This window comes from Orbicella franksi, chromosome 1 (genome assembly GCF_964199315.1).
Source record: "Orbicella franksi chromosome 1, jaOrbFran1.1, whole genome shotgun sequence".
NCBI lineage: Eukaryota > Metazoa > Cnidaria > Anthozoa > Scleractinia > Merulinidae > Orbicella > Orbicella franksi.
In genome coordinates, this window is record NC_138145.1 from 28,520,877 (window position 1) to 28,592,965 (window position 72,089).

The 72,089-nt window shown below is 37.8% G+C and overlaps 1 protein-coding gene, 2 long non-coding RNA genes and 2 pseudogenes across 8 annotated transcripts in view; 2 read left to right on the forward strand and 3 right to left on the reverse strand.

Moving 5' to 3' along the window:
• Window positions 1–1,914: 1,914 nt before the first annotated feature.
• On the reverse strand, window positions 1,915–18,039 carry LOC145501608 (uncharacterized). Of its 2 annotated transcripts, none has more exons than XR_014051252.1 (4): window positions 16,437–18,039; window positions 14,904–15,016; window positions 12,295–12,442; window positions 1,915–4,214 (listed from the first exon to the last, which is right to left on the reverse strand). It is a non-coding gene; the product is annotated as an uncharacterized LOC145501608 (long non-coding RNA). The 2 variants fall into 2 exon arrangements; XR_014051251.1 differs by having other exon boundaries at window positions 1,915–4,217.
• Window positions 18,040–20,315: 2,276 nt separating this feature from the next.
• Window positions 20,316–27,058, forward strand: LOC145501129 (uncharacterized). Of its 3 annotated transcripts, none has more exons than XR_014051184.1 (2): window positions 20,316–22,333; window positions 24,829–27,058. It is a non-coding gene; the product is annotated as an uncharacterized LOC145501129 (long non-coding RNA). The 3 variants fall into 3 exon arrangements; XR_014051183.1 differs by having other exon boundaries at window positions 20,316–21,985; window positions 22,252–27,058; XR_014051182.1 differs by having other exon boundaries at window positions 20,318–21,985; window positions 24,829–27,056.
• Window positions 27,059–29,376: 2,318 nt separating this feature from the next.
• Window positions 29,377–30,683, reverse strand: LOC145491513 (melanocyte-stimulating hormone receptor-like; annotated as a pseudogene).
• A 7,264-nt stretch (window positions 30,684–37,947) lies between these two features.
• LOC145501493 (uncharacterized) lies at window positions 37,948–47,164 on the reverse strand. Of its 2 annotated transcripts, none has more exons than XM_081480961.1 (7): window positions 46,631–47,164; window positions 42,814–43,167; window positions 40,807–40,971; window positions 40,082–40,154; window positions 39,766–39,899; window positions 39,153–39,299; window positions 37,948–38,077 (listed from the first exon to the last, which is right to left on the reverse strand). In XM_081480961.1, the coding sequence occupies exons 3-7, from the start codon at window positions 40,957–40,959 to the stop codon at window positions 37,961–37,963; spliced, it is 624 nt and encodes a 207-aa protein (XP_081337087.1). In that variant the 5' UTR covers window positions 40,960–40,971; window positions 42,814–43,167; window positions 46,631–47,164; the 3' UTR covers window positions 37,948–37,960. The 2 variants fall into 2 exon arrangements, with proteins under 2 accessions (XP_081337087.1, XP_081337090.1); XM_081480964.1 differs by lacking the exon at window positions 46,631–47,164 and adding an exon at window positions 43,929–44,037.
• A 956-nt stretch (window positions 47,165–48,120) lies between these two features.
• The window catches only part of LOC145491620 (poly [ADP-ribose] polymerase tankyrase-like), a 28,659-nt pseudogene continuing 4,690 nt past the window's right edge, over window positions 48,121–72,089 (forward strand). Inside the window, exons 1-33 of the transcript XR_014049872.1 lie at window positions 48,121–48,860; window positions 49,102–49,315; window positions 49,645–49,872; window positions 50,508–50,552; window positions 50,953–51,105; window positions 51,816–51,983; window positions 52,435–52,584; window positions 52,816–52,920; window positions 53,362–53,394; window positions 53,545–53,610; window positions 54,341–54,587; window positions 55,136–55,171; window positions 56,257–56,435; window positions 58,758–58,840; window positions 59,551–59,666; window positions 59,994–60,231; window positions 60,760–60,937; window positions 61,423–61,499; window positions 61,953–62,045; window positions 62,741–62,900; window positions 63,239–63,394; window positions 64,061–64,178; window positions 64,661–64,760; window positions 65,259–65,442; window positions 66,221–66,403; window positions 66,735–66,905; window positions 67,656–67,852; window positions 68,418–68,523; window positions 69,235–69,404; window positions 69,601–69,757; window positions 70,427–70,554; window positions 71,290–71,350; window positions 71,992–72,089. The exon at window positions 71,992–72,089 is cut by the window's right edge and continues 80 nt beyond it. The product of XR_014049872.1 is annotated as a poly [ADP-ribose] polymerase tankyrase-like (transcript). The remainder of the gene's footprint in view (window positions 48,861–49,101; window positions 49,316–49,644; window positions 49,873–50,507; window positions 50,553–50,952; window positions 51,106–51,815; window positions 51,984–52,434; window positions 52,585–52,815; window positions 52,921–53,361; window positions 53,395–53,544; window positions 53,611–54,340; window positions 54,588–55,135; window positions 55,172–56,256; window positions 56,436–58,757; window positions 58,841–59,550; window positions 59,667–59,993; window positions 60,232–60,759; window positions 60,938–61,422; window positions 61,500–61,952; window positions 62,046–62,740; window positions 62,901–63,238; window positions 63,395–64,060; window positions 64,179–64,660; window positions 64,761–65,258; window positions 65,443–66,220; window positions 66,404–66,734; window positions 66,906–67,655; window positions 67,853–68,417; window positions 68,524–69,234; window positions 69,405–69,600; window positions 69,758–70,426; window positions 70,555–71,289; window positions 71,351–71,991) is intronic.

Below are 72,089 nucleotides of genomic sequence, written 5' to 3' on the forward strand. Positions count from 1 at the left end.
GGTTTTGGAAATCAAAATGAACAATTAACCCAAGTTAAGTGAAAAAAAAAAATTAATTAATTAACTAACAACTCCAAGATTAAGTAAGTTAAAGAAGACAAGATAAACAATACGATTACAGGATATATATCAAACTATTGATATGTTTGGTTAAAAAAAAAGTTTACGAGATTAGTTGAACGTTTTGGAAGTAAAAATGAACAGTCGGCCTAAGTTTTGAACTCTGGTTACGGAAAACCTACATATATGTTGAGTTTCTAAGATTAAAATTTCCCAAAACGAAGCCTCCTTCAAAGGCGTTATTTGTATCATCACGCAACACCCCGGGAAGAAGTGTTGCGTGACAACTAAAGTAACTCAGCGGAGAAGCCTGCTTTTGAATTATTTTAGGTTAATTAATTTCTGTAGTTAATCAGAAAAAAGCCAAAGTTGCTATTCCAAATAATTGTAATTTATATTTTAAGCTGTTCATGCTCTTAATTTTTCTTTGAACTGTGTTAACAAATTCTCCTCTAAAGATTATTGTGACTAATTTATTTTTATTCGATACCTAATTTGTTTTTATTTGTAGAATTTAAACGAAAGGAAAATTATTATTTTTAATTAAGAAAAGCCCTAAAAAAGAATCAGCTCTTTCGGAAGAATCCCAGATGACTTTCGCTCAATCTGGTGTCGCTTGTGAAATTCCAGTCAAGCCAGATCAGAGACATTCATTGTTCTAAGCTCACTCCAACATCCTGGAAATGTACTACCCATGACCTGCACATAAGCACTACTGTTTTACGTCCTCAACAATAGAAAATTTCCAGACACAATGATTGAAAACAAACATCTTTGAAGCCAATTGGAATAAAGGTGTGGTATTCTGACGTAGTCAAGTAAAGCCGAAAAGACATGAAAAGCAAACTCTCACCTTCCCTCATGATGCCTTCTCTACTTGAGAGCAAACGGCCACATCACAAAGTGTCCAAGTGCCTCCATCAAAAATGAGCGGATCAGATAAACTCACCAGGATTTGCCAGTTAGAATATTGCAGAGGAACGTCAGAAACACCGCCCTCAGGGTAAGAGCTTCTACAACCCTGCAGGGACATCGATTGGCTAGATTTAAATCTGACCATTTGTGTTGTGTGCGGGCGTATGGGCCATCTCAGTTCCTGCAAAAAACCTTAAAATACTAAGTTCAGTGGAAAATATCAAATCCACCAAGAGAAAAATCTAACAAGCTCATTAGCACAGTAAAAATCCTATTCACTTAAGTTAAAAAATTATACTCCGACTAGTTCTGCAATTGAATTGATACTTAAGCAGTAATAATACTTAGACATACTCAATCTCTCGTGAAACCTTTTTTGGAGAAAAATAAGATTAAAAAGCCCCATTCCCTAAGTGGTTTTGAGCTGCTGAAATTTACTGCGTTTAAAACGAAAATAACCATAAGGGTTAATTTTCGTCTTAAGATACATGTACTATGATGCCAATATCATAGCTGGCAAGGAACACCCACTAGATCTGAAGGGTCTGTTCCACACCCCTGTTCTTCTGTCTACCCCACGTTTGGCCTATCTTTAACGCGTTAGTGTCAATGCTAATGTGAAGACCTTACTAGACCACAAATTGTAGTGTTTTCTTAGCTTAGTTAATTAGAAATTGTTCGCTTCTGTGCTAATGAGCTTGCTGTAGCACCTTTAAACAAAGGAGGCAATGAAATTATTATTTGTTTTTGAAAAACTAAGCTCAGAATTTGTCGTTTAAACCTGGTCGAGTAAAACGTGATTTTGCAAGACAGTGAATAAATTGAGTAAAATTGCATGGTCTCCTACCGATTGGTATTGCATTTAATCATTTCCTCATCAGACAAATGAATTAATTTGAATAAATCATTTTAGAAAAACGTAAGTCAGAATTTGTCGTTTAAAACTGATCATGTAATAATTTTGTATGACAATAAATACATGTAAGTTATATAAATTTGTGAAATCCTACAGATCGGTGGTGCATTGATTTCGTAATTTCTTAATCCAACGATTGAATGTACTTTAAATACATTATTTTGCAAAAACGTAGCTCAGAATTTGTTTTCTGGAACTGATTGAGTACGAACATAGTTAGTGGAGTCCCCTCCACTAACTATGGTAAGAAATAACAATTTTGTACAACACTAAATAAATTGAATAAATTTGTGAAAAGTTGCAGATCGGTATTGCATTCAGTTTTAGTTATTTCTTGATCAGCCAATTGAATTTACTTGAATTACCACAAAAGGGTAGTTTTAGGATGCTTCCTTTGTTCAAAGGTGATAATAAAAGCAATACTATAGTTTCAAGCATCATCATGCTATTGATCTAAACAAGAAAAAAACAACACGATAAAAAAATGAAAATGTTGCCCACCCGAAGAAAATAATGGTGATCAGTGAGAACTAAATTGGCCGATGATTTGCATTGAAACTACAAAATAAAACAAGTAATATATTTTCTTGAATGCAAGTTTCCTATTGAGCAGCTACTTTCCCAAAACAAGTTAAATTGATCACAATAATTTTTTTCTTACAGAAAAAACAGGACAAATTCTAGTCAAGAAAAGCAATTAGCTTGGCATTCTGGCAGTGGTATTTTAAGTGTAACGTACATGACTGTATATATATATTTTTTCAAAATCAGACATTAAAATGAAGAGAACAGTGCAATCTACCCTCTCCCCCTAAAAGGTTTATGTCAATGTTGACAAAAGATATAATTGTTTTTCAAGTCCAAACTCAATTTAAGATTTCCGAGGCAAACCAATGGAAGTGAACAATGAAAAAAATACAGATTTCACCATAAAGCTGCTCAATAGGAATCTTGTGAGGAGAAGGAACGAGGTTTTCATGAGCAAATGAGTGGCTTCCGCAAAATCAAATTCACTGTAATGATTATATCCTGCTTCTGACTGCCTTAGTGGTACACCAAAATGCCTGTACTTATGCCAAAAAAGTATAACGTCAATTTCTTTTAGAAACTGAAATTTTTTAACTAAAGGTAATTTTGAACAAAATGTCGGTTCATTTTTGTTTTGTCTGTATGCATGAAAACAAAATATAACCTATCAAACGTAATATTTTTAATTCACGAGAAACAGATTTTCCGGTAGTTAATTAATTTGTAATTGGCAAAGTTTCCCTACTCTAGTATAATGAAAGAGACAATATAATTTGGTTTCAAAATGTATAATTCATGGAAAATGTGACAATAAAGTCTTAGAATACCCATAGACAGAATTTGCAATCAAACCACTTATTTGCAAATGAATCACACCCACACAACACATTGATCAGTTCAATACTCTGTTTATATAGATACTAGTTACATGTGCATCAAAGTGCTATGGGAATTCATGTCTGTTAAAGGTCTTCAAATAGCAACTACATAAATTTAAAGGTCGGTAATTGCTATTTTAATTAGCTGCATATCCTGGGCTTTTTACTTATTAATTGAGTAACTGAGTGATTGTTTGATTGATTGATTGATCGATTGATTGATCGATTGATTGATTGATTGATTGATTGACTGATTGATCATTTGATTGATCGTTTGCCTGATTGATTGATTGATTGATTGATTGAGTGATTGCTTGATTGATTGATTGATTGATTGATTGATTGATTGATTGGACTTGAAAAGTTCCCTTTACCTATGATTGAAAATGAGACCTTTGAAAAAGACAGAAAGTGAATAAAGCTTGTTCCCAATTTACTCATTGACTAGAATAATGGCTTTAAAGGAGACTTCAAAACGAAGTGTGCACATGTAACTAGGAAATAAGCAGAGAGCAACAAATTGGTATTCCATTGCAAAAAAAATGTTTACCTCGGGTAATCAAAGAATTTTTCACCTCAATCGACTCACAGCAATGTGTTGCCAATTTTGTTAAAGTGAGGAGTGAGGGAAACCCGAGTACCCGGAGAAAAACCCTCTGGACAACGTGCATTGTGCCATCTCTGCTACTGATAATATCTCATATACCTTAATATAATTATGTATAATTCAACTTATGCAAGTTCTTGGTCATCCAAGGCTTGCTTTCGTCCACTGTCCTTGATTCCCAGCTGCCAGTCGTCATTCCTCAGTCCTCTCCTTGCTCGTAATGATCCTCACTGTCCTGAGTCCTGGGTCCTCTGTCCTGGGTCCACAGTCCTTCATCCTGTGCTCTACATCTATGTCTCAAGCAACTTGCCTGCTAATCCAATATGTAACTAGTAAGTATTTTGTACATGACTTTTGCTAAACTTGCATAAAAACAAAGTGCAAATATTTTCTCTTAAAATTTTGCTTTAGAATTTCACAGCCACCTAAAGGATCACCCAGACATTTCTACCCCAAGGAAAAATAATTCCTTCAGCAATCAATCAATGTTTTTGCAGCAGAATTTTAGCCTTGAGACTGCAACAATGATGTTCCTTGATGAGATAAATGATTCTGAACCAGACATTAACTCTGAAGCCAGATGTAACAAATTCTGAATCATTCCAAGAAATAATATTGACCCAGGAATAAATAAGTGTGAAATGAGAAACTTAAAATGCTCTGAACTGGGGGAGGGAGGGGGGGGGGCATATCAATGAAATTAAGACTCCACTCTGCTCATTAGTCTCCTTATTATGGTAATATAAAAATAGATAGTTTGCATATACATTGCTTGCCAAAAATTTCTGAAGACTTTAATTTCAGACGAAAAAGTGCCCAAAATTAAAACCGTCCAAAATAAGCATCCAAAATATTGACGGTACAGTATAAAGTTCATATTTTCTTCTTAGATCTTGGACAAAACCATCACAAGCATGATGAAGCTAGAACTTGAATTAGGATTTGCTTGTTCTTTTTATTAATGGAAAGGAAAATTTCCATGTGCATCTAGAGTGTGAACATAATCCTTCATTTAGTTCATTCTGCCTTAATAATATTGGTTCATTTCTCATTTTGGTGTGGATGTTCATGACACCATCTTGCAGGCATACTGATCCTTAAAGATAAAGACAAGTTTTAGCTCACTAGTTAATCAACCACAATTATTGCAAATAAATTATGACGCTCCAATTATGTCTCAAGTTTTCATCATCGTCATTAACTATTAACTCTCACCGGGGGAGAGATTCTCAGGTTTCATAATAGCCACACACTAGAAGAGAAAAGAGACAAGGGGTGAAACTTCGTGGAGTGTTTGACTACAGTTGAGGTGACCAGCCTGTGTGGGTCCTCGCATGGATATGTGCAAGTAAACACGAGACCATGGACAGCGGCCCGGCTTTGACTGCAATTTCTGCACCAAGTTTCTCAAATTCTTCAGCAACAGAACCAGGCAATTTCAATGTTGTTTGCTGGTGAGCTGACTTATAATTTTTATTCTTCTATTTCATTTTTTGGTCAGTAGATTTCCAGTTAAAAAAAAATTTTGCACACAACATAAACATATTTTAGCCAAGAAAACTCTATGTTTTCACGCCTTCTGGTCACAGTTATCAAAAAGTAAATCAGTGAACCAAATAGTGAATACTTTTCCATTTAGCCGTTGGAACTTGGTTTCTTTGAAGAATTATACCTAGTTCGAGATTTCTCTCGTGCAAAGACCAGGTAGTCTGCATGGTGTGTTCTGTTTCATATTTTCTGATGAACACAGCAGTCAAAGGTAAACAAAAGAGTCTGTCAAGAGAAGAACAGGATCGCTTTGACGAAGTACATGCTCAAAAATTTAAAAGCACTTCTGGTCAAGTCAAGTGTAGTCACAGATCGAACGAAAAGCTGCATCTAAAAACAACTTCAAAACGAACTGAAAAAAAGGTGCCCAAACAAACAAATCCAACTTCACCTGAATATTGACTGTTTAATCAGTCGAGATGTGAAATTCTAACCGATTTTGTTCCGCAACAAGAGAATTAGGCACCAAAATAATAACTGGTCTCATTTTAGTATTATCCCTTGTCTCTTTTCTCCTTTCTCTCCCCCAATGAGAGTTAATAGTTAATGAAGATAATGAAAACTCCAAACATAATTGGAGCATCACATTTACAAAGTGGCAGACAAGATGATATTTGAAATGTAAACCACCTCGCTTCTGTTCATATCCCTTCTAAATGGCTCAAAAAGACACAGGAACAGGGGGGAGGGGTATTCCCAGAAAAGTTGGGTGGGGTGTGTGGCCCATTTCCCAAAACCCTTACCCTGTTTATGACCAAAATCTACAATCTTTGCTACCCTAATTATGACCTGGCCAAAAATCCGATACCCTGTTTATGACCATTGCTGCTGGCACAGTTGCCCTAAACATACATGACTTGTAAGTTATGAAGGGCTTTTGCTGACGGTCTTATTGACAATGATGAAAAAGTAGCTCTTTCTAAGAAACATACCCAATTCAAGTCTAGAGTGCTAAAACCATACCCTATTTAAGACCAAAATGGCCAAAATTGATACCCTATATTTATGACCAAAACAGCTGGAAAACGCTACCCTTTGGGGCTGCACATACCTATATAGCCCATATAAGGGAGTACCCCCTTCCCCCTCCAGGACAGGAATACACAGGTAAATGACAGTAGATTTATTTTAAATGATTATGTTATTGCTGATACAGTGTTCGGGTCTCCTGTGGTAGACTGTGGAAACTGTGGATGAGTGTATGACAGCTTGTGTTATTTTGTGTGTGCTCTTCGTGTTTTGAGAAGAAAGTTTAGGAAAGAATCACACCTTCTCTGTTTATCCCAGATACAAAGATGTCAATCGTCTTCAGAACGGGTTGGTCTACGAATCACATGTATATTGATTGAAAGCCTGCCAAATGAGCAAATTTCACACTCATTTCCAATAATTAATTTTGTGATCAGGATTGTTTTTAACATACAATACAGTATAACTTGCAAGCACAGTACATGTAACTACAACATAGACACTCCAAAAGCATTTACTCAGGCTTGGTACCGCAATATCAAATCATACCTTACAGGTAAGCTTATTGAACACAATAAAAACAAATATAAGAATCAGCCAAGGACATCTTAACACAAGAGTTACAGACTGTATGCTTAGATATTTGCTATTCAAGCACAGACGTCCCAAACTCACGATTCGAGGAATCAATCAAATATTAATGATTTATGTATGCGTATCGAGTGAGATGTGACTGCCTTAAGTGCGCGGTGTTGTGTCACACACTGGGCCGTTGAGAATTTGAGCACACTACAAGGCAGTGTATGGAAGTTAAAGTAACGAAGTATAAAATCGCGCAATGAAATAAAATGTTACTTTTTTTGAATAAAATTAAGAAAATGTACTCACCTTTCCTGGTTTCTGTTGTCCATTTGGCCTATTTCGTCGTTTTTAAGGGGTTTTCAGGTGTTTGTTGTAGCTTTCCCCCACAATTTTATCCTTCATTATTTTAAATTCCATACAATGCCTTGTAGAGCGCTCAAATTCTCAACGGCCCAATGTCTAACACAACACCGTGCACTTAAGGCAGTCACGTCTCACTCGATACGCGTACATAAATCACTAATATTTGATCAATTCCTCGAATCGTGAGTTTGGGACGTCTGTGATTCAAGTTGCTTTGTTGAATTTCCTCTTAATCCAATTGCATGTTGTTTGCCTCATCTTTGAAGATGTATTTGCGATGATTCTTGATTTTTTTCAACATTTGAGGTGTTTGTCTCAGCATGTTTGAACTTGTACTTGGCTCATTTGTTATCTCGTGAGAACCACTGATTCTGCTTGTGTCGATGCATTGCTGCAGGGAATTACTTACAAACATGTACAAAAGTAGTTGAGAGACTCCTTGAAAAAAACCTGTTTCGTTAAACACGTGAGTTTTTCAATCTGCAATTTTCACATTTCGACCCCCTCTCCCCTTTTCAATGTTGTAACGACGTGACAGTGTCCAAGGAGCATATTTCAACATTGAAAAGGGGGAGAGGGGGGTTTGGCTATTGACGAAAAAGATGTTTTTTTTTTCAATTACGGAAGGACACCGATAGAATGCATTTGTTTTGCTCAAATGTGTCAACACTTTTGTCCAGGATTGTCTGAAATTGCCTTTCAGCAAAAATAAATAGAAATTGTACATGTACCATAATTGTATGTGTCGAAAATACTGAAATATCATAAACATTGCAATAGAAACTGGCTAGTTGTAGTTTAGGTCAGGATTTGGAGGCTTAAGAGCAGTGCAGAATAGTTTTTTGCAGGCTCGTTTCCAGTCTATATGCCTTCAGAGCGGCCGCTCTTGTGCTCTACAATATTTAGTGGTCTCGCTAAGCACAAATACAGTCCACACATGTTAGAAAACAACAAATCGTGTTTGTAAGATAATACAGAAAGTGCAGACCCAAAGGGTGCATTCCTTTGGGGTGTTCTGGATTAGGATCAGTGATCCAAGATCACTCGGATCATGGTGCATCAAAGGAACCGACGAATCCACTCTGGCCATGGATTCATCGCTTCCTTTGATAAACTATGATCCAAGTGATTGTTATGTAAAATCACACTGCAAAATCACTTGGTTGTGGAATGTCATTCTCTTGATTGGTTGGTAATTCTTCTTTTTTAGGTGCTCTCTTTCTCTCCTGCATTCCTTTGTGTTAGACTAGAGTAAGAAACTAGTGAGACAATCTCAGATAGTGCAGAATGCAATTGATAGCTCTTGCACTGTAGTCCCATCAGTACTCACTCCAGCTCAGTTCACTTCCGGTTTGTACATGTATCTACCTTGGTAGTCAGTTAGGGCTTTTCCCCTTAGCAGTGTGTATGTTTCAAGGTTGTATTTTCATTCAAGGTCCAAAAACTTTGTACAAATTACTGTCTGTCACGGCAGGTTTTAAATTTTACTCTGGTGTTTTATGATGATTTTCCTTCATTTTAAATTCAATATGTTGAACAGACGTGACAATTTAACTCTTCGTGCCAACTTTGTAACTCGATACTTTTGTTTTCCTTGCAAAGGTATGTAACATGAAACCCTTGTTTTCTCCAAAATACACATAAATGAAAGAAAGTTAAATTTCCGACGAAGAAATGGAAGAGAAACAATTTTGAATTTTCTGGAAACGCAAATGTTCTTAATACCAATGAACAAGAACTAATTTAATTATCAGATAGTTGTGGAATACTTTTTCTTTTTCTGTTGCCACCTTTGTTGTTAACAATAAACAATTCAAAATTAATACACAACAACATTGACAGATACAACTGAGAAACATTTCAACAAGAAGTATTGAAGGTAAACAGTGCTACTTGGCTGACATTATCCTGTGTCGGTGAATGAGTCTCCTCAAAGACTGATTAAATTAATTTGTACTTTCATTAAGTGCCACTGAGTCTGCAATAATAATTATTTGAACACTTTCCTAGTTTCTTTTGTCACAAATTTACAATTTGCAGAATATTAAAGCCACTAAATTGGGAACTTTTTGGTCTCTCTTACAGATGCAATTATGGCAAGAAATAAACTAGCCACTAAGGAGAAGCTTTACATTTTCCTTCCTTATTTACACCCTGACAAACATACTATTGCAGTTTGAAGACAGCAGATGATATTTTTTGAACCGACCTGTGGGTAATTCTAAAAGATACATTTCATTTTTACCCTAAAAAGGGACAAGTGGCCCTACCTTACATATAAAAATAGGTCCGCAATGCGAACTTGTGTGGGATTTCAGTCAAATAAGAGTTGATGCACTATGGATGAATCAGAGGAATTGTAGCTTTACAGTGAATATTTATACATTTTGTCGTTTTGTAGTGATGCTCGTCAAGTAAAGATATTGTAGAGTCCTGGTTATAAGATCCCAAGCTGCAGACGAAAAAACGGTTACATGAGAAATATGTTTGGACTTTAGTTTCCAGGAAATTCGCTCCCTTAGGGTTCGGTTACACGGAACTCTTTACCATGGTAAATGACCCTTTTACCACGGGAAACTGCATTTAGTGAGTATGACCAATATATCCGGAGGTAAATTTCCCGTGGTTAATACCTGTGGATACATCAAAAAGATCACATGCAGTGCCCTTGACATTCGATGTAGCAAGTTGCATCAAGGTGTTTTGATGTCCAAGGTATTGCAAGCAAATCACGTTTCTCCGTTTGTCATTAATATGTCACCGAAAAGGAAAAATGGTTTTCCTCCGTGTGCCATTTTTGTTACCTTGGCAAAATCCCATGTAACCATTGTTTCACAACATATACTAAAATCCAGCAAAAAACAAACAAACAAACAAACAAAAACAAAAGTCAGCAGATATATATATAGCCCCAAGTCATTAGGGAGAGAGGGGGGTCATTGAAAGAGTCATTAAAGTAAACACATTTTGCAGGTAAGGCTTCTTTTTCGCAGCAGGGGTGAAAACAAATGACATCATCGAAAAGCAATGCACATGAGAAGGTTTAGTTTTTGATTGTGATTCTGGACCATGCAATCAACAATAACATGGCCTGTTTTGTCGGGATGCCAGATGACATGCTACATAACTGGTTGCAGGGAGTTTGTTTACAATAAATCAGCTCCAATCCACGAACACAACTTTTGAATCGCGTTGGCTTGGGGATGTTTACTGTGGGAACAGCCTTATTTCATGGGCTACATTTGTCCTGGGATGTGTTGATTAGTTCCAGTGGAGACAAATAGTTCAGTTAGTCTCAGCTCTTACACAGACGCTCCCCTGCCCCCACCTTAATGCACATGGAACAGCATCAGAAATGTTGTCTACTTTTATTCATCAGCGGAAATATTAGAATCGGTCGCTGGTTGCAGGGAGTTTGTTTACAATAAATCAGCTCCGATTGCAAATGTCAGCTAATATTCGTGCTTCTAGCTGAGAAAACTGTACATAAATTATACTTTTACAAATTAGCTTTTGTGCTAACATGACTAGAAAATGTTTAGCATGAAGTTTGAAGGCAAATGCAAATATTTAGTCCTTTTAAACTTGTGAGTCTAAGGAAACTGCACCGTCACGCAACGTATCAAGAAATCATGGTCTATCAGTTGAGAGGACCTCAACTTGCTAACCATAAATGCACAGGAAAACACTGGGCTTTGTCATTATGTTATATCTGTCCGTAAAACTTCAGTTGTTGATATAAAAAATGCTGACTTCAGCAATAGACGGGAGTTGAAAGTAATGAAAACAATCAAGCGTAAATTTTCTTCCGACAGTTGCAGACTATGCAGCGTGACATGCACAATGTTTACTAGAGCATATGACTAGAATTTCATTTCAACAGAAATTGTCGGGATTTTCATCTGATCGAAGGAATTTCAATGTGACATAATTTAAATATGTAATTACAGAAAGTTCTGTCCGAGAACTGGAACTTCGTATGATTGTTGTATGACTGACTGATTGTTCCTTATTCATCCAAGAATTTTGCGCATACAGAGAAAGCAAATGTTTACCCACCTTATAATAAATGGCACGTCAACAATAAATACGGCAGCGAGTGTCTGAAAAACACAACGACCTAAGGCCTAACACTCCCTCCAAGTCTCAAAAACAAGTCAAAATTTGCCAAAAACCAACACCCCCTAAGAGTAATCACACTAATGGCTGCCGCACAAAAACACTCAACCTTTTGCCAGAGGAACCCAGTCTACACACCAAGTAGAAACCATGTGACAAATGCTTTGCTCTCATGGACAAATAAATAAATAAATAAATATCGCTGGCGTTGACAAAGTGTCGGAAATCCCACACAAAAAACCATGTGGAAACATATTAGTGTATAACACTAAGGATGCTAGAACCCATGCCTCTTACATGTTGGGTTCTACCATAAGGAAACCCACTCAACATTTGTGTGTGATTCTGTATGAAACGTATCCTCCACCTAATATATAAGACCCGAACGCTACCTAGTCTGCATAATTATGCATTTAGAGCAAATTGGGTTTGTTATAAAGAGAATACTGTAGTACCACAAGGAGAGCAAGGGGTTACTTGGAACAAATATATAGCCTTGCAATGTTCACACTTAACTGACATAGTTGGAACATGTTTTACGTAGGGTACACATGTACCTTTCCCATGCCACACCCACCACTTCCTTACCTGTAGACTAATTAATTAATGGAGATTAATTAATTAAACAAACATTAAAGTTTACACCTTAGTGCCTTATTTCCTAATTAGTGGAAGGCAGCCCCCAAAACCATCCAAATAGTGTACTCTGCACTAAAAACTAAGGGAGGCTACTTAGATTCTATGACTAGCCAACTTCAGATGAGCTTATGACAGATCCAAGAATGATCTTACTGCCAAAACACACTTACCATGACTTTTAACTCTCCTGTATCTCATCCACACTCCATCTTGACTGGCCTCAAGTTCGAGCCTCATTTAGACACATCCTCCATTAATTTTGGGTGAATTACTCACTCAGTTTACATTTTGGTCTTGACTCTCAATCATGATCAGGACCTTTAAGATGCAAACCAGAGAGCATTAATTTTTATCTCATGAGATATGACATTAACTTACTTTCTAAAATTATAATATTGTAAGTTACAGCAGTTACCAACTGAGGTTACTTGTACCACTATATGGTAGAAGATCTGGTAAGCAACCCCCAAACTCAGCCCTTTGCCCCACCCCCTTCCAACTTGCCACCACAGTATTGGGATCCTCTTTATTTTGAGCTGTTCTGGTCAGCAGTTCTTGGATGTTAACGTAGGTGCAGTACGCCCCATCGTCGTACATTACACATGTATGTAAAGCTGTAGCATGTTCAACCATGGCGTAGTTGAGTGATTTTTTGAGTGATGAACTCCTTGCTATTTTGTGGAGCCATGGTGGCCTCATGATTAGTGTACCCGTCCCCAGATTGAGCGGTCTGGGTTTGAGCCCTCGTCAGGGACACTGTGTTGTGTTCTTGGGCAAAACACTTAACTCTCACAGTGCCTCTCTCCACCCAGGAGTATAAATGGGTACCAGCGAATCGTTGGGGAAACCTGACAAATTGCGGGGCAGTGACCCACGATGGCCTGGCATCCCGTCCAGGGGGAGTAGAAATACGCCTGTGATCAGAAAAGATTTTGTAATTGGCCCGGACTATTTTCCCATCCAACACAAGTTGGTGCTCAAAATCACCACCAGCTGGCACACCTTTTTCCAGACAACCTCAGGGCAACCAAGTTTGAGATGCATATATTTTTGGAGGGCAAACTGGTGGTTGCCCCGTCTTGCAAGAGAACTGTAGAAATTCAAGATATCCTAAACTGGATAGAAGCCTTTACTATCTATTGCATTATTTTGTGCACTCCTCAGCTGACCAGGTGGACAAGGATGCTACTGCCACAGGCCTGAAAGACTGGTCAATAATGACTCCTGACCTTTACAACTTCCACACCCTGGTTTGGATGCCTGCCATGTCAAATAATTCCCAAACCAAGGCCCTTTCTTTGCTGTCGGGTTTGGACCACAATCCCCACTCATCTCAGTTTTGCCCACTCATGAAATGAGGGGACAGCTGTAGATATCAATGGTTCTTTGGCTGAGATTCCCCAGCTATGAGCCCCTTAGGCTCCAGGCTGCCTTTCTGTCAGCTCAGAGGTCCCTGCAGCCTGGCATGGAGGTTCACAACTGAGTTGTGAGCTTGATGCAGCTGGTAAATGTAGTTAAATGCAATTTAACTAAATTAACAACAAAGAGAAGCTGGCATTCATCAGGCAGTCAGTTGTTCTTGGATATCGGTGCAAGCGCAGTGTACCCCATCATAGTACACATTGTAGCAAGTTCAACCATGGAGTATATTTAGTTGAGCGGTTTGTCGTTGGAGCTCCTACTGTAGTTATTTTGCCTCGTCTTTTTCTGCCCCTCCCCCCAAACCCCATTTCCATTGTTATTTCAGTATGACAGGTGCCTGGATGAGCACATGTGGGACCCATGGCTGGTTTGTGGGGATTACTAGCCATGGGGGTGTTTTGCTGTCTAGGGGTAGGCTAATCAAAGTGGAGGTCCCCAGACATCCTGGGTGCCCATCTTCCATACAGTTTGATACACTTATTAAAATACATTTATAAGTAACAACCTTCAACATTATTTGAACCAGTTTGTTACAGTAAAATTTTACATTTTATATTTTTATCACTGATGTATCATTGACTCTGGGGAGTGAAAATTAACAATTGGTAATAGTTTTTTAAACGTTTTGATAATCTTTCAGTAAAATTTTTAAAACAAAAATCAAAATAATAATACTAAGCCTTGCACACTCCCTTTGTAATTAGATACTATTAAATGCAATGGTATTGTTTCAATATGCAGCCAAATTTAACACCTAATGAATTTGCTGAAAGCAGCATTGGTCATTTTGGGTTTCTAGGCCATTCCTTTTTTATGATTACCTGAAACTGGAGCAAAAAAATTTCAAGTAGATAGTAGACAACTTGGTAGATGTGTACATTACTGACCATCATTCAGTGGAACCCCACCTTATGGTGACACTACTATATGGCCACCTCATTGTTATGGCTTCTTTATTCTGGCCTAAACAAAAAGCTCAGTCAGTCATTTTTTTTTTTTTTTTACCTAAAGAACCCCTTTAATACAGGCTTGCAACCTATTAATACAGCCAGATTTTTGTGTCGCATTGGTGACCAGATTAATGCGGTTCCACTGTATAACCGAAGTGACTGCTAATCATAAACATTTGGTTGTCATAATAAGAAAGGCACTTCTAAGATATATATGTTGTGGTTCAATATTACCCCTAGTACCTGGATTTGGTATTTTCTTTTGTTTCATGTACGTTACTGACAACACATTATCACACACCAGGACAAAGGAAAATACATACCAAATTGAACCATGCATGAAATTGAACCACAACATATAAACATCATGTGATCTAACATGAATTATAATTATAATTATCACTCACCATGAATGAAAGAGTCAGAGTACATCGCTTGTTATACTTGCTGTCAATATAAGTTATTCTTGCATGAATTTAGTGCTACATTTTCAGACAAGTTGTCATTGTCATTATTCAACCTGGATGGATGATGAGAAGGTAAACAAATGTTAAACTGGTGAATAGAGAGAGCACTGTAAAATGTAATCTCTGTGTTGTTATATGTTAACTAAATTGTAGCAAAGACACCCTAATAATCAAAGTCAGTAAACTTCAGCATACATCACGACCTAATAATACATGCTTGTGGTGTGAGTAAAGTTATTACTTCACTTCAATCACCAGACAAAATTATTTGGTACAAAGATGCTATTTACAAGGCTAAAAAGTTACACGTAAGCTAGGAAAAATCAAAAATCAAACCTAAAATTTTGGACTAATTAAGTCATCTTTGGGGCAAAAGACCCCTGCACTCGGAGAAACATTGGTTCATACAAAGTATTCCCCGACCAAAAGAATGGGATGCAGGGGCGTAGCCAGGATTTTTCAAAGGGGGGTCACACTGTGTCAAAGTAAGCTTCACACCAGATTGTCATGGCATTTTTGCTACCTATTGTAGGATGTTTGCTTTAAGTGTATATGACATGAAAAATCATCTTAATCTGCTTATTTGAAACGCCTTTCAAAATACAGAAAAATGGCGTCTTTCTTTTTGAAATATCTATTTTCGTTTTAGAGATATTGACGTTTTTCTATTACGCAAATTAGAGCAGTAATGACATCATAATTATTGTTTGCAACTAAAAATTGGTAAAATACTAAATAAACTTGTAATATCTCTTGAAATATTGAAGCAGTGTTCTTGAAACTTGGCACCACAAATGTGCATGATGAAAGAAACAAGCTGACTCCTGGCTAGGTAATCATACAGTTTTGAGTTTAATTTGGAATTAATTTGCACAATTGAGTTTTTCAAAAAGCTGAAATTGCACGAGCCACTTCAGCAAGTGCAATTCAGCTTTTTGCAAAACTCACTTTCATCATTATTTCACTTGATATCATTGGCTTAGAAAATTTCTTTCAGCCAGTCATAATCCAGAATTATGATGTGTAATTTGCACTGGTGTTACACTTAAACTGCACTGCTCTCAGCCAATCAGAATCGAGTAATTTTTCATGTATCTTATTGAAGCTGAAATTTCGCGCTAAAATGAAGGAGTAATTTGCCACCCATGATCAGGATATTATGCAAATTACACTCACTCCCATTCGGGCATCTTCTAGTACCTATAGCATTGCCTAAAAGGATGAAGGGGTTCGAATTTACTTTTGTGCAATAAAAACTCAAACAAACATTAAGCCTACTCTCCGATATTCCTGTTCAAAGCAACAGATCGAGCGCGTGCCAAATGTTAGAAATTTAAATTTCCCGCGGGCATGAAGAAAAAAGCACTTAAAGTATTTTATTCAGCCAAGTTAACTGCTTACTTGGGCAATAGCAAGCGAGAAAAGACCCGGAGAAAAACTATCTTAAACACTACCTCTTATGTCTTAGTTTACCTTGGGTAGGATTCTTGTATTAGCGAGGAATGCCAGGCTGTTGTGTCGGCTGTTGTCGGAACGTGAGCGTTATTGGTCAACGTGGTTTCTGTTTTAGTGTTTTGCAGCCGCTGCAGCCATTTTCCTTGGGACCAAATCCAGCCAGACGAAGTAAAATACCTTTCAAAACTCAACTGATATCACAAAAGGCCTCTTCGCCACAGCTTTAGCTTCAAAATATGTTTGTATTAACAAAACCTAATCATCCACCGCCATGTTGGATTCTCTTTCGTTCCCAGTTTCTTTGGGTCAAAACGAACGCGTCACGGACAAAAATCGCGCGCGGGAACTTTCGCGGAATCACGTTCATATGGGAGGGTCTCAATGGGGGGTTGACGGTTAAGTTCGAAATGACGTTTATAACACGAAATTAAAGCGTAAATTTGGCTTTAATTTTTCATAAAAGAATACAATTTTGCCCATAATAATACTGCTACCTATATTAATCGGTTTTACCCGATACTAGAAGTAAAGGACTTGCACAATGTATTTTTGAGATGTAATCAATTATAAACAGCATAACTTGACCCCATTTAAGTCAATCGATTAGTTCTCAATTAAGGATACCTGAGGCATTTGACGGCTAATATTGACTTGCTCATTTGACGGTTGACGGTAAAGATATTGCGTTTTTGACATCATAACTCGAGGATCTCGAGGATGCATAGCTGAAAACATAACATTGTCGCGAAACTCAAACGAAGCGAATTTTACTATATTCTCGCCATGAGAGTGCATCTTTCGATTATTATGCACCCTTACATACATGGGTCTATATAGAGGATATTGCACGGCGAGAATAGACGCGAATTTTATTTTCAATTGGTAAAAACAACATTTTATGAACGAGCGCAGCAAGTGATGTTTTAAGGTGGCTCCGTAGAGTATTTACGAACACCCTTCCTATAGAGCGCGAGATGGAAAAGGAAACTAAGTTAATTTCTCTTAAAGTTTTCCCTGTAGAGATTTACCAGTATGGGTACTGTTAAAATAAAGCTTATTTTTTGGATGTCAATTTTTGGATTAAGGCCGTTACCATGGTAACATCTCACCCAACGACAGGCAGATATATTCCTCATTTTGGCCTAAACTTTTAAATATTTATACTTTCCTTCAGTGAAATTTTTTCATCCTTTGCCACATCATGGAAATTATATTGCCTGACATTTTGAATTGGTAAAAATTCAAGGCTGTTCACACGGTTTTTCCAATATTCTGTCTACAATCTCCTGTCTACATTCAAAATCTAGTAACGTACTACCAACCTTCCAGAATCCTCCGATCATCACACTTATTACTTCTTAACCCCACGAATTTTCACCTGAAGACGTATGGTTCTCAAGCTTTTGCTGTTTCCGCTCCTGAACTCTGGAACAGTCTACCTGTTTCTATCCGTTCATGTGACAATCTAAGTTCTTTTAAACCTAAACTCAAAACTCATCTTTTTAAGAAAACTTATTATTCTTAGCGATTTTTATTTTTTATTACTTTCTTAAATGCACATTTTTAATTATTAAGATTAGTACAGCTCATTTTGGCGAATTGTACAGCGCCTAGAGCAGGCATGGATAGGCGCTATATAAATATTTATTTATTTAATTTGTCATTCTTCTAAATATATTAGATTAGCTCTGACAGAGTTCAACAAAAATCGTATTTTATAGGAACTGTATGTGGTTACAACTGAGCCAAGTTTTAAAAAAATCACCGAAGGAAACGCGAGAAAATTCACTGTCAGCTTTGCTTTTTGTCCTCGTGTACGTTGACGTCATAAAAATCGAAAAACACTTACTTTTTCCTTTGAGCGCGCTCAGATTACTTGAGCTTTCGTCCTATACGCGCGTGCAATCGTAAAACTATAGGGAGCCACCTTAAACACTAGAAAATAAAATTCATATCTTCAAGCCACTGAGTAATTTTACCTGTCACGTCATATGATTTATCGATTTTGCCATCCGTTACTTGCCAGTATTGCAACACTGCAGAATGTGAGTGTTCCGTGGGTATTCTTAAGACTTGCATAACCAACTGGTTAAGTCATGTATATGAGACATTGACCAAGCGTGTGGTTAAGATGGCAGGATATTGTCCAAGAGCTTTTCTTTCAGCTTGGCTGCACAGGTAGCCAATCACAACGCAGGATTTTGTTCACTTGATCCTTTCGCGGAGCTCGTCAAAATGAGAGATTTAAAAGCCACTCTCAAGTCCCTAGCCTTCCATTCATGCAAATCAAGACTTCAAATATAGAATGGAGCTAAACTACTCCGTCGTAACATCGCAAAATGTTTTATTCCCGCTACTTGGGCAATATGAACTTTGCCGTGTTTGAACCCATGTCAAACAAGAGAGACGGCATTTCATCACCTTTCCAAGCACCGAGAAGAGGGCTGAACTTACGACGCGCAGCGGAGTATCTTTGACAACTTCCAGCTGCCGGTTTGGAGATTTATTAAATAAAACACTTCCTTAACTGTTTAGCTAAACCAAGGAGAAAACGGAGAAATAAAATAGTGAAAACGTACGTTAAGTGAAGTCATATGAGACCTTATGTAACACACTCACGAAGGAGGTACATGTGTAGTCACAGCCACTGCTCTGATTTCCCTTAAATAAACTTGATTAATTAATACTGAGTTTGAGAATTTCTCTTTTCTTCCCGGCTAGATGCTCTTCAAATTGAAATATAAGCAACAAGGTCACCCAACACATTACCTAATGGTACATCTGTTAGTCTGACTTGTAAGGCAGGGCAGAAATATGACATGGCGGCGAAATCTCCGAAATGAAGACCGAAAAGAATTGAGCGGTTTAATCCACAAGGTAATCGAGTGAATGAATGTCGTGCTACATCGCAAGCAGCTTAGTTATGAACTGCACGTTGTTGGTCGGTGTACTGACGAAAGACAAAGTTGGGAACTAGACATGCAGGACAAGAAATTCAGTCCGACGATCATTGCTAGACGAGAACGATTCAGGTTGATTTCCAAGGTAACTTAGTAAAAACCAACATGCTGTTATCCTTAAACGAGCTAGTAAGATTAAGATGAACAGTAGTTGTACAGTGTTGTAACCAACGACTATAATCTATAGTGCATGACGTTTATTTCTCTGCCCGGTGCTTTATGTAACGTAAATAAAGTGTAGAAGCATTAACATTCTCAACGGACAAGAGAAGATGAAAAGTAAGAGATTTAATCTCCCATCACTGGAAAAGTTGAAAATTTACATGGACATGTCAATTTTAATTTACAGCATGTAAATATTGATTTACATTCTTTGTAAATTACAATTTACATGTTAGGGTTTTGTAAAATAAATTTACAGGAAATTTACAGCTTTTAGTAAAGCATGTAAATGTTTTGTAAATAGTGATTTACATTGTCTTTGTCGACAATGATCATTTGAAGAACATGTAAAAACCTGTAAAATATTTTACGCACTTTTACAGTATCTGCCTTTGTAAAAAACATGTAAATTGCTTTGCTAAACCATGTAAGAAACATGTAAATAATTCAAGCGAATGCTGTAAAAAGTCTGGAAATGTTATGTTTGTAACCCTGTAAAAACCATGTAAATGAAAAAAGGGGGCCTGTAAGAAAGATGTAAAAACCATGTAAATGAAAAAAGGGGGCCTGTAAGAAACATGTAAAAACCATGTAAATGAAAAAAGGGGGCCTGTAAGAAACATGTAAAAACCATGTCAATGAAAAAAGGGGGCCTGTAAGAAACATGTAAAAACCATGTCAATGAAAAAAGGGGGCCTGTAAGAAACATGTAAAAACCATGTCAATGAAAAAAGGGGGCCTGTAAGAAACATGTAAAAACCATGTCAATGAAAAAAGGGGGCCTGTAAGAAACATTTAAAAACCATGTCAATGAAAAAAGGGGGCCTGTAAGAAACATGTAAAAACCATGTCAATGAAAAAAGGGGGCCTGTAAGAAACATGTAAAAACAATGTAAATGAAAGAAAGGGAGCCTGTAAGAAACATGTAAAAACCATGTAAATGGAAAACCTAGAAGTTGCACGGGTGCAGTGGGGGACTGTAAATAGCCTGTTAAAAACATGTAAATTAAAAAGGGGGACCTTGCAAAGGCTGTGAAAACAATTTAAATGAGCTAATGGGGGCTTTTCGAAAAACTGTTAAAACCACGTTAATGTAAAATGGAGACTCTTAGAAAAAAAAGATCTAAATTTAAGAGAAGGTCTGCCTAAACCCTGCGAAAACCATGTAACGGAAAAGTGGGCTTATTTAATATAACTCTGGTGTAATGGTTCAACCAACGGAGACTGTTGAAATGATGTAAATTCCAAGTTACCGACAGGTTCGCTATCCTCTTGTAAACGGTTGGTTGGATTTTGCAAAGAAATAAATGAAAAGTTACCCCGGCCAGGTTAAACTTGGGGGACGGGGGCGGGGGGCGGGGGGGGGGAGAGGAAGGGTTGTCTCGGGTAACCGAGAACATATAAATGGGACCTTTTAAAGGCGCGTAAAGTTAAAACGTAACACCGCCCTAAAGCTCCGTAAACCTACCGTGAAGCCTCCGTTAAGGTGCCTTTTACGTTGAAGCATTTGAACTTCTCTAAAATCCAAGCGTGTGCTATAGTGTGCTTTAAATTGAAGTTGGGTTAGAGGGTATGCACCAAACTAAATCGCTGCATTGATCGACACCGCACGAAGCTGTCTTCTTGTGAACTTTCCGCGCATCCACAACGACAAAATAAAACTAGAATTGTTACTGCACATGCAGGCGTCCCAAGCTTACGCCTCTAGAAAAGGGAAAAATTAATTCTCGGACACGTACGTATTTATTCATGAAGGACCATGAAAGCGTCACGTGTTGTGTGAGTTCAAGACGGAAAGAGCCCCGGTGACCGAGTTTGAACTGACGCGAGTTAGGTTAGGCAGGGAACCATAAGGGACACGGCCGGCCCAACCACCGTTTTCTCTCGAATGCTTTGAAACGCTGTTTTAGGTTATCTGGTGTACTTTCAAAGCTCTGTAGGTTAATTTTAGGTAGCGCAAAAAATATATATATCTGTTCGGTTATTCTAGAGGAGCTTGTGTATCTCGTACTTATTAGGGCTTTTTTGTCCATTTCCCGAAAACGTTAGGACTTATCGCCTTTCCGAAAATGATAGCTGACTTTTTTTCGGTACCCAAGATGACATTTTGTTTTTTTGTTTTGCTTTGGTTTTTTTTTTGTGATTTCTACCGTTCTGTGCTTTCATTGCCGTCACTGATATCCCAGTCCCTTTATAAGAGCGTACCAGCCTTGTGAGTGCCCGATCTCCAACAAACAGGAATCAGCGGTCTTCATGTTAGGTACCAGGTCCTCTCGGTTCTCCCGCCATGTTCGGCAGTTCGTTGGAACTTGCATCGAACTCGAGCTCTGTTTCAGCGGGCCAAAATCCACTCTACCTTCGCTTCGTCATCGTGCACGGTTTCAAGGCAAAGTTTTCCGTTACCCAGAAGCTGAAGATAGCGATTACAGGCAACAACAACAACAGGTAAGCAAGTTTTGCATAAATTGAACGAGTAGAGTAAAGTAACGTCAAGATACGTATACATTTCGTTTTGTCTTTGGTTGTGAATGTGTCATTATCAAGGAGAAGTTACATTGCTTGTGGAATCGACTTTGTTGATGTTTACCTGCTGTGCATAAAGAGCTTTATTATCTGTTCTTATCTGTTCTCGATAACCGAGTAAGAGCATGCGACATTTGTTATTGGCTTATATGCACCTTATGATTCCTTCTGATGCATTCTCTTGTAAGGTTATGTTGCCCTCTGATGTGAATGCTAGTAAGCTAAAATGTAATGTGCCATCTTCAGCAGAGAAATTTCTCTTATGCTAGTGTAAGTATTCTGAAGTTACTCAAGTGTCTACAGTTGTACCTACATGCAAGTTACAATATGCTACACAACTGTACATGGACATTGCACCCACTGGTGCTGATAGTAAGTTAAATGTGGTGAAATTTTCTTTCACAAAAAAAACACTACGATACTTTATAAAGAGGTATACATGTACCTCAAACTGTCATGAAAACTACACAGGACTTGAAAAAAAAAGGAAGAGTAACTTGCTCAGGCAGGAAAATCTACTTGTCTTGGACGACATAGTATAGTCAATCGATTATCTCATAACAATCAATAGGAATTAGTCAATGATATCAGAAATCAATAAAAGGATTCGTCATGAGTAATCGATTGTGATCAAATTTTCAATAAGCATTATCAATTTTGCTGATACTAGCTTATCTTTTAAGCAACATTTAATAAGAAAGAAATGACCAAAAGATATAAAGTGAAATATGAAATCATGAATACAATTGCATAAAAACATAACATTGTATCTTGTAAACAGAATATTTTGCTGGCATACATGTATCGGGGACTATGTTTTAGGGGTCTTTGGTAGTGCCTTTGAAATCTACATAAAAAAGTTACAATCAAACATTGTGTTGAGGGACACAATTTTTCTACAGTTTATGTGAACTAACAAAGAGAGGCCAACTTTCAAGTGATTCTCTAATGACTGATAAATTTGGTAAAATCAAATTGATAACTTGAAACTTCTCTAGCATGTGAGTATGAATTTCTTTCAGTTGATTGATAGCACTGATAACACTTACATTAATTTCAATTTATTGATTTATATCAATTTATGGATCAATTTCAATCGATTGCCTTACCCTGGGATGACCAGACAGCATTTTAGAGACCTGTTACAGCTGTACATTTTACTTGTATGAAATTGGGCTCTTACCAAATACATGCAGGTTTCATGTGTCATGCATCTGTTCATTCATCTGTAGCAGGGCAGGAAAAAAAATTGTAAGTCACTTGCCCAGTGGGCCAGTTAATTTCAGTTTTCGCTTGCCCCCATTTAAATATTAGTTGCCAGTGTGGTGGCCAGTAAGGAAATCAGAGGACAAATGCGAATGAAGTACGCTCGGATTCCTAACTAATTCTTGCTTTCAACCTAATAATTAACTAATCTTTAGGTCTTAAGTTTTGAAATGGAATGACTGGAAATTATCATTTATCAAGCTGGCATTTTTAGTCAGACTCACAAGACTACTGAGGTTACATTGTAATTTCACTTGCCCACTGGGCCACTGAACTTCTATTTTCACTTGCCCAAGAGCAAAATTTACTTGGCTGAGTAAATCAGATCTGGTTTTTTCCTGCCCTGAGTAGATCACAGATAACACCAAAATGTGGTAAAAACAAAAAATATTCACATAAGCCATTACCAGAGTGTGTCAGAATCTGTGAATTTTTCAGGCGTGTGTCACTGATGTTCTTACCACATTTTGATGTCTTCTGCGATCTATTACTGAACAGATGCACGACAACGTAGAATCTATCTGCTTCGTAATACATAACAAAGAAACAAAAACAAACATTTATGACATCAGCTGTACCTTTGTCCACCAATAGAGCATAAGTACATGTAAGAAACAATCAAATTGTGCCTGCAAATAACTTGACTTATTATTTAAACATTGTTTGATAGGAGTTTGATTTATTGTGCATGAATATTACAATGTAGAAGATAGTGAACATTGAATATTTACTGCCACACATTTTGAGTTTAGTTCTTCTTCATCCTCTGACATTCAGTGCCTTCCAATCAGAGATGCAAAGTTTTTGTCACACAGTAGCTACAGATGTAGATTAAGATCTGTTTGATTGATGAATATTCAGGGCTCAAAATAATGGCCGGTCAACGGGCAATGTCTGGCCAGAATGGTCACTTGACTGGCCAAAAACTTCACTCGCCAGTCATGTTGACCAGTCATGTCATGTTGAGACGGTCACGTTGTTCATTCTTGAATAAACAATCAAATCCCCAACTGTAAATCTGAGAGTTTTTAATCTCTTTTTTATTATGACCTCTAATGAAAACATACACCAATGCATACATGTATCTGTTCGAACGGCTAAAGACCATTCGCTTGCTGTTTATCATGCGTTCAAGATCGATAGGAATGCCATTCGAGTGATTGGGGTTAATATTAAGCCAATTTTTAAACGGTCTAGCAGTGACTGGAACAAATAAACTATATTTGTGGGTTTAATTTGGCTCACATTACATGTACTTGATTTTTGCATAAATATCCTGACCGGTCAGAAACGAGACGTGACTGAGCTAAAATTATTTTGGCCAGTCAACATGACCGGCTACAGTCTGATTTCAAAGGTCACAGTATAAATTGGAATGACAAGAAACAAAATAATAACTCCAATGTAAAATTCAGTGATTGATATCATACACAGAATTTGCTGATTCATACTCAGACATAACTTATCTTATTTAACGAAATGTTTTATGTTACTTGTAGGATGAAGTAAAATTGAGAGTGGTCAATACATGCATACTCCTTGGCATTGATGCTTGATCAGGAAAAAATCAGCCACTGAGAAGTCTACAGTACTTATGACTCTATAAGGGGTCCAAGGCTCATTTCTTGAAGGCCCTGGAAACTTTTCGGGCCCACAAAGCCATCTTTAATTGAGCTGTGTCTAAAAACTAAGAGCTGTATATGCCTGAAACTTCTTGTGTGAAGGAAACCTCTGTTCATATTGAGAATAAGCAATTAAAACAGCTCTGTAAGCATAAGATTTCAGATTTTGGTATGGCTTTCTGGGTGCGAAAACCTTTTGGGACCTTCGAGAAATGGGTCCCTGGTGCATTACAGTCTAACATGGTGACCTTCAACACTTTGATATACTCTGGCAGCTTTCTGGCATAAATTCAACCACTTTAAACATTATTTTTTAATGCTTTGAAGTATCACTTACACTGTACCTGTGTTAGTGAATTAGCATCAAATTGAAATATCTTAGATTACTAGGTTGATACTTATTGTTCAATACAACAGCTATAAGATTTCATCATAAAAAGAAAAGGCTATGTTTACATACATGTAGTACCATGATGTGTTATGGGAACTATGGTACTAGATAGGCCTTTCAATTTCAACAGGCCCCTATGAATTTTTTTTTTACAGTACAGTTTTTTATCACAAAAAGAAAAAGTAAAATTTTGAATATTGTTTACAGTGAATGTTTTGTCAGGGGTCCAAAATGTTTGTACTGTTTGGATTCCGTACAGTTTTGGAAAAAGAAGGAAACTGTGACTTTGAAAACATAGCCTAAAAGGTGTCAGAAGCCTTGTTTTATGTTATGCAATGTAGTATTCCTTTGCCATGAATGTTTTTATGATGAATTTAAAATGTCAATCTCTATCTTGTGGTAAATGTTTTTTCTCCCTATTTTCTGTTATTTCAAACAGAAGAACAATTCACTCTATGAAAAAAGTTGATCAATACTTCACACTTACATTGCAGTAATTTTCATAATAAGGTAAAGGTAAAGTCTGCATACGAGCCACGTGGCCCAACAGGCTGGAGCTTATCCCGCTTTCTGTAGCAGGAAGCGACTAGGACTATTTCTACTCCCCCTGGATGAGATGCCAGTCCATTGCAGGGTTACCCAACCATTAAATTCGCTGCTACCCACTTATACACCTGGGTGGAGAGACACTGAGAGTAAAGTGTGTTGCCCAACAACACAACAGAATGTACCCGCCTAGAGCTTGAACCCGGATCGCTCGATCAGGAGTTGAGCGCACTACATGTAACTACGAGGCCATCGTGCCTCCCCCATTTTTCATTGTTAAGGCTAATTTAATCCTACATTAATTACTTAGTAAGAAAAAACAGTTTATTCATTCATTTTATGACAAAGGTATTATTACGTTACATTTGACTTTGTGGATTTAGTATATATTTAAGAGAGGTATCCATTCGCAAACAATTTTAATTTAGTAATACACCTAAATTGCAAAATTTTTACTAGTTGTAGCTGACAACAGTATAGTTCTTAATCATTTTATTATTTATGAATTAAATAGAGTTGAATATGACATGGTTTCCCACAATCTTGAAAAGGTCTTGAATTTTAGTAGTCTTCTTGAAAAGTGCTTGAATTCTGTTAAAGGAGCTCAGTCATGGTATTTTAAAATATTTTGGCCATGCACAAAATTACATTTAAGTCTCTTGTTATGAATAGATAGAAAAGAAAACATGTTTTATTTGTTGCAATGTATACACTGTAAACCTTATTCATGGCATATAAAAACTATTTGAATTTTACTGAGTTTTCTCTGATTGCAATAAATTTCTGATTCTGTATAAATTTGCATATTTTCTACTATTATAATTAAGGTCAACAGATTTGATTACAATAAAACAGTACATTCCATGCATTTTTCCTCAAGTGATTATTTACACATCATTTATTGCACAGGGTTTCTGCCTCCCTTTTTCGATTTTCATGTTATTTACAGGCTCCCTTTTTCCATTTCCAGGTTATTTCCAGGCTCCCTTTTTCAATTTACAGGTTATTTGCAGGCTCCCTTTTTCAATTTACAGGTTATTTACAGGCTCCCCTTTTCAGTTTACATGTTATTTACAGGTTCCCTTTTTCGATTTCCATGTTATTTACAGGCTCCCTTTTTCCATTTACATGCTATTTACAGGCTCCCTTTTTCGATTTCCATGTTATTTACAGGCTCCCTTTTACCATTTACATGTTATTTACAGGCTCTCTTTTTCGATTTCCATGTTATTTACAGGCTCCCTTTTACCATTTACATGTTATTTACAGGCTCCCTTTTTCCATTTACATGTTATTTACAGGCTCCCTTTTTCCATTTACATGTTATTTACAGGCTCCCTTCTTCGATTTACATGTTATTTACAGGCTGCCTTTTTCGATTTACATGTTATTTACAGGCTCCCTTTTTTGATTTACATGTTATTTACAGGCTCCCTTTTTCGATTTACATGTTCTTTATGGGCTCCTTTTTTGATTTCCATGTTATTTACAGACTGCCTTTTTTGATTTACACGTTATTTACAGGCTCCCTTTTTCGATTTACATGTTATTTACAGGCTCCCTTCTTCGATTTACATGTTATTTACAGGCTCCTGTTTTCATTTTCCATGTTGTTTACAGCCTCCCCTTTTTTATTTACATGTTATTTACAGTATTATGGCACCCTCCCTGCATTAAATTTACATGTTATTTACGGGTTTCCAGGTTGAATCACAAGAAATTTACAGGCTATTTACAGTATTTGCACGAACAGTTTACATGTTATTTACATGATCTTAGCCCTTTGCTTTGAAACATTTACAGTGTTTTCTTCATCATTTACATGTTTCACTTAAAATATTTACATGTTATTTACATGAAACCTCCAAAACATGTAAAAGGGGAAAAATCATGTAAATTATTCTTTACAGTCTTTTTTTGATTATTTACATGTTAATTACATGTTATTTACATACTCTGTAAATTTTCAACTTTTCCAGTGCATATAAACCTTATTCACAAGGCGATCCTTCTCAATTTATTTTTAGATAACTGCCAGAAATGTCCTGAATGTCCTGAAATAACACTGATGTGTAGGGTAACAAATCCGGCATCCTTGTATTTGTCACGTCTTTTATTATCAAGGACAACTTTTTGACACTCTCTCATCAGCGGGTGCGTGTTGACTTGCAAATAGATGAACCGCGGTTCTATCTTCCATTCAGCCATTCAAATAACTGTTGTTTTTTTAAGAACTGGTTCATGCTTAGTGTGCGTATATCGAGTTACGGATACACGCGGGAAGTTTGGAGAGCGCGAAAGAAGCGTAAGAGTTGCTCGAGGCGACAGCCGAGAGCAACTCTAGCTTCTTGAGTGCTCTTCAAACTTTCCAAGTGCATCCATAACTCGATATACGCACAGCTACAAGCATGAACCAATTCTTTCATAACATGGCGACAGCAACTTGGGTGCTAAGTCATGTTTTATTTTTGACTGACTACAAACTTCTCACAATGTACGGTGAAGAAAAACAAAGGCCATTAGGATCCTAACACGCCACAATCAGTTGAGCAGCGGTTGAACGAAAACGCTTAACCTTGTTTCTCGTAAAATTGTCACTGATAAAAACTTGGCTTCCTCGAATTAATTACAATGAAAATGTAAGCAGACAAAGTCAAAAATACTCGATGAAAATGTAGACAAACTTCACTTTGCCGAAACTTAAACAAAAGGAACTTGCACTAAACTCGACGGAACTTTTGCAGCTAAATTGAAACTGCACATGTCATCTTATAAACGTACGGCCGTGCGTACAAAGAGATTTTGCTCATGATGGCTCAATGGGAATTAGATAGGACTAGTGCGCGCGCTATGTTTTAAACTACTGATGCATCAAGTCAAAATGTTGTGTCAAAATGTCGGCTGCGCCTCGTGGGTCCAGGACAAATTTTGACCACTGTGATGACGCGTATCGTTGTCGATAACACTACAGACCACGCTAAACCACATTTCGATTTGATTTTTACCACAACATCAACGTCAAAGAAAATGTTTTTTTTAGAGCGCGAGCTGAAAACGGCATTACGTGACACATTGACGCGTACCGCGTTGTCTGGACTCTTATCGACAACGGCAAATTAGCCGATCAGATTGCGAGATTAGTAACAATTGTGGTAAAAAGAGATTTCGTTCATGATGGCTCAATAGGAATTAGATAGGACAAGCGCGCGCGCTATGTTATAATTATCTATGATAGATATATAGACTCATGTCTGGAAGCTGGATGCTGGATCTTCTCTTCCCAGTTTCTCGGAGTTGATTGACGAATTAAGGTAGTTTTAATAAGAAATGAGAAAAACAAGTCCCAATACAACGGTTTTAAATTTAAGTAAAAATCCACTTCCGAGTGGTCCAAAGAAATTACAAGAAAAAAAAAAAAAAAAAGAAAAGAAAAAAAGGAACAATGAAAAAAGTTGTTTTCTTCTTAATGACAGTGATTAAAAAATAGATTACGTTATCATCTTTTTGTCTATAAAATAACAGGAAAGAATATATATGTGGCTAGCAGCTTCAGAAAGAGTTGCTGTTAGTGAGGGCTCTCTAAGATTGTTCCATGACAAATTAAGGCTTATAGAGTTAGCTATCAAACTGCATCAGGAATTTTGAACTAAAATAAATAGTCGAATTTTTCACGACCTCTAAATGCGAGTGTCCGAATCACGGCTACGCTCTTTTCTCAGTGTTTGGACTGGTCAAACACGGTCTTTCGTGTTTGATATATTACTTGAACTTACGCTTAAACTTACATTTACACTTAGAATAAATTTACTATAGTTACCATAGCTACCACCAAAAGATGATGTTTGTGTAGCTTCATTCCTTGCCCTCGCGTTTACCAATGGCGTAACGCCAACGCGTCGAAACAGACGATAACAGCAGATTAAATCACGAATAGCTCCACGAAACTCAGGAATTCGTAAGATATACACAAAAGGATTCATAAAAGAATTAGCTAAGTGCATAAACTTACTTATCATAGTAGGATCCTTAAACAGTTTTATGTCAGAAAAAACACACTTTAAACAGAGATTCATAATGCTTAGTACAATTGGATAAGGCAGCCAGGTAAATGGGAAAATGACAGAAGCGATAACAAGTGTGATCGCCAGTCGCCTGTCTTTTTCTCTGCTTCGTTCGTGTCCAGATGCATGGCTTGTTCTCACCTTAAACCAAAGCGTTATATGTAAGCTATGGTAGTCACTACGATTGGAAAGGAACACGATGCTAGCACCACGTGAAACATGAAAAGGTGTGGCAATAACCTGAACACGTCCAACAAGGGCAAAGATGCCACTATCAATGCAAGAATCCAAGGTATTGCAATGAAAACAGCGTATGTTAGCGGTGAGGTAATTCTGTGACGAAGTGGCCACCCCATGGCGAATAGTCGTTCGAGTGAGATACTTGCCAAAGTGAATATTGAAGCCATGCCTGATAGGAAATCAAAGAACCAGAATGCAGCTCTTGATCGCAATGTCACCTTGGCGACACCCAGGTTGATACAGATATATATCGGTACTGATATGGATGCAACCATGAAATCAGCACAAGCCAGTGAGATAAGTAAGTAGTGGGGAGGTCGTCGGAGCCTCTTTTGGGTGAAAGCAGCTATAGTGAGGACGTTTGTGACAAGAGCTATTATCCCAACAACACCTAGGAACATGCTCCATGTTATTTCCGCGCGTGTCGGTGGAGCCGTGCGAAGGTTATATGATAAAAGATCGACATCTTGTGACGTGTTGCTGCTGTTGGGCATGCTTGCTATCCTAACAGAAAGAAATAGCTAAATTTAAGGTTACTCCAAACCTTCGCGGGGCTACTTTTGCCAAATTTTCCTCTTTTTTTCTACCAAATTAAAGTTCATTATTTAAGGTAACACCTTCCAAAAAATGAAAGTAAAATATTAAAACGCGCGCGAGTTATTGGGAAAAAGAGATTTTTTAATCAAAAGTTAATAAAACGTCAACGCGAGAGAAAGATCCTAAATCAAATACTTTCAATTTTAGATTTCATTATTATTATTATTATTATAATTTTAAATAATTTTAATTTACAAAACACAGTTCTACAATACTTACTCACGTTACTTACAATACGGGTCACTTATGCTGGCAATGAATCCTTGTAATTACGCTTCGGCAATTGCTCCTCAGTTTCTTTTTGTTTGTTGCACATCGCTTTCCTTCTGTTTTGTTCTTTATTGTTGATCACCGGTCTAAGACATGTGCGCCTAAAACGTGACTGTAACACTATCGCTTTCCCGCGAAGCTCCAGTTTGCATACTGTGAACACTAAGGGTTCTGCTAGTACATTGGCTGGCTGCTTTTTGAGTTGACATATCCCTCTGAGAAGGCGTGACGTGTTTATAAATCTTTAGAAGGCGAAAACTCGCACTCGTTTTTCTGAAGAATCCCTCTCCATTCACTAATAGGTAAGGAAAAAAAGTGTGTCGGCAAATTCTTTCATTTTAAATACTTTTCTTGTGGCGGCCTCTAACGCAACACGTTACGCGAATTTTTCGATAGCGGAACTTGACAGATCTATAAACTGATAACCAATAGAAATGAAAGAAAACTGCTGACACACTTTCAGAGATTGATGCTTTGTGATTAACACTGCACAACGATCGCATTTAATACCCGATTAATTCGCCGGAATGTCCCTCAGTCATTTTGGCCTTAACGGCTTCAACCGGCTTTAGAAAGCAATCGGCAAAACAGAATATAATTTTACCGAATTCTACATTTAATTACCTTTCTATTGATATTTAGTATAAATCTACTAACATTCTATCGCGAATGCTGTTCTCCGATTGGCTATGCTACCCACTATCTATTCTGTGATAGATAGTGAGTAGCGTAGCAGTGTGCCCTTACTAGCAAAATAACGGCTGCTTCTTGGCGTTTTCGAAGTATCTGAGAAGAGGGTTTCGATAAAGTTTTGAACGACTAGTAGATTTATACTATGAACAATCAGATTATTCGCTCTCAATTTCTATGCTTGATATATATAGTTGACGAGGGTGCAATAGAAATCTCAAGCTCATAAACTTATTGTTTAATAGTTTGTGGGGGTTTCCTTGAAAACAGCACCCGTAAGAATTTTTTTTCTGGAGGACACCCGTGAAGGTTTGGAGTAACCTTAAACAAAAGTTGATTTCTTAGCAAAAAATAACAAATGTTTCCATAAGAAGAAGGAAATGTTGAAAGAAAAAGATGTATTATTTTCTATTTGGTTCCCAATTCCTTGTAAGGAAATAGCTTCATCACACGCATCCACCTGAGTGGTTTTATCTAAACACTAATTCGCACATCCATATTTTCATATACTTTATCCGAATCAACTTTGTCAAGTAGACGTTTGAAACAAGAAATGTTCCTCCGAATTCTGCTCTAAAGAGGTCTACATTCTGACAATTATGAAAATTGACACAAGTTAGGCCAAAGGAAAGATCTGAAATAATTGAGGAGCTAAACAGTACATTGTTTTTGCGGCAAAAAGATAATCCAAAACTCTTACTTTAAATTGGCAAGGCACAAAAGCTAACAAATTCGGGCCACATACTAATTCAAAATTTGCACAATTTTAATCTGACTTGAGTATTATAATTTATCTCTGTTGAAACTAGGAACTTAAAAATGTTAAACCTGACTAAGAATTACAAGTAGAAATGGACTGAGTTACGAATTATTTTTGCCTGCCTGAAATTTGCCATAGTATCAAAATCAAAAGTGCCTCTCTTAATTAATCCGCATAAGCTTTGACAAGTGTTTTCACAAGTTATATGAGGGCAGGCTTCATATGTACTTGTCTACTTTAAAACATCAACTGCGTAGAAACTGGTGTCTGAAATGGGAATCAGAACGATTATACAAGTAAAAAAGAAACTGTCTATGGTAATACACTAAGCTATTGCGCTACACTAAACTATTGCGAAGGAGACTGATCTTCGAGGATAATGTAAGCAGTGGTGAGAAAATGTAATTAAAAGGACGTTGGATTTTTACTAATACCTTCTCACCCCGAAGGTTTTGAACCCTAAGCGCAACCTTACAAAATTGAGAAGAACTTGTCCAGATGCAAGCCTATTTCCATGGTGGAAATCTACTTTCCCTTTCTGTTTGAAATTGTGGCCTTTTGGGATCTTTCCATGAATTGTGTGCCGTGTTTTTTGCTCACTGACCTTTTCCACAAACAATCTCGTACCAAGCTTTTACTTACTAGAGGTAATGGCGACAGTCTGTGCGTTCTTTTGACGGACAACGCTCCCTTGACCAACGTTTGAGAAATTTCGTATAAGGAAGAGTAAAATTTACAATAAAGTCAATACACCCAATACAATTAAGGTGGGCTGTTTGTTGAGAGCAGAAGACAAATCAGCGTAGAACCAATAAGAAAGCTAGAAATCCATTAACAGATAGTTTGCATTTAATAATAATTGATATCGTTCTATCGGTAACGCCACGCGTGAACACATGAGAAAATAAATGAATAATAAAATAAAGACCCCTTTAAGGTTGCTCGATATAAGCACTTCTCAAATTTGAAGACCTTTTAGCCACTAGCAATCCTTCCAGAAGTGAAACGGAGACTGATTTCGCAGGTCATTCATCGAATCCACAGCGAGAAACGATGAATAAAGAACGGCATTATCCAGTTTTGCCTCCTGTTTCACAAAAAGTTTGTCATTCATAAGCGCGCCCAGAACAACAGGACACTTCCTCTTTCCACCTATAGTTTCCCAATCGTTGTTCGAACTTTCTATTTGCACACGAAAAAATGTACTGTCATTGTACACCTAAATTGGTCTTGCAAGAAACCAACTTTGTTCCAGGGTTTGGAATCCAGTATTAACCGCATATGTATGTTAGGAACTCAGACCAAAACCGTATTAAAGTCAATAGTAATAGCAATTTCTCTAAAACCCAGTCTTGGACAATTTTGATTCTCATTATATCCCAATTTAGGGTGAGGAAATTTCAAGGCTTAAAAATCTTGTCGAAATAAGGCAGGAGTAATGAATTTCGTTTGGACGTTTTTCTCTTTCCAATGTCCCACGCAGTAGTTAAAAGACATAGAATAAATTGACTTAAACTATTATTGGAGCCTTGATGGCCAACAAAGAGTATGTATTGTGTATTTCTCAAAATTTGTACAAGCTGAACTTTTAACAGCGTTTAACAAATACTTACTCTCGCGATCATTCAAGTTTTAGAAGATCTTACTTCTGGTGAGGTGGCTGACTGACTGTGGAACTCCTTTCCTAAGAGTTACAAAACCGATACTGCCATGAGACGTACAGGAACGGTGATATAGAAAAACTTATCGCCTGCCGGAAACTAAATCAAGATTACACAGTAAATACATTCTTAATATTAGCTCCGGTCTTTATAGTTTCCCGTATTTACTTTTAGCTCTGTGCTCTAATGCAGCATCTTAACAAGAAAACTGGAGATCTTGATGAAAACTAAGAAAATATTTGCTGACGTCAAGATGGCAGCTGCTGATTCTTTTCGTGTCATTTATGCTTCTAGTCAAACCCGCATGCCATATTATTAAGATCCTTAAAAATAGAATTAAAAACCTAATGGTGGCCTTGATATTATTGCTATCGAACCTCTTTTATCCAGTTTTAATTTAGTGAAGCGTTCACTGCGAATTCGCCATTTTCCCTTTCGCTAACCAAGACGGACTTCGGACGGGCGCGATGTTATTTTGACGTTAAGCGTGAAAAAAATTGGGTGTTTTCTTGACATACTATTGTTGTGAACTACAAGTTACTGTTTCCTTACAGAAGTGTTATGGTTTCTTGAGGTCAAGAGATTGTCAAAACGCTTAGGGTACCGCAAAACAAAAAGCTCTGAAAGCGCCATGACAAACAAAACGACTCCTTAAACGGGGAGATGACAGTGAATTACTGACAGCGATTACGTCAAACGAGAGGACATCTGCTTCTCACTCAAGCAATTACAAGAGGATTTTTAAGTAGATACATTTAGTTTTGAGCATAATGGCAGAGTCTGTTCAAATAATACAAAGTAATACACGAGACAATTTTGCATTTTAATTAAACAAGCCTTTAGACTTCAAAAAAATAGGGGATAATGAATTGAACACACAAAAAAAGAAAATGAAGGAGAGTTGCAAATGACACTGAGCTGAAGCTTTAAAATAAACATGATGTAAACCTATAAAAATATATCTCATATCCAACACCAAAAATGTCTTAAAACTTATTACCCTCCACTCCCGGACAAAAAGAAAATTAATTCATGAACAGGGAGCCAAACACAGAAATGTTTCGTTCTTTACCTTTTGTTTACTTTTCAGTCGGTAAGGACAAGAGAGTATGAAGGGTAAGCGAGTTGATCTCTCATAAAGCCTTTATTCCTAAGGTAATCTTTCTCAAGTTGTTTTGTTTTTTTTAAAGCCATTTTTGTGAGCGTGTGCATTTTCTTTGTCTCGTTATGTTTTGCTATTAATTTTTAAAAGGGTGGGAACATTTCACGAAACATTTCCACTCAGTTGTGGTGTTATAGTACCATGCAGGTTTACACGACAATACGCTTTGAAGGATTTTTTACAACTCTGTGTAGCTTCTTTTACATGTACAACATAGCACATACAAATGACATGTAAAAGTCTAACATGAGTTTATATTTATGCGCATACTGGTGCAAATAGACGAAACAGACATATGATGCTAATTACATTAAAAAGGTCATACTGTAGTACGTATCAACTACTACATTCCTTGATTAAAGAACATATCATCGTCAGAATGAAATTAATCACCAAAAAAACATAGTACAGTATGTTATTCCATTCTTCTTCGTAAAAGCTTAAAACACTAACCTAAACTAACATCAAACAAATTACGTACATTAGATAGTTGAGATACATAGTTTACATACATTAGATAGTTGAAATGTGCTTAGACTAGTGAGAAAAAGGTTCTAGTAAGCAACAAACTTCCACGTGACTCGGAAAGATATATTTAAACATCTACGTCTGCCTTGAAGGTGGAACAAGAGTTATCTGACATACTGATAACAGGATGCGAGTATCCATGAGTTGAAATAACATCAACCACTCGTAAATGCCGCTGAGCATCGGTGCTTTTCTTCACTTCCTTTCCCAATTCTTTTAGCGCGAGAGTATGTCGCTCTCCATCTTCCTTTACAACCCTTAACATGTCGAATAATGAATCGAAACCCTCGCTTGCGATATTTCCGAGCCTATGCACTTTCTCATTAAACTTTGCAAGCAAATGCCAATTTAATAGCTCTTCCTCACCACAGTTTTGTCGCTGAAAGTTGCTGGAGGTTGCCGAGTTAGTTGTCGAGCTATCCATTACCGTGACAGGCACACTTGGGGAAGATGGTCCAATCAGATTCAAGTGAGCACATATCTGAGACTTTAACGAAGAGAATTCTCTGCCAGCAATATCTAGCTCGTGGCGAATGCCAAATATCTCTTTCTTAACATTTGTTAAGTTATCTTGGAAAGTCTCAGCTAACTTGTCTAGCTCTTCAACAGCCATCTTGATCCTCCCTCTTCCCTCCTGGCCAATGGCTTCAAACGTGCATGCAGTAGCACGATTTGTACCTTCACTACAATTCATCTAAAGATTGATACAGATGATGCAAGTTAGTCACATGACAGTTACAAATAAATGTCACAACAGAGATGGGTCATTGTAATAAAATGCGAGAATACAAGTAAGGCCATTACAACTTCATAAAGTAATTTTGTAGTCTGTTCCTTAGCAGCGGTACATATAAATGCAAGATGAAGCTAAAATAGAGAACAAGAATACCTTTTGGATAAAATGATGTAAAAAAATGAAATCTTTTTCGTAAACTGTATTACGTATTTCGTAATTTGTTACTCGCTAAACGTTTTACCACAGATGACTGCTCCTGGTCAGATCTACACACCTACCTTCGCTAGTACTCTTATTCCCTTATGTGCCATGCCTATATAAGGGTACAGAGGTTTCCTATTGGGGTTGTTTATCGATATCTCTTCTTGCGTGATTTGTTTTCCGTTCAGAGAAAACACAACTAGAACTTTTCCCTCCGTTGCCAAATCAAACTTCACAGTACAGCCAATCAAATCGCCTTTGTGCGCCATGGCATCTAAAACATACATAGACAATAATATTTTAGTTTAAGACAGCTACATGCACGTCGTTTGCGACGTCGTCTTTGCTCTTGAAATTAAATAAACAATAGCCTCCATTTGGTGCAAAAATATGCTCGGATATTTATCCGAGGACATTATCTGGTCCGAGAAGGAAACATTTTTCCGAGAGCGAAGCTCAAGGAAAACTGTGAGCCTCGAGGAACAGATAATGTCCAACGGCAAATAACGGAGCATGCTTTAAAGTCAAATGGAGGCTACTGTGTTTATTACTGTTCAAATATTTTTCGCCACACGCGGGATTTTTTTTTTGAAAATTGGCGGATATCACCCGGATATTTCCCATTTTTAGCTGGGGTATTCAGTCACCTGACGCACTTGGACCAATCACGTGCGAGCGGAAATATTTGATGGATTATAATCGGATTCTTTGTATCTGCTAAAGCTATAACTCATTTGCTTTACATCTGACTTGTTACTCATTTCCTTGTTAAGAAGACTATCCATATTTGCTTCGCTTTAACTTAGCTCCTAGGTTTCTTGTTGTGTTTCACATTACAGACAATCTTTTGTCGGAATCTTTAAAAAAGTACTTCCAAATTTTGTAAAATGGCGTCCTGTCACATTTTTGTACATATGAGTAATGACTCATTACCAGAGTGATCTTGAATATATGGACTCCATTGAAATTTAAAATACTACAATTTTCTAGTCACAAGATAAGGTATCATTACATGAAATAAATTAAGATCTTTAAACTTTAAAGATTCATTTAAAAAGAAATGATTTCACTGGAGTATAAAGCATGAAAAGCACAGAATAAACTGTTCCCTACCCTCAATTTCCTTTCCAGTTGTTTCATTCCTGGCGCCAAAAATTGTACCATCATCAACATGGTAGCCCCACAGTGCCATGTTGCCATTCCGGCATGACATGACAGCCATAGTCTTCCCACACAACACCAATTCCTATGAACCTCATCTCACTGCTCTCTTGTATTAAAACCTGCAAGTGAATGTAACAACGATCCAAGTAAGTATTGTGAGCGTGCATATTATTGTGTCTGATTATGTTTCCATTTAAAAAGAATAGCTAATATATTTGTATGAATGTCAAAAATGGGGAAATATGAACTGCACATAAATTTAATACAGTTACAGTTACTGCTACAGTTACTGTTAATTATTTTAATTTACGCATACCATTTTTCCTTCTTTTTTATTTTCGCAAGAGGGAGCTTTTGGAACAGTTGGTCACATGACGTGCTTTTCAAGAACACACTGATTTAGTCATTGGTTATACATTTTATCAGAAATGGACAGAACATCTACAAATAATAAACCACTATAAACATAAAAAAAAATAATAATAAAAATAAGCTTACATGCTACAGTGGTTTTCCATATAAATCCCAGTAATTTGCAAGTTTTCAAACTGCCATAAAATAATTATGTCCCTAGAATTTTCCACTCTCTCTGATAATTTACCCCTCTTTCTATCTTCAACAGTTGTATGCTAGCAGCTTTATTTTGTAGTAATTTAAAATGGAAAGGTTTCTGGAGGGGAAATCTTCCTCACCCCCCTCCCTGGGGAAGCACCTCCCAATTAAAAAGGACGGAGGTCCTCGTTGGAAATTTTGAAAAGAACCCTTAAGAGGTACCAATTCTAATACAACACATTATCTCCTGTCATATGTTTTGAAAGCTTCCACTGAGGAACACCCCTAAAAGGTACAAAGAGCACCCCTGTCCTTATTTTATGGGATTCCCTTCACTGAGTTCCTCACAAACATACAAAACCTTCCATTTTTGGCAATATTCAATTCGTCATTAATCTCAACCTTAGATGGTATGGGTCTGAAAATGGGTGTTCTGGCTATCTAAAACATGCTCTTTCCAGTTCTGAAATTCATTTAGCTATCGCTAAAAGTTTAGAAATTATTGGTCACGTGACCAACTGTTGCAAAAGGCCTATTAGGGAACTTGCGGTAATCAAATCAATAAGTGGATGTGAATGGAAGAATATCAAGACATATATATATACATATACAGAGAAAATACATCCAATAATTATGTAGTACCTTGAAATGAGAATGTTCTGGAGAGAAAGGAGTGAGGTATCTTGCACTGTGGTACTCAGCTGGGTCATCTTTACAAGTTGGACAAGCCTCTGCTCCTTCACAAGTCAAAAGACATCCTTCAACTCTTATGCCCATACTTTGCCACGCCTAAACAAGGGATCTTTGATGTAAATTGTTTTGTACCTGTCAAATCCTTTTTTGGTTTTATGGGAAGGGTGGTCAATGCTAGGTCACCTTTGACAGCAATAGCACCCCTCTCTCCTCCCCTCTCTTATCGCAGAAATCTGCAGAGCCATGGTTACACAATTACGCTGAGAGAGAATACTGATAAATCTTGCAATTATGTCTTGCAATGTTTTCCTCAAGAAGAAAACACAGGCATCTTGCTCAGGTTCTTAGATTGGAGTATTCACCGGTAGCGTGGTTATGCATGTATATATTGGCCAAGTTTAATACTCTGGTTATACAGCCCTGATTCAGTGCTGTTTGTTTGCTTTTTTTTGTTTTGTTTTGTCTGTTGCTGTTGCTATTGTTGTTATTTTTTCCTAGAAAGAGCAGAACGGTCAATTTTTTTTATCAGCCAGACAAGGGAGCGGTAGTTTTGCTCTGTTACCTTTTCACCATAAGGGAGAACTTCCTGTTGACAACCATGTCCCGGATGTCCCGGAAAAATCCTCTGAGTGATCTGATTGGTCATTTGACGGCTTCTTTCTGTTTCTTGAAGCACCTGGTCTAGTTTAGTCTCCTCTGAAAGGGAAATAGGATTATTTAGAGTCTGTATAAGATAATGTTCCTCAGCTTTCAACAATTTCAGAAGCCACAGCCACACAAAGGATTGCTAATTAAAAGTTCAAAGTTAACATTTTGAAATTTAAATTAATGAAGGATTAATGAACCATATGGGGGACTACAAAAAAGCATGCACTTACCTGTCAGAGGAAAGGCATAACCATAAGTTGCAAAGTAGGTACGGTAAAGATCCTCGACAACTGCATCTAGAGCCTTGAGATTAAATGCATGTGCGATTAATTTAACTAGAATGTGGACTTATGTACATGTAAGTACTGTGTTCTGGTTCTTTCTAAATCAAAGGCATTTGTAACCTTACTTATGTTCCTTGGTTTAATGATCTCGTGTAAATACACGTTATTGTTCTGCTATAGTCTATCTTCTCCAAAGCCTGTGTGCCTCGTTTCCGAGTTCAATAAGACAAGGAGAGTCAGGTTTAGTTATAGCTTACTATGACAAGCAGACCAGCAAAAAGGTCAATCAACTGTCCAGTAAATAAAGCGCTTCAAAAGCGACTATAATTATTGACTGACTATACTAATACTCCCTGGATGAGACATTAGTCCATAGCAGTACTCTGTCACTTCTTTCAATTACGGGTTCTTAATATTCTTACATGCAGAGAGTGTTGTAAAAGTGATGGACTTCTATGCCTTTCCCTAGGAAGCATGATGCTAGGTTAGGCAAAACTGTGATTTCATACACGTTTAGGTTAGTTACTCAACTTAAAATGATTGGAAAGAAACGCGGTGTTAATCACATGATGAATGAGTACTGTTATTGGTTTTGCACTACCTTTTCATAACAGTTACTGAGAGCGTTCAAAACGAACCGCTGTTGTTATTGAATAGATGTCCCCACTTACCCGCTGTTTATTCGTTGGAATATTTGATCTTGTACAATTTCTCAAACACCACAGTAGCATGACGCAATTGGATATCAGGTTGAAAGGTACAGGTATGGGATTGTAAGCACTGTAAACTTGGGTAGTGATTGCTTTCTTGTTTGACCACTCCATCAAAGAATGGTCCTGAAAATAAGCGCAAATAGTCCCTAAAGTTGAACCAAAAATCCATCAATAGACAAGGATAGGAAAATAAGAGCTTAGCAGCGTAGCAGTGTAGAAAGGAGAAAGAGGGAGGAAGGGAGGCTGAGGCAAGCAGACAGGCAGGCAGGCAGGCAGGCAGGAAGGTAGGAAGGAAAGAAGGCAGGCAGGCAGGCAAGAAGGCAAGAGGGAAAAAAAGGGACGGAGAAAAGAAGGCAGGAGGGAAAAAATAAAATAATATAAAATAAATAAAAATGAGTCTCTGGCTTGATAGATTGTACAAGCACTCCCCATGTTATGAACAATTCATTAAGTACTTTCTTACCTACTAAGGAAGGAAGGATGTAATGACTGATTCCTTCTATGAGACCCACCTGCAGGGAATCATGGTAGTTGTATTCATGAAAGCAATATCCAGTCCAAGATGATGAACACAACTACCATGATTCCCTGCAGGTGTGACTCATGGAGGGAATTGGACATGACAAAACCCTATGTACTGATGTATACACCTCAGTACGTACCGTGACTTGCTGATATGTGTTTGATAAAAGAGCAATCATCATGTTGATCAGAAGAATAATGGCCATAATCAAAAACACACCGTACAGGAAATAAGCTTGAATGACTGAATGACTATCAACTGAATCGAGAGGACCCAGATCTGCTAATCCCCAGCAAGGACCATAAGAAGTGTTTGAGCATCGACCACCAACTGTCGAAATGAAGAAATTATTGCAGTTATAGCTCAGTTGACAGGGCAGATTTCAATTGAGTGTCATAAAACCAAAATCAAAATTATCACTCTAGCCAGTCACATTTTAAAGAGGCAATCCCGTGAACCAATCAAATACAAAGCAAATACAGGTTGCCAACACAAAGCGTGTGAAAAATGGTATCACATAAAACATACACATTACATAAATAGCTGAAAAGCCCATCGGCATTTTAGAAATCACAGCTGGCTAACCTTCATATTCAATTTTGTGCGGTTCTATGGAGTTCTGCTACTTTTTAGTTTTCATGGCAATTTCAAAATGCTAACGAGCGTGCAAAGGCATCCCTTAAAATCCAGCTGCATCATCAACGCCATTTATCCATCTATCACAGAGATGCTCATCATGTCTACAGCAGTCAATGCTGATAGGAAAACTTCCAACAGCTTAGTCACAGCATTATGAGTTATTTTGGCAACGTACAAAATTGCCTTTAAATTAAAGGAAAAATGAAAATAATAGCTTACTAAGATAGAAACGCACTAAAGAGATAATGAACCATAAAGAAACCAGAATGGTTAAGAATGGAGAATATTGACACGGATTACAAACGACGACTAAACTTGAAAAATTTGGGCAGCTGGCTAAACTTTTTCAAGATGCGCAAACCGTAGTCTCCTCCGCAGCCGTTATTAGGGTTGTCCCGCAACGCTTGAGAAGCGTTGCGTGACGACCCTAATAATGGCTGCAGAGGAGACTACGCAAACCGTGATGTGGCTCCTTTAAATGGCACTAACCACATCAAACAAATAAAATAATTAAGAAAGCAGTTTACAAGGTTAGACATATTCAGGAGTCATCTTAATCATACCAGCGTATTCCGGTAGTGCTGGATGCTCTGAAATAACACAACATATTGACAATTCTAGGCAGTGACATAAAGATGGCATACACATTTAAAGGTACTAGTTTCACTGACTGCACGAAGAAAAAGTATATCCAAATGAATTCAACATCAGTGCTCTAGCCTACAGTTATGCAAGAACCCAGCCTGCACTAAAACATCAAAATAGCTTTAATAAAATTAATTGCTAAGAGCAATTTTACTTACAGATCTCTTCCAATGCCATTTTCGATAACATACGATTTTTCAGCCATATAAACTTTGGTTGCAGCCAGGGAAAAGGCTAAAATGGTTGCCAAAAACTGCCAAAAGATAGTGACCACATCTCCAGTTATGTGGAACAAAGCAATCTGAATGGTACCGATTCTTTTTGTCGCCTCCATCATGTGACCAAATGCCCTGAGCGTGAGTAACATGGTATTGAGTCCGTACAAGTAACCAGTAATGACCAAGACTCGATTGTTGACAACTGCACCAGATAAAGCCCACGTGACCATTCTCAGTGTAAATGTAGCCAGGTAAATCATGATGTTGGTAGTGTCCAGGATTTTCCAGCAATGGCTGAAAAGAAATAATAGTGTCTGTTAGCTAATTTCACTGATTACTGCCTTCAGCGTAAACTGCTTATAATGGCCTTGTTCACAATAGCGACATAACGAGATAAGCAACATAATGTCATAATCGCTTATGTCGGTAATGTGAACATTGACATAAAGATAATTATAATGAAAAGATCAGTTTTCTTCCCTTTATTCATTATGTTCGTGCTGTTATGTTGCTATTATGTCATTATGTCAGGATGTTCACACTGCAAACATAATGACATAACGACATAACGTCCTTCTTATGTCGTTATGTGTCGCTACAGTAAACTAGACCTTACCTGAATGCCAAGTTTGGAAAGATAAACAGTGTGAAAGATAAAAAGTGAGTGAAAATATTGAGACTAGTTTCTTTTGGCACTTGAGGTCTTAAGAACGCTGGCCTTCGGTTTTAATGAGGGTGCAATTAAGACTTTGTTCAGCAGTTTTATATAAGAAGGTATACGCAGACAGTGAACATGCTATTTTATTTTCCAGAAATAGCTGGGAATTACTTTATGGACAGAAAAATGAAGATGTATTTTTGGCCTGTTTTTAGTTGCTACTTTTAAAAAAAAAATATTAAACAAATTAACAAAGTCACGTGGAGTAGTACAAATCGCAGCTACAAAGTTAAAGTTCACAATGACGTTTTGTCTTAATTCTGAGGTCGTCGTTTTCACTACAACCACTAGAGAGGTTTTCATTTGAGTGTCGAAAATTAATTGGTTTTGCACTCACTACTCTTCGCGACTGGCTTAAAAACCCGCGCCAATTTTTCATCCAATCAGAAGTAAAACCAAAACCAATCATTACTCGCTTGCACTTGTTTTCCCGCCCTTTAATCGCCCACTCAACTCCACTGAAGGTAGTTGTGGAAGGACTGAGGCACATGAACAAATGAAGACCAAGCAGGGCTAGGTAGCTGAATGTGTCACAAACAAAGATGAAATAAGGTGTCATGAAGTATTCCAAGTAGCAATCTAAGAGAGAAGAATCAGTGTCCAAGTTATCATGGATTAATTTTGGGTATAAATTAAATTAAATTAACATCAGGAAAATTATTGATGTATCCAGTGGTACTGTCATGTTGTCTCCAAAAGCCTTTCCTGAAATTTGTTTTTTAATTACGAATAAAATTTTTAAACTTCAAGGGTTGTCAAAACTTTCTTCAATGTATGAAACAAGAAGTAATCAGTACTGCGCGTACCGTAGAAGTCTTTTCCTTCTATTTCTGTGAAAGGAAAGGAAAGGAAATCAGACATTGAACAAGGGTGCTTAAGTAGGCTTGATCATATCCAGATCATATCCACAAACATCTTAACATTCCAAGATGTTGACCGTATTACTGTACTACACATAAAAGTGGAATGAGTATTTATAAATGAAGTTATTGCTTCCAAACATTTAATATTAGCAAGTGAAACAGAATTTTTCAGCTTTAAAGCTACTTCACCAGGATGGCTGATTGTAATTCCAATTGTGAAATGAAACAAAAAAAATTTCCGACCCAAATGACCCTGGACCAAAAGGTTTCACACCTCTTATGATTGCTTGTAAACATGGATGAGATGAGAATTTGAAAGAACTTTTAGCAATGGAAGATCAGAATATCGATGATATGAAGGATGATCATGAAGAAGTCATTAAGAAACCAAGAGTTGCCATTGATGTTAAGAATATGCACACTAAGGCAGCAACATACTATGCTGCTAAACACGGACACCTGGTAGGCACTGGTGTTGTTGTTGGCTATGTACACTTGTCAGTGGCAGGTACAGTGACACTCAGAGATAAGCGAACATTGCAGTGTGAAGGGCATCTACCTAGTACACATTTTCTCTAATGTGTACATGTGTTTTCTGCGATACACGCTTACTTTGTTATTCATATAACCAAAATCTCTTTAATATGTGATGCATTGTTCATGGCAAACAAAACATGAGTTCAGCTTAATCCAAAAAACAATTAGTAAAAGCACACTAAGCAAAATTCAAATCACAACATAGTGAATTACATGTACATGTACATGTAACAAGCCAGCTGAAAATTCTACCATCCGCAATACAACTTTGTACCACGTATACTACCTGTGAAAATTAGGTCTACTGATGTTGTAGTTGACAGGTAAATTTAAACACCTTCATATCAAACCAAAACTATGCTCAAGAATTTTAAACTCAATTGCTGGAATGTGACACTGTATCATGACATGTACATGCTGTTGTAGCTTATACCAAATGAAGGTCACACTTTTATCAGGTGGCTTATAACAATAAGTGCAAGTATCACAGTAAAGATACTGCGGTGGATGGGGTTGAACCTGAATATTGCCCTTGTCCTGTAAAATAGGGTTGACTACGCCTACACGACTTCTACGGTTCGTGACATTTGTACATTTGCTGTTCTCTGTTCGGTCACTCAACCTTTCTTGTCGCTTCATTCGTGTTCATGAAGGGCACTTCATGTTGTGTAATAAGGAGGAATTTTAAGTGGAGTTGAGCCGTTAGATAGTGCTATGGCAGATTTATATAGGTCATAGGTCTGAATGGTTATCGCTGTTATCTGAATGTCGACTTGTTGAGTTTGACACCTCTGTAATTTGCCATGTGTTTATGCATTGTTTAGGCTCATTTCTATTGCAAGATATATTTTTAAGTCTCCATGAATTTGCTTTTGAGGGACAAATTATGAAATTTACTGTGAACATGTCGCTTACTTGCATTCTATATTGTGACGCCGGGCCCAGCTGTGATTAGAGCTGTTTGCAAGCACAGTAGGTAGACCCTTATCACGGATATCATACTTGTTCTTGTACGTTTTCCTTTGGAGACGCCGTAGCTTTACTTTGAGAAAGCTATACGTTTGTCTAGTGACATGCTTATGTTTCTTGCAGCTATCTGATCAAGCTTATGTTTTTCTTGCTCGATATATAGGTTTATTCCTCCTTTGGTTGTTCTGGCACCACATGATTCAAATGTAGTTGTTTACGTGCAAGTCCTTTTGACTGTTTTGCGTGTTTTATATGCCATTGTTCGGCTTAGTTCAATTGCTGTATTATGCCTCAAAGCCGTGGCTCCTTTATACATAATAAGCCTAATATTATTATAGTCTTGCACCTCTCTAGCCCTTATGTTAGCAGGAATAATTCTACATGTGGACAATACTTAAATAGGAATGACAATCTGATGTATACTCTCTCACAGATGGCTTTTTATTTCTATTAAGTTTTTTTTCTTGTATTTCATTGTAAAAGAGTGTATAATTAATAAACAACAACAGTGAGAGGTGTTCCAGATCATCAAGACGAAAAGAAAAAACAGAAAGATATTTCTGGGTTAAGGCTCAATTCTTTCTAGTCACTTTTACACTGAGCAGTAAAAATATGGTCATCCAACGTCAATTGAACAGAACTGAGTCTACACTTTAAATACATTACTTACCCAGTGTGAAAGAGTGACAAAAGCGGGCCATTTCTCCATTATTTGCATTTTGCTTCCACATTCGACCAACTGTAAACGTTTGAATTTCGAAATTGGACGAACTAACTTGCAGTATAATGTTTATCTATCCTTTTCGTACATTTGATGAAGCCAGGTATTCACATCATCTTATACACTTTACGTGGACTGCACTACTGTTACTATCGAAAGCTAAGGTACAGAAAATTCTCTGTGATCAACTCTGAGTTCACATGGCCACCAGGCGACTGTTTGGAACACGTGACTTAGTTTGGTCCCGTGATCAAAATGTACGGGAGCTCACGTGAGCTACTCGCGCTCACGCGAGTATGATTACTCCGACAGAAAACAAATCGCCAAACTAATACTCTCCGAAATTTTAATACAGTAATTTATTATCGGGTGATTTGAAATCACCCGAACACTTAGCAAGAGAACTCGAATTTTCGTGGCACAGATGTCTCGTCTCTTTAGAGCATGGAAACCAGTTAGCGGCGCAAGGGTTACTGGGAGAAACAAAATGGTGGAGACCAGTGTGTCTGGTATCGATGTCTCAATTTCTAGTATTTCGTCGTGAAAATGTCGTTCTGGGCATTTTTAATGTGTCAGGTGGAAACTAGTGAAAGTTTGTAAGGTTTATTTCCTTGTGGTCTGATCAACAAAACCTTCGATTCGCTGTACAAACTGCCAGGGTCATCAAAGTTTTCTGGAGCTTGACAAGTAGTTGGTGAAATTTGAAAGGACGTGTTCTTACGCAGGAACTTAGCATGCGATACTCATTATGGTATTGGAATATTTTGCCTGACTGAGGCAGGAGAGCATCAAATCGATTGGGTCCCTGAAGAGGACTGAAATTGACAGTGGAGATGCCAAAAATGGCACATAAGTCTACCAAGATAACCATTTTTATAATTCGGGAAGCATTGTAAATTAAAGGCATGTAAATGAGCTAAATTATTTTTAATTTCCCTGTTGTTTGAATAATTTATGGAAAATATACAAACATTTCAAATTAAATCAAGATATCTTAAATTCAGAATTTTTGTCACTGTGAATATATTTTTATTAGTTTTGTTTGATTTTTTTATTGTGATATCTTCACTAATATTCATGCTACCTTGCTGGTGTTTATTGTTACTATTATTGTTATACTGTAGCAGTAACTGTTCAGTGTTGTGGTAATTCTTTCCTTAATAGTATTTTTTTTCAATGGTTTGAAATCTGGCCCAGGTTGTTCGAAAGACGGTTAGCGCTAACCCAGGTAATATATTTTTTTTGTATAGAAATATCTTTGACTGCTTATGGTGGTGTAGTTTTAAAATGAATCAAACTCAAAACTGAAAGACAAACAACATAGACAGAAAACTGGAACAAAATGTTACAAAAATGAAAGTAATTAAAATTCTCTCTAATCCTGGGTTAGTTTAACCAGGCCTTGAACAACCCGGCCTTGGATATTTGAAACTGTGGTGACTTAATTATGTACCAGTATTGGTACAATGTTGGTTTATTGCAAGAGATATATGGAGAGACTGTTGCTAAGTTTAAATTTATTTTACTCAAGTGAAATAAAGTATCCTCAAGTCGCCTTAAATCGCCTTAAGTCGCCTTAAGCCGCCTTAAGTCGGCTAAAATCGCCCTAAATTGCCTAAAGTTGCTATGATTTTTCTGCCAATGTTGTTTAAGTTGCCTAAAGTCGACTTAAATCGCCCAAAGTCACCTTAAGTTACGGCGACTTAAGGTGCCAGAGTAGGCCTATTGGGGTAACCTAGTCAATACACATGTACCAAAGTATTGTGATGGACTAGTCAACAGGACCACATTCAGACAAAATTGTATGCCAAGTTGTTTCATGCTGCAAAAACTGGATTTTAGGTTTCAGTGAGACTTTTGTCACTTGTAACTGAGTTGTACATGTTCCATAATAATATCAGAAGTATAATGTAATGTACATGGACATTTTAACAATCATTTTCAGTTTTGTTTGGCTACAAAGCTTTTTATGAAGTTGAATTTCAGAGGATGTCAAAGATTGTTTTCCTTTTGTTTAAACAGAGCACCATTAAGTTGCTAGTTGCAGCTGGTGCTAACGTAAATCTTCAGACTGGCTCCTTCAGAGGAAATGTTTCAGCCTTGATGCTGGCAGCTGTTAAAGGGCATCTGGATGCTGTTAAAGCACTTGTTGAACTCAAGGCTTCACCTGACAAGAAAGGTAGATCATAACAAGCACATGGTGTTTAATCAAGAAACTGTGGCTGTATCTAGATGTGATAATATTAATGATATCAATTTTGTATCAAGCTATGCACTTCCTACATACATGTAGTCTGAGGTACCAGTGAACCTTTGAGACAATCAGGTCTGATCCAGAATATGTATTTCCATTTTATTGCAATTTTTAACTTACCGGTACTCCTGGTGCCATTTATTTCTGTATTATTTATCCATCATAGGTAAATGGAACAAGACAGCCTTGATTAATTTTATGCAGTGAAGAATGGCCACTCACCAGTTGCAGCATACCTTCTCAGGATCGGTGTTGATCCATGTGCTGCAGACACGTCTGGTAACACTCCAGTTCACTATGCTGCAGCATATGGCTGGCTGCATTGCTTGAAAATGCTCATAAAAGCTGGAGCAGATCCAAATGCTGCTAACCAATGGAAGGCAAGTATAGTGGTCTTGAATCTAGTTTTGCAGAACTAATGTAAGAAATGAGTGGCTGCTGAAAGTAACTGAGAGCTATTTTTCAGAAAATGCACTGATACATCGCTAGCGCTACTTGTGAACTAATGTAATGAACAACATCTATGATAGACAGTTCAATGCCGCAATGTCGAACATTTTTTGTTAGGAAAATGAAAACATAACACTTGTCAAACCTTTGATTAGTACAATTTTCTGTGCATGGCATATAATTAAGTCTTATTCATGTAGCTTCATGCCACTCATTTAGATGTTCGGTACCAATCAATTTTGAATCACTGATTTTTCAGGTCACTCCACTAGCCATTGCTCTCATGAAAGACCAGATGCCTTGTGCTGATGATCTATTAAGTCTAGAAAATGTTGATGTCAACTTTCCTGATGACTGTGGATGCACTTTGCTCTGTCAAAAACTCTGCTGTTCAACTCTTAATGAGGTGTTGCTGCAGAAGGTGACCTTTCTTGTGGAGAAGAAAGGTGCAGACGTCAACAAAGCTGATATTGAGCAATGGACACCAGTAGGTTACAAGTTTGTTGTGAAAGTGCTAAGTGCTTAAGAGATTTAAAGTACTCTTTTCCAAAATGAGATACTTTGAACTGATTTTTTGTATCAGTGCCATTGAGATAAATACTGGATAGAGTTGGAGTACTTTACTTTTGGCTTTAATCACAAGTTAAAAAATGCAAGGCATATTGTTAGCATGATTTTTCTTACAAAATTGTTCTCAGTTGTGGGAAATGATACCCTAATTTTCTTTGATAGGCAAACTTAAGGGTATGCAAAGTATACCTGTCATTCTCACTGATGTTGCCTAAAATTACATACTCTGCCGTTTTATTGGACATATTCTGTAACCTTCCAAACGTTTAGTCCTCTTAGTCTATTGTTGCAGGACACCTGTATAAGTTACCAGCTATTCAGTTTCTTGTTTTTAATTTATACTTGGTTTACTCCTGGATGTGGAAAGGTTGAACTTATTGAGTTTTAAGGATGCATTACTCAGGCCAAGAGAGTATAGTTGCATTGGGATAGAGGTTAAGTATGGCAAATGTCCTGGTCATGTATAGTTTATGGTGCAGGGGGATTCCCATGTGGTCATCAAGTTACCCATTTTCTGCATTTTGGGGATTTATTTATGTTTGTTGTTTGCAGCTTCATTACCTGGCCGCAAACTCTATTTTTGAAAGACAATCACGGGTAAGTCTTCTGTTCAATGTTTCAGATTTTTTGAGAACCATCTTTTTTGGACTTGTTTTTCCTGTTGAAAGACATTTTGATTAGACACCTACATGTAGCCACATTTCCATTAACAAAAAAAACATCATCGACAGAAATGAGTAAAAGTAAAAAAAAAAAAAAAACTTAGTTAAAATAAGTAAATTTAGAATCATTGGTTTGGAAATGTTGTTGAAACGATGCGCTTCACAATAGTGCATAGAGTTTATTTCATCTACGTTTAAAGGATGACCAGCATGTGGTAATGTAGCAAGAAGTGTTTCCCACAAGACACCCAGAGTTCAAAGAAAAATTGATCCCCTTGCAGTAGCATTGAGATGTTCTTCATTTGCAAACAAATAGCTTGCTTCCATTTTCATAGAATGCGAGCTTGTCGTATACTCTACCTCCAATACTGATGATGCCACTGGTGGAAGTGTCATGTCAACTGGCTAGATTCTTCATATCAGCTGGGGCAGATATGGATGCCATCAACAAAGAAGGTCATACACCTATTACGGTCGCCATTTTACAGGTGAGTTTCTTCAATAATGTCATCCCAATTGTCAAGGTTGCCCACTGGTAACCAGTAATGGTGAACCTTTTTAGTGATGATACACGTTGTATCATAAATTGACAATGTCTTCGTCATTGCTTTTACTGTAATTCAGAAATTTTAGTAGTCAATTCAGATGATACTTTCTGTTAATTGTCATCTAGCTAGGCCATGCTAGTGATGCCCGCTTTTCTTGGGTAGATAGAGCATGTGTTAATGTGTGTACCAGGTTTGCAGATTTGTTTTTGCGAGAAGCTGATGTTACATAGATTGTGATTTTGTGTTGATTACCAGAAATTAAATCCCAGGAATTTCGTGGATTAACTTCCCTGGCCCCAGTTAATTAAAAGTAGAGGACAATGCAGGTTGTTTTACCAACATGCACCCACTGGACAGTGATTTACCTGACAAATAGTGTTATCTATCGTTTGACCCTGTAGTAAGGGCACAGAACTACACAGGAGGATAACGATAACTACAGTGATATTCAGATATGTGAAACCTTTTCAGAAACAAGGGCAGGACGATTGATATGAGTTTGTTGTTTTGTGTTGATTACCAGTATTTGAACAAAATTTATTGAAACAGGAACATTAAACCAGGAACATGTAGATGGGACTGGTTTCGGTTAAGGGTTGGATTTTTACTCTTACCATATTAATCAAACTTTGATTTATAATCTAATCCAGGTGTTATCTGTGAACCAAACTGAGCAGCGTGAACAGCAACAGAAGCACTTTAAGTCTTTGGTCATGAGAGCAAGCAATGAAATGATGGAGAAATTGATTGCTGGAGGAGCAGAAATAAATTGTGTTAGATCAGATGGCCTCACGCCTCTTATGCTTGCACTTTCAAAGGTAGATAAATATAATGTCTTTATAACTAACATGGAGAAACTTCAATGATGTATGTGCAGGAATAACTGAACCGTACATGTATATATGGGAATACTATGAATGCACTGGGTATAAATTATCTGATAAATGAAAACTAGTTGATGCCCAGTGATAGCAAAATACATGTATCTCAGATAGAGGAATGCATGTTCATTTGGTCTAGAAGTCATGTCTCTAAGTCCTAGCACGGATTTCTTTACCCCAAGGATCCAATTTTCACTACAGGGCTAGTTATCCAGCAGGAGATTTCATAAGGCATAATTTAATGGTTCGCATTTTCCTTATGTAACTGTAGATGTAGTGCTTGACTGGTTCTTGTGATGTCAAACAACCTTTTTATGCTTCCAAGAATCATTATAATTGCTTTGTCATGAAGCAACCTCAATTGAATATTAGTTTGCTCTGTTCACAGGGAAATATGGACCAATTTTCTATGCTTCTTGATCACGATGCAGATCCCAGCATAGGTCTCGCAAGGAGTGGAAGAAACCTCCTTCACATGTTAGCTACTGGGTGTACTGAGCATGACCTTAGAAGGTACATGAAGATTGTTCTAAAGAAGGTATGAATGACGAATAAATTTAAACCAGCACCCTTTGGCTCTATCATAATTATTACTTCGGAAAATGTTGGCCAGAATTCAGAGACTGAACCAAGTCTGGAAATCTGTTACTTTAGATATTTCTATCATGCAGGGAAAACAATTTCTTCCTTTTCAGTTTGAAAATCTGACCTAAAATTGTGTGCTCCATTATAATTGTTAATTGCACATCTTTGCCTTGTTAAATGTTAGACCAGCCCAGAAAATCTCCAGGACATGGCCAATTTGGTTGATAACAATGGCTTTACACCTCGTCTTCAAGCCTGTGAGACTATTGCTTCATCGCCTCCCAACAAGGTGAAGTTATTTCATTTGTAGGGTTAGTTAAATGTACTTTATGTTAGTGTCACTATAACGAGGGAGCGGGTAAGCAAAGCAAGGTAAGCAAAGTCTGTTATCATTTGATGGATGTTTTCTTGCCTTTAATTATGTCTGAGATCTCTGTTACCTCAACGTAACTGTTTGCTAACAATCCTCTTATTGTGTTTTTTGCAACTTGCTGTGTTCCATATTCAATCAGTTGTGAATTACATATTGTTCCATTGTTCACCTCTCTAATGAGGTTAAATGGAGTATTTCATCTGCTAATAACTGAAAGCTTGAGAAATAACAGCAGGTCATCATTTAAGTGTTTTGCAGTATACAGATGCATTTAGAAAACAAACATTTTAAGGTTCGAAAAGTTGAAAATAGGTTATAAGTTCCTGGTTAAATAAACACTGTGTTTCTGGATTTTAGGAAATAACTGAATTTGCCAAGGAATTTGTCAAGGTAAACCACAATTTCCTATTTAAACTATGCATGCCTGTGATTCCTATCTGTACTTTGATAGATAATAAAATATGATTGATTTACAACACTCAAGACTTCTTCACATTCTGGAGATTAGGCGTATGACATTGCATTTTGTTTTTATCACAGACTTTGATTGACAAGTTTGGCTGCAGTGAAAAAGCAAGAGTTGGGAAAATCAACAAAAGCCCAAATGTATGTGATCATGATTGTGGACGATTCTCTCTGTCATTTGTTGGTTAACCTTATAGCTGTCCATTCCCGCAAACATTTGCTTGGGATGCAAGGTGTACATGGTAACTCGTGCCATTACATGTAGAGTACACTTTTTGAGGCTCACTGACGGAGTAAAACAAAGCAAATGTGTTTTTTTTGTGTGTAAAGTACGGCATTCATTTCATTCAGGTGGCTCTCTCTGTAAGCTCAGCCATTTTCAATTCCTACAAGAAAGACTTGACGCTTGAGTTAACAAATTCCACACTATCTGATGACATGTCCAGCACTGCAGAGATCAGTGTAGTGTGCATTGTTGTAACCTAATGTTGAACAAGCAATCAGAAACGCCTCAGGGATAAGCGTTCTATTACCGAAGTTTAAAAATGCTACACGTGAGATGTGAAACTTCCAAAACTTCTAAACGAACCCTAGAAACGTTACTGCAAACTAGCTACAATCTTTAGTTGACGAAAGACGTTGATACTGGGTTAAGGTCCTCTAGTTTTCATTGAAGTTAGTATTGGCGGAAAGGTCATTAATAAAAATTTCAAAGGTTGCAGGTTTACAGTTAACTCAAGGGCACTCTTGTTCATCTATAAAATTAATAATGCCAACTCTGTGTAACGGCGTAACGGTGTAACAGTATATGCAGTAATTGATGTTACTTCATTGCTTATGGAGGCTTTCGAATTTGTGTTCATGTCATTAGGTGTTGTTGAGAAGTCCTGAAACTTTTGGCTTAAAGAAGGAGAACGGTAAGGAAACACTGACCATCCATAAACGTCAGAAACGTAGTGTGTGGAATGGCGGCAGTGATGACGACGATGATGATGATGACGATGATGACGACGATGATGATGGTGACGATGACGACGACGATGATGATGATGACGATGACGATGAAGATGAAGATGACGGTGACGTAGAAGAAGATGCTGAAGAGGAAATTTCAAATGGTATACAGAACAACCTGTAATGTTACAACAGCATTTTTAAGCATAAAAGGGATGATAAGAAATGATTAAAACAATTTGCTTCTCTTCCAACAAATCATTTACTGCTAGCCAAAAGTGTTGCACAGAGTGCAAAATTGTACCAAAGTGAAGTTTTACTGATCAGTGACTTAATCTTATCACCATAAGTGCTTTTGCTGTGGACAAAAACTGTAGGATTTGTATAATGTAACTACCATTAACTTGTAAACTACCTTTATTGAACTAATTTGCAGTCATTAATATACATACTTAGTTCCAAACCAAGTCTGCTTCCAAACTTCATCTTGGTTGATCTTTCAAAGCTAGTTCCGTCCCGTCCGTAGGAGGTCTCGTTAAAACTGTTTGCACGCCTGTGAAGAGTTGTATGACTTGCTCAAATTTTTCACTGAGCAATCTCTAACCATTTTTGAGATGTACAGATATTGCTCAAATATCATCCACTACGACCGAATTTTCCTTCTTTTGTGGAATGTGGCAATTGACTTTTTTCTAATTTTCTCTCTTCACAGAAACAAGTGACGCAGAAAATGATTATGGTGTCACAGGTTGGTAAAAAAATTAGCAGCTTAAACAAACCGTGACGGCGACACCAACTAGGACGTCACCAAACTAAAGGTTTAATAAGTAAAACAATGGCTATGCACGTGCGTTATAAATCATTGAATATTTCTTAAACGTCCTCTGCAATACAGCAAGGTGAAATGACCAAGTTCTGCATGTTTTGGATAACGGTCAATTTTTCTTGTTTTCAATTGGAACTGAACGCTCAGCTGACATTTCACTTTAAGCTTACTTGAACAAGCTCTGAGCCTAATATTCGCACTGAACAGTTCTAGACAGTTGCCAAATTCGAGGGGAAAACATAACTTCATTTTTTTGCTAGGTGTTGTCCTCGGGTTCGCCGGACGTCGTCACTTTGCTTAAGCTCCCAAATGTCGTCTTTGAAGGGGCACCATTATAAGTATGACTTCGAAAAATGATAACCGGAACGATGCATTTTCATCGGTGAAACCGAATTACATGTATGATGGCTTGGTTTGTTGAAACCTCCTATATAAGTGCACTGCAACTTATTGCTAATATATGTTGAGCATGCAGAAGTTGTGTTGTCAAATGTAAAAAACTCTGACTGATTTTGTCCTCATTCTTTTGTTGTTTCTTTGAAAAAAATCGCCACAAAGTAAATTCTTGCAATTTGCCCCCACTCAACAGTATCACTGATATCTCAACTCGACCGTTATTTTCGCATCGTTTTCACCGAGGACGCAGCAGAATTGCCGTGAAACATGTAAATGTTTTCGTCAATAAATGTTTTGATAGACTACAAAAGGTAAAATTAGAGGTGTTAAAGTTCTAAAGTACTAAGATACTACAGTGTATTGCCCCGCTACACCGGAATTCCAGCTCAGCTTTGGCGAGCTGTGCCAGGAATTGTGAAACGTTTCATATTCATGTAGTAATCAAGCATTGTGCTGAATTAAAATTTTTTTTTTCTCAAAATTCAACGAAGTCAACGATGCAAAGAGTAGGACGGTGAGTACCACTAAGTCACTAAGTTACCAAGGTAATCATAGTTACTATTGAAACTCGTCAAAGTAACAGACTAAAGGATGGTTCTATTTTTTGTCAGGACTGTTCTCTTGCCTTCACTTCCTTGTTTATGAAAGCTGGAATTTTGATCCATTTTTGGAGCTGATGCTGGGATACGTGAAAGATGACCAGTCTGTTATCAACTGCTTTGACTGCCATGGCCGCACACCACTTCATTTAGCAATCAAGTGGAGAAATGCCAAAGCTGCTAAACTTATGGTACAGTTTTATCTTGTTTGGATCTCATGACCCATGTTTTAGTCTATGGTAAAGTAAATTGAAAAACGTTTTTATAATGAAAAAAAAAAACAAACAAAACAGAAGATGACAATTGCCAGTGTTTTTTTTTTCTCTTTTTTCGGTTTGGCAACCACCATTGCTGTAAACAAAAGACAATAAGGCCCAGTTCAGACGCCGAACTTTTCATGATCCGAACTTAATTCGAATTTGGACCGACCCAAATTATCAAAAGTACACCTGTTGATTTAGACGTCGAACTTAATTCGTCGAACTTTATTTAGTTTAAGGTTACAGTATACCTTCAGATCGGCAATTTTCTTCAAATTTGGATTTTTGGTTCAAACTAATGGTCGAAGAGTGATCTCTAATTTCTGAAAACAAAATTGAAAAAAACCTAATATTGGCGGAGAAATGGATGTTTTACGTTATGGCCGGAAGTAAAAGTTCCTTCTTGATTGACAGCGCTGTAACGTGTATGCAATCAACCGAGACTACTTTCGCGGGAATATTACCGATATGGATACCACGAATTGGCTGGCTACTCAGTTAATCAGCATTGTTAATCCAAGCATTTTTCGTATTAGATGTAATTCTATTAAGTTATAAGTAAACATGCACCACGGAAAACTCCGTTTACCAGTTCTAAAGAGCGAAGAATGAATAAAAATACATCAATGAGTGAAGAAGCGAAAGTTGGCCTCGCGGATGAAGCTACGGACGTATCAAGCGGGCAAAAAGACCGAGTCAAGAGAAGAGAAAGGTTGTGTAAAATTTGGGAACTCGACAGCGATAACAGCGATGTTTACAGTGACTCTTTTGTTGAGTTCGATACTGATGAATCGTCCAACTCATTGAGATCCATTGTAATATTATCCATGCACATTTGCTCTGCCGCGCTTTCTTTTGTTTGTTCTCGTCGCCCAGCTACTCTAGCGTTCGTATCCTTTTTCGTCTTCCCCATTTTGCCAAACCAGCTTCAAGAAAAACCCAGCTGCAGAAAAATTATCTCTCCGCCTTGAGCGCATTGCGAAACGCAAGGTTTTTTTGCAGATTCACGCGTAAATTTCACCGCGAGTTAATGGTGGTAAATTTTCCACGCGCTGATTGGCTCAGTGATCTGAGAACCCAGTTGAAGGCGTTTGTGGGCAGAGTTTGTTTGCGAAGCAAGATATTTTTCTTAGCGCTGTTTTCTCGGATAAATTTTTTCACTTGAAGCAGACACTTTAAAGAGTTACAACTCAAACGGAATTTGTTTGTTTGCCCTCAAATTTGGACAGTAGCTAGATTAACATATAAAAAACAAAAACGTGTCTGCGAATTGTTTATTTCGAAATATCTTTTCTCCGAGAGCGATTTTTGTACGATCACTTCACATTTTTTTAATCCTATTTCGAAAATGTTCTGTAACAACTACAATTGAGTATGGAAAAACGCAGACACGCTTTTTTAGCGCTTTTTGTCCTGAAACCGAGGAAAAAAATAAATTGGCGAAAAACAAAATTCGCTTTGACTTGTAGCTTCCAAAAGGTGATTAGGACGCTTGCATTTGGTGACCGTGAAAAAATTGGCAATTCGTTTTATTTCAAAATTTTTGGTATGGTTTGATAGCCAGCTCTATAAGCTTTAATTTGATATAGGGGCTTAGGTATCTACAGCTTAAACCGGACGCGCTACATCGCTTGGACGCGAGACACCCCTGAAGGTATACGGTAACCTTAAACCAAAACACATCGAAATGTTAGCGATTTTCAGGCAAAGTAGAAACTGCTTGTAAAATACGTTATAATAATTTAGACATTAGGTTCGGCTCATGAAAAGTTCGACGTCTGAATCAAAGCCGTTCCAAAGCCGAAATTACCGGCTGAGCTAGGCGGGAAGAACTGCTGGGCCGTTCCAAATTCAAATAGCTGTTCTTAACTGATTCAGACGCCGAACTTTTCATGTACTTAATTCAATGTATTTGGTTCGGCTCATGAAAAGTTCGGCGTCTGAACTGGGCCTAAGCGATGACTAAGTCCTATAAAAAGAAAAACTGTTTATACTGAACCCCAAGTAATACTAGAATAAGTTGCCAATCCAGGATTAAGAGTCGGTTTAATGTGCTCTCAGTAGTCCCTCCTCTTAGTTGCTCTTGCCTGACATTTTAAACTTTGCACAATGTCAAACTAACACTCCGAAAAACCCTTTTGAAAAGACAAAAATAAAAGTCTTGGTCATAACTTTTATAGATTTGCATCACTGTTGATCACCCTTCAAACAACTGTGCGTTGAAGTAGTAATAAATGATATTTTGGTCTTTAGATCGATAATGGTGCAGATGTAAATATCCGGTCCTTGAATGAGAAGGAAGATGGATTAGCTACACCCCTGATTCTAGCTGCAAGGTGCGAGAAAATATTTTATGGCTGTGCTGATTATTAGTCTGTGCCGGTCAGGTTTATTTGGAGTATGACGCTCCATCCTCACTACACTGGAGAATTTTGAGAACGCAGTTTTATTTCTACGGTTAGCCCCGCTGTCCACGCTAATCTGTCACGAAAACGGAGCTTTTCAAAAACGCTCTTCAAACTGGAGGAATTTGAAAACGCTGGCTTTGCGTTTTAGTGTGGACGGAAAACATTTTTAAAAACGGAGCTTTTCGAAAACGATGACGTGACGATAATTATGTGTTTTCCTTGTCGGAGTTTCCTCACACACAAATCTAAAATGACCAGCGATTGTTGCGTTTTCAAATGGAGAGTGAAAACACCGATTTCAAATTTCTCCAGCGTAGTGTGGACGGGCCCTCAGTGCTTAGGCAGTTTTTCTGGCTTTTAGTTAATTGCAAGCAAAAAGGTTTGATAAAAACACTTTTGATGGGGGTCTAATGTATTTAGTAATCCTGTTCTGAGTTCGAGATTGATGATGTTCACAGATTGTTTTGCACTTAGTGGAAAGCTGATAAAATGTGATTGGGAAAAAACCCTACACAGAATACACTTCACATGGACATTTCTTATAAGCAAGTTTAGTTTCAATTTTGTCGTAATTTTGAATCAAATGCAGAGGCACGATTTGTGTAAAGCTATGATGACATTTTTGTTTTGTTTTGAAGGCCAGCCAATGTATGTCTCACTACCCTGCAAGACTTGTTACATGCTAAGGCAGATCCTAATATTGCTGATAACGTCGGACGCACCGCGCTATCATGGGCAGTCACCAACAAGATTGGTATGGTACCCTTTGCTGCTTATTATACAATTGGTCATTTTGGTCAACGAAGGCCAAACTTTAACTCTCCACAAAACAAGAAACTTGATTGCATTTTTCATTTCAATGTCCCATTCTTCAGTTTAGCATTTTACCGTGATTTTTCAAATATCAGGAGTCTTTAAAGGACCCTAGTCAACCTCAAATTTTTTGCAAGTAATTTAATCATTTTGGCTTTCGTTTAGGTGCACTTCAAGCAACACTGTAATTGCCTTAGTGGAAAGTTTTAGTACCTTGTCTGTAGTGTCAAGTTAACATTGGATTGTGCCTTCTTATTTTCTGTGCCAGACACCAACTCTACCCCTCTGAAGCTCTGCACAGCATTACTTGACGGGGGTGCTGATGTGAACAGTGCAGATAAGAAGCAACGGACTCCTCTTCATTATTCCATAAATTATACAACAGGAGGCTTTGAGACAATCACCGAGGTGGAGGATTTGTTGATCAAATATGGAGCAAACACAGTTGCACTGGATTTGCACAGCAGGATCCCTCTTCACTACGCATTTGTGAAAATGAACAGTGGGTGAGCTGGCTGGTTAATAGTCTCCTGTTGTACCTAGGTGTCGAGCATCAAGCTTTTGAAACCACATTAAGTTGTATTTGCTGTACTTTTTCCTACAGACACACCGATTACACTATGTCTGATCTGTTTTCTGTTTATTGAGGTTGAGAAGATATATCAAACACTCAAGACAGTTTTTGACAGGTTCATTACCAAACGCCTCCAAGCTCGTCAAAAGTGTTCCGATACGTGTCGTATTTCAACTTTCTTCTCGGTCTTTGGAAATGTGTTAAACACGGCCTTTCGTGTTTGATATGCTGTATTACTTGAAATGCTTGCAAGTCACGTGAGCTTATCCCGGTTTCTGTAGCAGGAAGTGACCAGGAGTATTCTACTCCCCCTGGATAGGATGCTAGTCCATCGCAGGGTTAACCCCTTGAATTGTCGAGGCATTGTTTTGTCAGAAGCAAATAAGCATGCAAATTTTCATAGAAACACTTAAATGCCTTAACACACAATAAACTGTATTTGCTGTTTATTTTCCCACAGGCACACCGATTACAGCATGTCTGATCCGATATCTGTTGTCAGCCTGCTGTGTGAGGCAATAACGGAGCAGGGTAAAGATGCCAAGACACAGGTCAACCATCAGGACAACTTTGGACAGACACCTCTCCACAGGGCAGCTCTCAGGGGTGCCACAATTTGTTCTCTCAATCTTCTTCAGGTAGAGAAATATCTAATAACCCTTGATGATAGTTTTGTTCTCATCCATCAGCTAGGAGAGTTACCTGAAATCTGAGCGCAATAATTTTGTTGGAGTCATTCGCCTTTACGTTAAGTAATATGAGCAAAGAATTGAAACACCAAAATGTTTCCCAATGGGTTTTTAGGAAAATTCAGGAATTTGGTTATTAATGCGTGGATATTTTTTAAGTAAGCAAGTTTGAAATTATCGACAATCCTTTATGGCCCTCATCCCCAAGCTATTAAGGGTTAATTAAGAAAAGAGTTGTTGTCTTTGGGGAGGAGCGGACTGACTTATCTCCAGCAAGTCATTTTGAGGGGGGCGGGGGAGGGTCCTGACAGAGGCGAATTTGTAGTTTCTATTAATTAACGAATTACATAACAGAAGGCTAAATTGTCTTCCGTGGTATTATTAATGATATCTATTCATGCAGAAAAATTCAATTCCTGTCATTCTTTCCACAGAAAGGGGGATCACTTGAGATTAAAGACAATGACGGGAACACTCCACTGTCATTAGCTCTCCGTGAGCGTCATGATGGGTACTGTTATTGCTATTTTAGTAAGCTAGGCATGTATGATTTCGAACTTCGTCCTCAGAGTTGTGTTCTTGTTGTTGCTGTTTTAGAACAGAAGCTAATGTTGGATACCGTTAAGAGTACATTCAATGTTTTTCTAAAGAAGAGGAGATTCGTTGTTCTGATACAGCGTTTTGCATTGGCCAAAGTGGTGTTACATGAAAAAGCTATTTCAAGAACACACCAAAACAGATATAGCATCCTTGAAACTTGGCTTAAATTGCTTCTCTCTATACGTTTTGCTTCTGTGTGGCCCATTGAAAGCCATTTTGATCTAGATTAGTACACCAAAACCAAAAACATCATTAATTTTAGCAATTCTTAAGAAAACCGCAGTCGATCGATGACACTAAAAGTTGCCCTCTCGCACTCATTCGTTACTTTTGTTGTAAAGCTGTTCTGTTTTCCGTACGTTAGTTGTGCCATGATGTTTATGCAGAGTAATGCACCACCATCTTGTCCAGTTATAAGACCCCTTACACCAGAGGACTGGAAAACATATGAAAAACAGTGAGTCATTCAACAATCATAAACATTAATGGAGCTAAGTAACGGTTTGCGCATCTGAATGTTTCAAGTTCGTCGTTTGTAATCCGTGTTAATCTTCTCCATCCTTAACCATCCATGTTCCTTTATGGTTTATTATTATCTCTATGGTGATTTTCTATCTTAGTAAACTTCTATTTTCAGGTTTCCTTAAATTTCAAGGTAATTTTATACGTGACCAAAAGAACTCAAGAAACTGTGATTGAGCTCCTTTAAAGGTCACTTGGAAAGTTTGATTCCTAGTGTTAGTCTGATGGCAAGGTGTGATTGTTATTTCGCAATACTCTCACTTCTCCATCCATCAGACGTTCACACCAGGTGAACTACCGATAGCTGTTCCTAATTTAAAACCAGTCACTATGCTGCTTTTTTTATTGAACGTTTTGGCTTTCTTTCATATACTGGAGATGGTCCTTGGCTTTACTAAGGTTCGATCGTTTTTGTGCAGGTTAAAGTTGTAGAAGAGTTGCTAAATACTGTTTAATTAGCTGACTATCTGATAACGAAACTGTGATGATCTTATTCTTAGTATTTATAAATATATAAGCTTTTTCAGCGTCCAGTCCCAAGTGTTTTCACCGTGTAATGTTTCTCAAAAATTAGGTATGTACACTTGCAGGTGCATCTGGCTTAGTCTAGTTCATGATGTCTTTCTACAGGAAAAAGAAATATCGGTGGGTGTGGAAGAATGTTGTCGACTTGAAGGAGCCCAAGCCAGATATCAGAACAGCCTTCCGCGTGGTGATTGATAACAACTGGCAGGGAATCGCTTATTTAATGTTGGAGGTAGCCGGACTGGACTTTCTTGAAGCTATACAGGTGAAGTAAACGTACCGTTTTACATGTGGATTACCTATTTTCCCAAAGAGCCATTACAATAATACTGTAATGTTGTTAATAACAATGTTGTATTTCAAGGGTTTCTCAGTAAATTTCATCAGCGATTAGCATCTAACTTCTCTGAATTACTGTAATTTCTGAAGGATTCTTATAATAATTAGGACCTTATTTCCATTTCTTATGCAGTATCATTTTGTAAAACATGTAAGTCATTAAACAAACATTTTCTACGCTCGATTTTCTTTTGTGAAAGATGCACGAAAAGCTAAATTTGATGCCTGAATAGCTCAGTTGAATAAGAAGGATTGTGATTTCAGGCAACACTCGAATCGAACAAGCTTGATCTTGCATGGACACTGCTAAGGAAACAAAGAAAAGATACATCGGTTCAGAAACTTGATAAGAAAGGACGTAACTTGCTTCATTTGTTAGCCATTCACTCTGCAAAACTGTGGACCCAAGTGGTTGAAAAGGTAAGCGCTATATTGAACTTGACTTCAGCCAGGTTACTCTAAGGGTAGTCTTGTTATAATATAAGCCATTGTGCAACCACATTTGGACATTTGGACAGTTAATATGATTGCTGGAGACGTCAAAACAGTTGGGAATAAGCTTTTTTTTTTTTTTTTAAAAAAAAAAATGTAAATATGTAATTTCTTTACCCACGGAGCACCAAGGAGTTCACAAGAACTCGTTCAGAAATGCCCGTGCATTCGGGATCGAATTGGAATTTGGAAATGTTGGTTTTTGAGGAGAGGGGAAAACCGGAGTACCCGGAGAAAAACCTCTTGGAGCAGAGTAGAGAACCAGCAACAAACTCAACCCACATATAACGCCAGGTCCGGAAATTGAACCCGGGACACATCGGTGGGAGGCGAGCGCTCTCACCACTGCACCATTCCTGCTCCCCCAATTATCTTTCTGTCAGTCATTAAAGTTTGTATATGTTTATAGCATTGAGTTACATGTGTATTAGTAAACATACTTCAAAAAACAAATTTAAGGTAAAATATTTTTACTCAATCTAGAAAAATTCTGCTGCAATGTTCTGCCTCTCAAAGCAAATTTCATTTTGTTAGGAAGCCTTACGAAATTATTGATACATCATCGGAAAAACTAATTTTCATTCATACCTTTAGATAGCCAATCACCTGGTTCAGAGGGGAGTTCCTGCTGGTGCTGTTGACTCACAGGGTGCCACGCCCTTGCATTATGCTGCCTGTAATCATAATTTGGCCTTCTGCAGGTTTTTGTGGGGTATGACCGTGTAGTACATATTACTTTTGTAAGAAATTGTTGTTTGTATGTGCGCTATTGAGAATTTTATTAAAGAACATCTTATTCAACACGTTTGGTGAAAACGGTCGGTGTCCCTCTGACACACAAGGTTTTGAGATACTAGTTATTTCTATTTTCCAGACTCCAAGTTACGTTAGTAAGGCTGTAAGACGTATATAATTCATCTACAAAACATTTGTTGATATGATCCAAGGTATATTTGATCTGTGATAGATTTGGGTTGCTGGCATAAGAGGGAGAGGAAATAATGCCATGTGCACGACTTTTGAAGTGATGTCAAAGATCTGTTCATTTCTGTGCATCAAAAGATTCTTTGTTCAAATTCTGTTGCGCAGCCAATGTCTTTCCCTTTTGAAATTGCTACGTATTTTAACGTACCAGGTCTCTCTATAGCCTGACCATGGAAGTTACATTGTCTTTGCTGCTTTGTTTTCTTTCAGAACAATCCCCATCATCCTTGGGTATTGCTGACAACGACGGAGTCACTCCGTTTGCCGCAGTGTTTTCCAAGACGGAAAGTGGAATAATAACCCTTGTGGAGTAAGTTTTGTTCAAAATATGAAGAGGTCAAGAAAAAATCGTTGCGCTCTTTTGGATCCATCGTAAGTGTGGAACAGGTGGTCAATCTTTTTCATGATTTTTGAAAATTGAAAAAATAACTTCAACAGTAAACGTCTGATCTTGAAGAACAATACTTTGAACAGGACAGTAGTCCATTTTGGAAGATGTGGGAGAGATACATATGGTTTACAATAGCTCGGTACACACTTGAAATCAAGATTCAATTTCCAGGTTAAGACAAGAATTTCGTCCAAGTTATATTTTTATGGAGAGTTTTACCCATAAAAGTAGAAGAAACTGTGGATTTAAAGTAATTCAACGCTATGCAGTGCAATCTTTGTCCCATATGTTTGTGTAATGCGCATGCGTAGTAGGTTGACTCGGCAAGGTGAATTTCTTACAGCGTTTTTTATGGGTATATGTATATTTTTTGAAGTGCTTACATTAAGTAACAATTTTTTTTCCTGCAATCACAAGGTTTTTCGTAAGCCCGGCAAACTGCCACGTAAAGAAACTGGACGTTTGTTACAGTGTTCGAGACAGTAAAGGAGATAGCGGGAGCCATGACACCACCACTCCGTTGATTGAGGCCGCGTTGTCAAACAGTGAGAAAGTAGTTATGGACCTGCTGAAACATGGAGCATCAGTCAATTTCCCAAAGGTAATTGACAATACAGCAACAGCTCCATGCCATAATCCAATTCTTATTCCACAGCGATGGAGTCGAAATTAAGTAAGATAGCGTCATGTCGACTTATGTTCATGTACCATTGTCAGACCTAATATTGAGAGTTAGGTTTGTCGATGAGTGTAAGAGCTTGCAAGTGAAAGTTCAGTGAATAATTCAAGCATCGGCCGTGTTTACCAGTCCTAGTCTGGGAATGAAACCCTTGCATGTCACCGACTGTGTGAAAGCTGCTGAGTTGTACTTTCATGTAGTGCTGTTTGTTATGTTGTACAAGTTGTTTCTAACGTTTTTAAGTCTGTGAGTGAAACCCTAGTGTGACCATGTAAATGAAGGGTATTGAGAAGTGTTTTCATTTGGGATAGTTTATTAAACATGAAGCACAGTGATGAATGTGGATAAAACTTCTGTGAATAAAACACTTATGTGGGACCATCCAAGTGAAAACTATTCGGGATTACTTAAATAGGGTGTTTCATGTTGAATGCTCTGAAAAATGAAATTTTGGGCCTTTATATTCAATTTTTCACTGTTCTGTTCCAGGCTCTCGGTCAGTGGGGATGATCGAAAAAGCGGGTGGGCGACGAGCGGGATAGAGATGACTAACGTCATATATTTAATCTAGAAGCCGTGATGTGAATGGTATAATGCAAAGAAACAGCATCACTTGAATTGTATGCTCAGACGATTGAACGAGTGAATTAATCTATCTGTCCCCACAAGCTTTTAATTTAAAGTTTTTATGTCTACTCAGCACAACGGCCGCACTCCGCTTATGGAAGTTGTCCGTAGCAACATGCTAGACATGGTCAAAGTACTGATTTATGCCACTGATGACAGAGCTGTCTGGGAGACTAAGGATACTACAGATGTCGATCTGTCAGTACAGGACAATGACGGAAAATCCATGATTCACCACTGTGTGCAAAACAGAAAGGTAAGAACAAAGAGTAACCAGGTAACTGGATATACAACCGTTGCTACGATACCATACTGCAAAGTGAACTTTTTGCATAACGCGAAACTATCCGATTGTTGATTGTATTCTTGGCTTGCACGTGACATCATGGTCTTCATGTTAGTGGACAAAAGCAAAGGATTTCTAGTTCTTTTCTCTTGTTTGGTTTTTCCATTAAAATCTTTAGGGACTGGTTACGAGCCAAAACGTGTATCTTCCTACTTGTATGTTTGGCCATCACGGAAATCAATAGATCAGTCATTACAGGTTAGTTCTCCAAATAATAAGTGTAGTCTTTTTTTTTTCATAGTATGGATCTGCCGAAAATGTCGAGATGCTAAAATTTCTGGCCAGCTTTGAAGCGCCACTGTCTCTCAAAGACTTAGAAGGACACACGCCACTTTACTATGCTAAACAGCAGGGATCTGGCATTATGAAAATTGCGCTGGAAGAACTTCTAGAGAAAGCTGAGGCTAGCAAGGTGAGTAGAAAAGAATGAACTTCGTGGTAGTTTATCAGCTATCTTCAAATGCCGATAATGACTCCTGTTCTCCTCCCCCTCCTGAAAACAAGTCTACCAAATCTTAGTGCAAAAAGGTATCTTGTCTTCTCTCGGTCGTTTACTTCTCTACTATAGACCTTGTATTTCACCTTACAATGTATACCGTTCCCACTTGGTTAAAGGGCTTCTGGTTCTCTTGATGGCAGAGTTGAGTTGACTTGTACCGTGCGGTCTTCTTATATTGACGTAATATTAACATTAGTCCAATCACACTTGAATTAATTCCTTCCAATAATGGGCCCTTCCAAATGTAAGTTCACCAAGAGACTCTTTCCAGCTTTATATTCCAAGACGATCTGTTTTGTAAGGCCAAGGGGTGGAGATCTCACTGAAACTTCATTGTAGTCGCATTAATACAGTTTTTGTGTAAATTGTATCGATCATCTAAGTGCCACAGACGCACTTTTCTCTTTTCAAGTCCTACCAGGCAAGTGATCCATTACATCTGTAGTCGTAAATCTTTGGCTGAACTTGCCACAATTCGACCTCAGGAGTCTCAGGATAAAATAGGCAAGCGAGCGAAGCGAGCTGTGAGGTTTTAGGCCGCAAAGCGGCCGAGCTCGGGATGAAGTCGCGAGAGGGTCATAATTAAACAAGACGAAGGACTTTTCTGAAAGTCTAATCGTTGCTTTGTCGCTCCTGTTCATCTCCTAAATTCTTCTATAACAGGACACAGAGGAGCCAATGGAATATGACTCGGGATTTAGTTTTCTTACTTCCAGTGATGGCTTGTGGGAAGGCGTCACGCCAGATCCTAAAGCTGATGCAGAGAAAATACTTCAAGATGCGAAGGCACAGGATAAACCAGCCGACGAGGATGACACTAAAGTCAAAGTTGATTCAGCCTTCCGTATGGAAGGTGGAGGGTATGTGTCAGAGATTGTACAGAATGTACACAAGATGTTGATTCAAGCCTGTTTCCTTTAGCTTGACGTTGTAGGTAATCTAGAACGCTTAACTTTTTCTTTAGGTATGTGTATACCCGTATCGGGCCTACAATATTGTAGGCGTATCATGTGTAGACCCCGAAAGCGACGGGGACCGAGAAGATGCGATTTAGAAACGAGAAAAATAAGCCACAATTAGTGTAAGGCCATGTCGGGTGGCATTATTTTACTCTTCACCGCACAGTTCCTAAATTCAGTGATGTGAAACTATTTGATATTCACCCTACATTGTCCATTAAAAGTACCCTTGACCTCGTTTTGTCATTTGTATAAATATAGAGGTGAATATGCGATGTCTTTAATAAGGTCAGGGTTGAAGAAGCCCGTCTATGGAGCCTCAAAAAAGACTAAATAATTCTATGCCACTAAGAGCTTTCTGAACGAAACTAAAATTAAATCAGAGACGTGAAAAATTTAAAGGTGATGGCCAAGGCAACTTTTTTTTGGAGTTTGTTTCATAAATATATATTTTTTTATTTTACAGGGAAGTATTTGTCGACCCTGAGACTGATGTGCCATATGATATCTTCATGTCCAAAGTTGACGTCAAATATGGAATGTTCGGATTAAATAACTTCTATAAGATGCAGGTTAGGTCTTTGTAGTGAAATACGTTTGCTATTGGTGGTTGATAATTTTAGCGTACGCGTCTCATTCTCTAGCTACATTTTAAGTTGTTACCAAAACTTTGCTTGCTTTCTTCCAGGGAGTGAAACATTGTCTAATCTCTCATAATGTAACATAATGTCTTTGCGCTGGGCAGTGCCTGTTGGTTCGTATACCCGCCTGTTGATTAGCTCTTTGCCTACAAGTAGTTCATTCCTGAAGAAATTTAAACTGTGCATGGAAGAACTAAAGAGAGGAACATATTCTCTGAAATGTTGCAACTTCCATTTTAGCAAGGAAAGGGTAAAAAAAAGTGTATCTTCAACTTGATCGGACATCTAGCGTTTGTGATGCTAGCGAAAGCACTCAATCAGTGACTAGGAAAAGTGCTAGGTGTGAAGTACAGTCATTGCACTGATGAAATAATTAAAGACAAAGAGATCTTTCCAGACACGTTTTCTGGAGCGGATCTAGGGGGGATAAAAGACTGAGACATTATAACACGCTGACTAGGCATTAGAATAACGGAAATCCCATTTCTGTGGACCTTCGCATCGCGAAGTCCCTTCTCTAAAATCCTGTACTGTATCCGCTCCAGGTTTTAACTTTAAGGGCTGTTAAGAAAACTGTATGAAATGTTCCAATGAATTTATGTGACAGTAGTTTGAGACAGAAAAAAACTCTATAATTTTCAGATTATCCACCACATAGCCAAGGACCTGTGGGTGTTATTCAATCGCTGGGGTCGTGTTGGAGACAGTGGGCAGCACCAGAGGACACCTTTCAATGATCCCAACAAGGCTACAACCGAATTCAAGAAGATTTTCAAAAGCAAGACTGGCAATGAGTGGGACAACAAGGACAAGTAAGATAAATAGCTGATAGTCTAGAATACAGATTATCCATGTCATCCATCTGTGTCCCTCGTTCCAAAATGTCAAGTTCGCTTGTTTTAGGGGCCGTTGCATTTTATTTTGTGTTCCATATAACCCATGATTTGTTTGCAAGGCGTATTGTAGCCACGACTTCGCAACTAGTTTATTCCTTTTTTAATTTTACAGTTTTGACAAAAAGCCCAAGAAATATGCCCTTGTGCTGCCAGAAAGGAACCCTGAAAACAAGCGGAAGCGAATGAGTGAGGTTCTGAAGCCGTTCGAACTCACCAAGTGTCCTGCGTCACGTCTTGGTGAAGAACTGCAGTCGTTCATGAAGGCAATTGTGAGTGATTTACAAACTGAAATGAGACTGATCTTAGATGCACCACAAATTTCCTTCCGAAAGTTTCAAATACTGTTATCTCTTGCAAATCCTCAATTTCACGATATGTATTAAATGAATTTGATTTTGTCCGCAATCCTTTTTCCCTTGTCACATCGTCATAAAGCTACTCTTTTCTTTGTTTAGCTAAGCTTACTGGTTGATATCATTTTGATCTTACATATCCCCAAGCCAGTATTAAATTCTTATTATGGATCACGAGCGTGACTGGGTTTTAGATGTCAATATGCCTATAAAAGTACCGTGCCAAACTGCAATCCACCTTCTCCTTTTGATGCAATCTTTCCTAATCTTATGGTTTGCACAGAAACCTTCATGTTCTACCAAGTTCTGAAAGGTTTTCAAACCAGTATCACAAAGCTTCGTTGTCATCACATGTTGTTTAGAAGTTTGATTTGTGCTAATTTTCTGATAACGGATTTTTTTTATGCAGTTAAAGTGTACTTGCAGTGGACATACAAACGTTACTGTGATGACAAAAGAAAACACGTTGTCGTAGAATGTAATCACTTCAAAACGGATGTGGCAGCGAAGCTTCAAGAAAAACAGAATCGAATCAACAGCGTTAACTGACATTAGCTGAAGCACCTCTTGTTTTTTTTCTTTTAGATCGATGTTGGAATGTTAAGTTCTGCAATGGATTCGGACCACTTGAGAATTGACCATGACTACTTGCCATTTGGAAGACTGTCCAGTGAAACCATCGAGAAGGCCCGTCAAGTTCTGACAGAAATCAAGTGAGTGTTGAAATTTGAGCATAGTTTGCAGTGCGCGGATCAAATTTGACGGTTGTTGTTGTAAAATACCATTGCAGACATTATATTTAAGGTGCTGTGAGATTCACTCTAATTTCAAAGAGGATGCTCAATTGCTGACGGCATAGTACTACGATTATCAGTTGAGTACGGCACGACAGAAGTTTGGTGACGAAGTTTCGGACTTAAGATTACCTTGATGTTACGAGCAACTTACCTCGTTTCCATTGGTAACAATATCAGCAGCCGTGCGTCTCCTGTCGCGTGACCTACAATTTCGCCCGCTTTGCTGCCAATGACGTCAAAAGCCGACAAGTTGCCACTGGAAACGGAGCCAGTTGCTCGTGACAACAACACGATTTTCTCATTAAAACCTGGTGACCAAACTTTCGTCGCGCCTTACTCAACTGATAATCTTAGTAAGGCAGTGTTCCAAAATGTAAAATGCAATTGAGGCATCATTTACGGTCACGCTCGACGGACTTAACGAAAGAGGAAATACTTGTAGTCTACATAAGTGACCAGTTGAAGCTGGTCAAAGGAACTAAAAGAAAACTGAATTCATGTGAGGTCTGGAATAAGAGACTGTTATCATCAAATGATTCCTTAACAACAGCCATTTGATAAGAATAGTATAGCTTCTCTTTCATAAAGGCTTTATTGACATTCTTTTGTGTTCTTTCAAGATAGATAATGGTCTGATTTGTTTCATAACAGAGCAATTGTGGATACTATCGACAGAAACAATTTGGTAGGAACCGAGGACAAATTTGAGAAGGTACACATGGTGTCAGTGTGAGTTCTCCACCAAGTACGACCCCAGAGTTTAACTCCAAGATCGGTCAATGGTTTAGGGCTAGGCACAAAGTAGGGGAATATAAATTGTATCGAAGTATTTTCAACCTGAATCGTCGATGCACTTTGCCAACTATTAATTTGAAGTCGGTCAAGGTAAATTAACCGCCGTGGTGAGTTTACAAACAAAGTTTTTGAGCGTTAGCTCTTCGTTGGATCAAAAGGGAGAGTTATGGGTTGTGTGGTCGTTAATGGAGTATAGAAGGAAGTTGCATTATTGGAGAAAGCATGGTAAGGGAAACACTTCAAGATAGAGTGGAATCCCGATTTCTCGAACCCTCAATTTTTCGAACTTCCCGATAACTCGAACCAAAATTTGTTTCCCCTCCGCAGTCAAACGTTGTAATTTACCCCCGATTTCTCGAACTCTCCGAGTTGTCGAAGCAGTTTTCGTCTCCGTTGGAGGTTCGAAAAATCGGAATTCCACTGTGCATTAATTTCTGTTCTTCAACTCACCATCCCCCTAATTTCCAACAGCGAAAGGCAAACGTTCGGAACATGAGCTTTCAAATCAAAATCGTTATCGCTATCAACCCAATAACCGTGTCTCTTTTGCCTATGTAGATTGCCGAGCTTAGCAACACATATTACATGCTGATGCCTATAGCGCGATACACTTATGAACGGATTCCACCTTTGAATGAAGCTCATAATATTGAGCA

Coding starts and splice junctions, on each gene's coding strand:
- LOC145501493 (XM_081480961.1), bottom strand. CDS start 40,959: ATGGAGTGGTCAAACAAGAAAGCAATCACTACCCAAGTTTACAGTGCT. Junction 39,300..39,765: donor TTCTCCCTTATGGTGAAAAG/GTAACAGAGCAA, acceptor TCCCTTGTTTAG/GCGTGGCAAAGTATGGGCAT. Junction 38,078..39,152: donor CAGAACATTCTCATTTCAAG/GTACTACATAAT, acceptor ATTCACTTGCAG/GTTTTAATACAAGAGAGCAG.